Source organism: Molossus molossus, unplaced genomic scaffold (assembly GCF_014108415.1).
Source record: "Molossus molossus isolate mMolMol1 unplaced genomic scaffold, mMolMol1.p scaffold_m16_p_8, whole genome shotgun sequence".
Taxonomy (NCBI): Eukaryota; Metazoa; Chordata; class Mammalia; order Chiroptera; family Molossidae; genus Molossus; species Molossus molossus.
The window spans coordinates 8301098-8351790 of record NW_023425402.1 but is presented as its reverse complement, the minus strand read 5'-3'; the positions used below and the strand labels follow the sequence as shown (position 1 = coordinate 8351790).

General features: G+C 51.6%; 2 protein-coding genes across 3 annotated transcripts; one reads left to right on the top strand and one right to left on the bottom strand.

The window, feature by feature from the left end:
• Positions 1-5373: 5373 nt before the first annotated feature.
• MTCH1 (mitochondrial carrier 1) lies at positions 5374-23248 on the top strand. Of its 2 annotated transcripts, none has more exons than XM_036248593.1 (12): positions 5374-6073; positions 10078-10162; positions 13960-14066; positions 14418-14495; positions 14854-14911; positions 15270-15321; positions 16765-16824; positions 18784-18877; positions 20853-20900; positions 21054-21121; positions 21348-21423; positions 22449-23248. In XM_036248593.1, the coding sequence occupies exons 1-12, from the start codon at positions 5753-5755 to the stop codon at positions 22518-22520; spliced, it is 1119 nt and encodes a 372-aa protein (XP_036104486.1). In that variant the 5' UTR covers positions 5374-5752; the 3' UTR covers positions 22521-23248. The 2 variants fall into 2 exon arrangements, with proteins under 2 accessions (XP_036104486.1, XP_036104485.1); XM_036248592.1 differs by having other exon boundaries at positions 5736-6073; positions 18784-18928.
• Positions 23249-30922: 7674 nt separating this feature from the next.
• PI16 (peptidase inhibitor 16) lies at positions 30923-43207 on the bottom strand. The gene is made up of 6 exons (XM_036248591.1): positions 43021-43207; positions 38807-39028; positions 34567-34676; positions 34232-34320; positions 32965-33642; positions 30923-32751 (listed from the first exon to the last, which is right to left on the bottom strand). The coding sequence occupies exons 1-6, from the start codon at positions 43186-43188 to the stop codon at positions 32630-32632; spliced, it is 1389 nt and encodes a 462-aa protein (XP_036104484.1). The 5' UTR covers positions 43189-43207; the 3' UTR covers positions 30923-32629.
• Between the last annotated feature and the right edge of the window lie 7486 nt (positions 43208-50693).

Genomic DNA, 50693 nt, shown 5'->3' with positions numbered 1-50693 from the left:
TCTCCCACTGAGCGCCTCTTGATCCCCAAACTCACCCACACTCTGGACGAGGGCACATTAATGTTTGATTTTACTGATTACTGCAGGAGAAGAAAACTCCCCACCTCTTAGGACAGACAGACATTGAACACAAGAGTCTAGATGGACTCACCTTTGTCCATCGAGAGGGAAAATGACAGAGCTGAACACAAGCCGGGCATTTGACCCTTTCTGACAGCAGGTGGGTGAGTGCTGCGCTCACTGTGACAGGCCCCATTCCCCCAGAGCATTGAGGCCCCATGTCCCTTCTTAGAGACAGAGAGAGAGACATCGATGTGAGAGAGACATATCCACTGGTTGCCTCTCATAGGACCCCGACCAGGGCCAGGGACCAAACCACAACTGAAGTACCCTTGACCGGACTCGAACCCAAGACTCTTTGGTCCTTGGGCCAATGCTCCAACCGCCAGGGCCCTTGTGCCAGATTTCCGATGACCTGTGTGATGTACCGGAACGCGAGCTGATCACAGTTACCATGTACCTTCTTCTCGCATAATTAGGACAAGAGGTGTTTCCTGAATCGAGTGGCTCTACCTTAGCATAATTCTCTGCTCCCTTAACTCAGAGAGTTGCCATGGCAGGAACTGCGGAAGCTGTCTGTCAGCAGCTAGTGAGAGTCCTATTACTTCCTGGGTGGAGGCGGTCCCACACCGGCAAGGTAACCAACCTGCTTTGTGCAGAAGGGCTGGACTATACCAATGAACTTACCCACAAAAGAAGGAATGATGGGAGGTTGGGAATGTATTCGGTGGGTGGTTCTGTCACTCTGTCATAGTCCTTATCCCCAGTTCTCCTTGCACACCTGGGGAGACCGAGGCTCAGAGACGCCTTCACGGCCACAGCAATGCCAGGATTCACAGCCAGACACTTCTGACCCCAGACGGCATGCTTCCTTCCCCAGGTGGGCTGTTTCTAGAGAAGGCCTGCAGAGGGTGTAATCTCAGGGGGGAAGTCATGGGCTTTTAAGGAGGTGCTGTCTCCACAGGAGGTATGACGAAATGGAGGAGGAAGACCACAGGGAGGCTGGCATCAGACTGCCCTCTGGCTCACAAGAGCGTGGTGTCCACACTGAGCTCGCAGCAGTAGATGTGGGCCAATAGGGTGTATGTCGCAGCTGCTAAAATCGTGCTTCCTTCATAGACCGTGCATCCCGAAGGCCTCATGGCATCAATGACCTTGAAGTGACTGGCCCACCTGGCAGCAGCGAGAATGTTCTCGCCTAGAACTAGTAAACAGGGAACCTGCACCCAGGCTTTACACCCGGTAAGTTCTCCTGACACCTGCTGTGCCTCGCTGTCCCCAGATGAGTCCTGAACTCTCGCGCGGACCTGGACATCGCCTCAAGTTCACTCCTGGCCTGATTAGTGTGATGTCAATTTAGTTGCAATAGTGGGCACTTATTATTTTGCATTCTCTTTTCATTAGTTTCCCACAGGATTCGAGACTGGTGGTTTACACACTTGGCAATTCTCAAAGTCTACAGGAATCTTAGTTCTTGTTAATTTTCTGTTTGTTAGATCCTACTTTGGGGCCTATGGGTCTTGCTAAAGTTCTCATTCTGTAAGTGGTGTTAACACAAATAACTTTGTTAAAAGTCCTTTTGTGCAGTGGCAGGTTTGGCTCAGCGGTTAGAGCGTCAGCCTGTGGACCAAAGGGTTGAGGGTTCGATTCCAGTCAAGGGCATGTACCTTGGTTGCAGTTCGAACCGTGGCCCTGGCTGGGGTCATGCGGGAGGCAACCCTTTGGTGTGTGTCTCTCCCTCCCTCCCTCCCACTTTATCTGAAAATCAATGGAAAAATATCCTCCAGTGAGGATTTAAAAAATATATATATATTTGCTTTTTCACATATTTTCTAGGAAACATTAGTGAGTTCCTGCCATGTGCTAGGCACTGTGCCAACATGAATAGGACAGTCCCTGTGCTCTAATGGGAGACTGACAAAGCAGACAGCCACAGCAGGGTGTGGCAAGCACTCTATGGAACGGGACCGGGGTGGGGGTGGGGGGCCGACCAGCCCAGAGATAGCTGCTCCAGGTACAGACACACCACAGCCAGTTGCTCAGCAGCGTCAACTATGAGCAAGATTTTCTTTCATTCAGTCATGTCAGTGAGTAGGCTTTCATTTCCAGATGTTTGATTCCTTTTCAAATACACCTGTTCTTTTTTCACAATGTCTTTTTTCTAGTACTTTCTATGCTTTATCTTTTCCTTCATTTGAAAACTACTTTCTCCCTTCGAGTTTCTTTCAGATTGCTCTAGGACGTGAAGTTCCCAAGAGTAGTAAGCTTCCTGTTCTGCCCATTCACTGTCATTGTGGGACGTGTTTGTGAGTGGTCTGTGTTTTTACTGTGAACATTTTTTCTTTTTCTTGGTGTTCCTATGAGCCCTGAGCTGTGGAACTATAGCCAGAGTGTAGTTTTACATTTGCTTCTGTTCAGTGTCCTAGGGGTCTAACTGCTTTAACTGACCTATTTTTACCATAATGTCTTTGCTTAGGGAAATTATTCAATCACTTAAAAACAATTCACTGAAGCCCTGGCTGGTTTGGCTCAGCAGTTAGAGCGTCAGCCCGCGGACCAGTGAGTCGAGGGTTCGATTCCAGTCAAGGGCACGTACCTCAGTTGCGGTTCATCCTGGGCCCCGGTCCGGGTCATGCAGGAGGCAACCAGTCGATGTGTCTCTTCCACATTAGTGTTTCGCTCTCTCTCCCTCCCTTCCACTCTATCTGAAGATAAATAGAAAAATATCCTTGGTTGAGGACTGAAAAACCAAAAACAATTTACTGAACATTTACTATATGATATTCCCATATTTGGTGCTGGGGAAGATACAAAATAATGCAAGACAATAACATATGGCTGCCTTACAGACATGGAACCACTGTCTGACTGTCTGAAAGGACCAAATACACACAAAACGTTAGGTGACCACGCAAGGCAGAGTAAGTGAAAGGGCAAACAGTGGACCCACAGTTGAGGGCAGCAGGAAAAACAGACAGCTAGGGAAAAATGGGGAGGAAAAGCCCAGAGGAGGAAAAGGTTTGTGTGAGGAAGTTTCGGGAATCTGACTTCTGGGTGGAGAGTTAGCGTGCCGCTGTAATCCCAGACGAGGCTGTGGATGAACTGTACTATAAGGGCCCTGCTGCGAAAACAAAATCAGAATCCAGGCAAAAGGAAGTCATTTAAAGTGCTCCTGGGGCAGGAGGTAGGTTTAATTAAAGTTGTGTTTGAAGAAGAAAACAGAGTAACCTGAAAGGGCTAGGAGGCTTTAAAAATATATTATTATTATTATTGTTGTTGTTGTTAATCCTCATTGATTTTTCCATTGATTTTTTTTTTACACAGAGTGGAAGGGAGGGAGAGAGGGAGAGAGATACATTGATGTAAGAGAGAAAGAGACATTAATTGGTTGCCTCCCACACAACCCATCTGAGGCTGGGGCTTGAACCTGCAATCCAGGTATGTGCCTTTGACCTGAAATCGAACCCGAAAAGCTTTGGTCCAAGGGCAGAGGCTCTAACCAAACCACTGAGCAAGATGGCCAGGACAATATATATATATATATGTATATATATATATGTATATATGTGTATATATATATATATATATATGTATATATATATATAGTTGTCCCTTGTTTATCGCGGTTAATCCATTCCAGACTCTAGCGGTTGCACCTGGCATTGAAGGATTCCTGGGGTGCTCGAATACATAGGCCTGCAGTCCATATGTACAGTAATTTTAATTGTAATTGTAATACAGGGGTGTATAATTGACTCAGACAACTGAGCGCGCGCTGTATCATTTTCACTGTCTCGATCAACTTTTTAATGAATATATTTGAAAAAACCGCGATAGAGTGAAGCCGCAAAAGTTGAAGTGTGAAGTGGCGAGGGACGGCTGTATACATATTATTGAATTGAGAGAGAGAGGAAGGGAGAGGGAGAGATAAACATTGATTGGTTGTCTCCCATACCCCACTCCCCACCCAGTCCTCCATCAAATCTTGAAACCTGGGCATGTGTCCTGACCAGCCTGAGACCCTTCCATGCACTGGGAGGACACTTCAACCAACTGAGCCACATGGGCCAGGGGGCGGACTAGGAGGCTTTGCAGTGATATAGACCAGAACAAATCTGAGTTAGGGAAGCCAGCATTGGGGAGAAAGGGAAGGAGGGTAGACTAGCAAGACTGGGACGTGGAAGGTGTTAAGTATTTGTCAGGAGTGGCAAGGGGGAGGTGGCTTTTTAAGAGTTAAGGCAGGAAGGATTTGGGAAGGGCAGACGGAAGGAAACCTGGACTAAGTGGTCAGGAGGCAGACGTCTATTCTAACAAACTTTCTCACAATGAACACAGGATGCACACGGGCAAAGGGCTAGGTCCCTCATGGCCGTGTTCCTGCAGACTCTGGCTTACTCAATTTCTTCTGTTTAAACAGAAACTTCCTGAGCACCTTCACAAATAGCAGGGCGCCCTTCTAGGTGTCATTGCAGGGGTGGACACATTTGTAAACAGGAACAGGGCACCTGCTTTAATACAGTAAATCCTCACTTAACCCCATAACAAAACCGGTTTTACCAAAGACTAGTTGATATAAACAGGAGGTAAGTTCCTATGTATCTCATCAACGTTATAGCAAAAAGAAAGGAAATTGAACAAAATGTTATTAGAGGACCAGCTGTACCTTCCTCTAGGGGTTGTTGTGAGGATTATACTGGAGTTAACATGGCGCAAAGCACCTTGAACTGTGTCTGGCATGCTCGAGTGGTGTGGCTCAGTGGACTGAGCAGGGTCCCGGTCAGGGCACATGCCCAGGCTTTGGGCTCCATCCTCAGTAAGGGGCGTGCAGGAGGCGCCCCATGATGTTTCTCACATCTCCCACACTTCTCTCTCACATCATGTTTCTAGCTCTCCCTCTCTAAATAAATAGATAAGATAGATGGGTGGATAGATGGGTAGATATAGATGGATAGATAGATAGATAGATAAATGTTTTTGGCACAAAGTAAGTGTAACTTTAGGGCCAGTTATTATTTCATTTTAATTAACTAAAGGTTAGATTATGGACACCTAGCAGGCACAAGCCTGCGTGTGCTCACAATGAACCCCGAATCTAGTGGAGACTGGCCAAGTACTCTGGAGCAAAACATTTTCTAACCGTGGGCTCTGAAGGAGGTTCGCGAAGACTCAGGTGCGCAGGAGGCTGGCCAGCCTGAGCGCTGCATCTGGTCTGGCGGGAAGGCAAAGAGGAGATCGCAGAGGGGTGGCCCTGCCGCAGCAGGCCTCGCAGGCCGCTCCCCGGGATCTGGGCCGCAAAGGGGCGGACGCAGACCTGCAGAGAACACGGCCGGAGCCCGGGACGGGGCTGGGAATCGCCGCAGACCATATTGGGGGTGTCTGGCTGCCAGAGCCGCAAGCCCCGCCCCCGCCGCTCACTGGGGCTCTCAGGGGAGCGCCCAGGCCTGCGGAGGCCTACACAGGCCCCAGGCCCGCGCCCCGCGCCGCCCGCGACCGCTGACCCTCAGCCTCCGCCCAGCTTGGCGCCGGGTCCCAACCCGGCCCGGGACGATATCCAGCGCGTGCCACTCACCGCGCCACCCTCCCGCGCTCCCCCGCCGCCGCGAGTGGTGCGGCCCGGCTCCGCCCCCTGACGCCAGCGAGGGGCGGGGCGCCGTCCGTCACGTGACGGGGAGTGACCTCGCCGCCGGGCGCCATGGGGGCCTCAGACCCGGAAGTGGTGCCCTGGGCTCGCGGCGGTGCCGCGGGGATGGCGGGAGCCGGAGCTGGAGCCGGAGCTCGCGGCGGAGCGGCGGCGGGGGTCGAAGCCCGGGCTCGCGACCCGCCTCCCGCGCATCGCGCCCACCCGCGCCACCCTAGGCCTGCGGCGCAGCCCTCAGCCCGCAGGATGGACGGCGCGTCCGGGGGCTTGGGCTCGGGGGACAACGCCCCGACCACCGAGGCTCTTTTCGTGGCACTGGGCGCGGGCGTGACGGCGCTCAGCCATCCGCTGCTCTACGTGAAGCTGCTCATCCAGGTGGGGAATGGGGGCGCCGTAGGGAGGTGGGGGCCCCTGTGAAGGTGACAGGCCTCGATCTCGTCAGATTGGGGTGGGGGAGTCGATGGCGACAGATTTGGGGAGAGCTTCGGGGACCGAGGGTTTGGTGGGTCGAAAGAACCGGAGAGAAGGAAAACGAGAAGAGTTTGGGGGATGCAGGGGGCACGGGTTTGGGGGTGCAATAGAGTAGGCGAAGGGGTGGAGCGACAGATTTGGGAAAGGGTGGAAGGAACAAGGGGTAGGGGTGCAAAGAGAGGGCGAAGGGATAGAGACAGATTTCGGGGATAGAGGCGATGAACTTGGAATAGGAAGGAAGGGGCATCGTTTTGGGGTGAGGAAAAAGGCAACAGAATTGGGGGAGGGGCAGGGTGTTTTGGTGAATGGGTGGGAAGGAGGGTTGGGGGCCAAGGGAAAGTATTTAGAAGATGAGCGCATATTCAGGGTAGAAGGGAGCAAGAGCTCTGGGTTTGATAGGGATGGATTTAAAGCGGTTTGGTAAGACAAAGGACAGGGGGCCAGGGCCAAAAATTTAGGAGAAAAAGTGCATCAGACTGCAGGAAGAAGGGAATGGGAGCTCGAGAACTGGTGGTGACGGAATTTGGGGGAAGAGGGCGAAGGCGGAGGATTTAGCAGGGGAGAGCTTTCGTGGAGATGGGGGACTGTGGAGCTGATGGCGACGACAGATTTGATGGGAGGAGGGAACGGGGTGACGCGTTTGAAAGGAGGGGAACATAGGGCGACGCAGTGGGGGAGGGGAGTAGTGGCGTTTTGTCTGGAGAGGGGCGCGAGGGGGAGGCTTTTGAGGGAAAGGGATGACGCACTTGGAGGAGAAAATGGAAGTCACGGTTGGGGTCGGGAGATGGGGATCACAGCCCTTGTATTTGGGGGGATGGGCTGAAGGGGTTTGGAAATACTAGAATTGAGCAGAAGGGGTAGTTGGGACATAGGATGACAAGATGGAGAGGAACTGGCAGAAACTGAGGCCAAGGTAGGATGTCTGGAACAGTGCCATGCAGCGCACTGGGTATATTGGCGGTGACCAGCAATGCCTTACAGATGAAGCAGGCTGCTTGAGAAAGGAGAGACTGCGTTGGAAGGAGGCAGGGTGGAGGGATGCATTTGGCAGAATTAGGTGGGGGTAACAGATGAGCGCTGTTTAGAAGGGGGGTGGTTCAGGCCTGAAGATTTAGCCTGGATTCTCCAGTTAAGAAGAGTGGGCATTAGGGGGTACTGAGATGGAGACCCAACCAAAGTTTCACGTTTGATTTGAATTGTAGCAAATGGGTGTCAGATTTACTGTCTTAATAATTGTCCTGACCATGGAAGATACAATTGGAATAAGAGGGAATTCAATGGGAGCAATTGAAATCAGACATGGAATAGAGGAGATAAAGGGAATGGGGCAATAGATTTGGCGATACGACCAGGAATATGACAAAGAATGAGGAGATTCAGTCAGGGATATCAGGGTGCCTGACTAGACTCTGTGATTGAGACTTGGAAATGGCCAACAGAGAAAGATGTTTGGTTGTGATTTGGGAGTGAGGGCTGCTTTACGTACAGAATTAGGATTGTTTTTACAGCAACAGAGATTACGGGTTTGGGAAATTGGTACCTGAGATGCGATGTAAGGATACTGGGAGCTGAGTTTTTCGGCTGGCGAAGTGAGGTTGGGTGAGGGCGGGGATAGGCTGGCAGATAGGAGGGTCTGTGGAGTGGAGGACGCTAGAGTATAGGAATCCATGGAGTCCAGGGGCTCCATGCGAAGGAAGTGGGAAGTAGCTTCATCATTTGGACCATCGTAGATTTGGTTTACAGGTTTGAGAAGAAAATTGAAATAAGAGTGATTTGAAGAGAGAAATTGGAATGAGGCAGAATGGGGAATTGGGGAATAAAGGGAAACTAAAGGGTGAGAAGACCCGGATGGTGGGGCGGGAAGGATGAGTAAGCCCAGTTGGGGTGACAGGTGACCTGTCCGATTTGAACTCAGCTGGTGTTGAGTGTAACATATTTTAGGGTACAATTTTAGTGGGGATAGCTTGGGAATCAGTAACATTTTGCAAAAAGGCAGATATCAGTTTTAGGGGGTAGCAGGATTGGAGTGGCAGATTTGGGGTAAATAAGGACGCAGTGCCTCAGATCAGGGCTCGTGGGTGTCAGGTTTCAGGATTTGGAGATTTAAGGGGGATGGACTGGCTCTGTCAGAATGTGGTACGGAGCCATGGCTTTGGACTGGGTTAATAGATTTGAGGATGACATTGGGTAGGTATGACTTGGGCACAAATAATGTAAACTTGAAGGCAAGGAGAATAGGGGTGAAATATGGCCAGTGTGCCTTTGATCACCCAGGTGGAAATTAAAAGATAGACTCGATGGATTTGGGAGCTTTGGGGACATGAGGTGAAGGGTCACAGCAGATACAAGGTTGAAATTGGAATCAGTGGGACTCCCAAATTGTGAAGACTGGCTAAGATAGCAAACGAGCAGTAGTCAGACTTAGAGTAGAGTGGATGAAGGGAATGTTGCCTGTGTAAGAGAACACAATAAAAACTCAGAACCTTCGAGCTTTTAACCACGAAGAGGAAAGGTCTGGAAGGGGAGGAGGGCTAACTGTTTAGGTCAGCTGGTTTATCCCTTTTCTCCAACTCCCCTGCGGTAGACTTTTTTAAAGGTCCTCATCCAGAGGTGTTTTTTTATTTGTTTGTTAATCCTTACCCGAGAATATTTTCCCATTGATTTTTAGGTAGAGTGGGAGGGAGGGTGAAAGAGAGAGAAACATCTGTGTGAGAGAGACACATCAGTTGGTTGCCTCCCACACAGAACCTGTGACCCTCTGGTCTGTGGACGGAGGCTCCGACCACTGAGCTTCACTGGCCAGGGCCAGAGGGTTTTTTTATTTTACTATCAGTAATCTGTCATGTAGCTCAGAGTCACATCCACGAGGGACAGTGTGAACTTTCAAAAACAGCAAAGAGGAAAGGGGTTGCACCTGGAGAGCATGGGAGCATTCCCAGTCCAGTCTTTGGGGCAGAGCTTCCCAGTCCCTCCGCTCCTGCCTTCCACACTCCAGAGCTGCTGCTGTACTTCTTGGACTCCGCCGGCCTGCTTTGAGGGACAGGGCTGCTGTCCCAGCCCCTGTCAAGGAAGGAGACAGCGCACACCCTGCTTAGGGGCTTGTCTCCCAGACACCTGGCTTCCTGCCTGGCGGCAGAGCGAGTCTCATAATTGGCCTTACCCCTCAGAAAGACCCTACCTCCCCACACACAGGATATGGGTGGCTTGGTCCTTCACCTACCCATGAGTTTAACATGTAAGCAGCATCTACACAGCCAAAGTGGCCATAGCCCCACAGAAATGCTGGGACATTCTGTCACAAGGATGTGAGTGATTGAGGTTAGAATACGGCTGAGGAATTATTGGAGGAGCAACTGGGATTTGAGGTAACAGTTTGCTCTGCCTGGGAGTGAGGGATGGATTTGTTGGCATCTTCTGTGGGTGTGGTAAAAAATTTGAGTTGTGGGTAAACTTTGGGGTTACTTGGAGCTGAGCTGTCTGAGGTTTGGGACTGAGATCTGGGTGTGCTGTGTTTTGGTGTTACCACATTTAAGATGGAGACTGAAGTTTTTAACCTGGAGATGAGGATAAACAGGTTAATTCTGCGGTGTACATGGGTTCGAAGTGGATAAAAGTAGGGGCTTTTGTTCTGGGAATATCTGGAATTCGAAGGTAGCAGTGTTGGGGAATGGCGGTGACTTGGATTGTGGTGGGGTTGGTATCTGGGACTAACATTTCTGTCATTGGGAGATTCCCTGATACTGATGGTCATAGAACTGATGATATTTTTGCATGTTTTGATGAAGAAAACATCAACAGGAGCAGTGTTGGAATTGTGGATAAAAAATCAGAGGCCTGGGAGATGAGAAGCAGTGACACTAAATCAGCAGTGCAATCTGACCTTCCTTTTGTATTTGTTGATTCTGAAGGTGGGTCATGAGCCGATGCCCCCCACCATTGGGACCAATGTGCTGGGGAGGAAGGTCCTGTATCTGCCGAGCTTCTTCACCTACGGTGAGTGTGCTTCCGAGACAGGAAAGCCCACACCAGCAAGAGAGAAGCATCAGATGGAGAGCAGGCCCAGTTAGCTCTGGGGAACACATGGGCAGCATGGCACTGAGTCAGAGCTGGCATGGAGAAGGGCATCCACAAGTGTGGCCGGAGGCAGCAGGGTGTTGGGGTGGGAGCAGGTGAACAATACATACAGGTTTGGTCCAGCTCCTCTACGTGCAAGCTGCCAGCAGGCAAGCCAGGCAGGGGGAGGGGCAGACACTCCAGGGAAGAGCTAGTCGGGACCCTGGTCCCTGTTATCCCTCCCCCCAGGCTGTGCCTGGAATGGGGCTGGGGAGGGAGGAGGGTATTCTTTTGCCTTCTGAGCAGTCCAGCCCTGTTACTAGGTTTTCTTCTTTTTTGCTACTCAGATAGGAGACCTGTTGGGGTCTCCTGGGTTCTTTTCCTTTGTTCTTCTTCCTCTTTCCCTTGTGTTCCCCAGGAATGGTGCCAACTCATTCTGGCATCTCCACTTACTGAATATAAACCGGTGCGTGGTGAGTCGTGCTTCACCTGTGGTGTGCCCTGACCAGCCATGTGAACTTGGGCAGGCAGCTTAACTGCCCTGGCCCTGAATTCCTCTGCAGAGGAGCCTCAGCATCTTGTGCTGGCCCTTCATACACCCTCCCCGTCCAAGCAGCTCTGCCTGTCCCGAGGTCTCCACCAAGAAGCCCAGCATAGTGGAGCTTGCCCAATGCCGGCGAAGCCCACCTGGCTGCCTCTGCTGCTAATCCCCTGGCCCCTGGGCTCCAGCTGCACCAGATCTTTCCAAGTCCCCCATCACTGTCCCTCTCCCAGTCCCCACCCTCACAGGGTGACCATGATGGGGACTTTCTTTAAATGTGCCCTTGTTGTCTGTGCTCACAGTCAGCCTGATCCTCTCATGCTTCCTCCACCTCTGCTCTTACCTGTTTGGCCACTCTAGAATGTTCTCTGAAGATCTCTTTCTACTGAGTAACTTGGAGCTTCCCTCTGTCCCTTCTTTCACTTCATACACTGTTGGCAGAATCTGATGTCATGTTTGTCTTCAGTCTTGCCGCTGAGTTGTTGAGCGCAGTCTGGGGCCAGACAGAACATGTCATCTTGTAGGGAAATGTGTTCGTGTTTGTTTTTTTTACTGAAAGATTGTCAGTGTAGAGGAGGGGGGATCAAAATTAGGAAGGCACTCCCCACCAAAGTACAGTGAGGCTGGTGGATACAGTCAACACGGTCTGTGGGAAGCCAGCGTGTGGGCTGCCGGCCCCTCCGAGGGTCCTCTGTTTAAGGCTGAGTGTGCTCCAGCCATGCAAGGGACTCGGGGTAGAGCCCGCTCTGTTCACGTTACACAGTCATTCACGAAAGGACTCAGGTAGCGGGGTCTTCACCCACTTTACCGCTTCTTGCAAAGATGAGCAGAGTTCTGAGGTGCTCCCCACCCCGGTTTACGTAAATGTTTCAGTCCAGTTGTTGTAGCAGATGCCTGTTGGGTGTTTCCAGACACTGAACTGCTCTCCCAGGGGAGAGGGCTCTGCTCTCTGGATGTCTAGAGCCTGTGTGGACAGCATCCCTCCCCACGTCCCGGTGAAGATGTAACCCAAAGAACTTCCTGGACAGTTTCTCAGGACTTCAGAGAAACCCTGGAACAAGGGAGCCCCTTTGGGCCCAGAATGGCCTCTGTCAGTGTTTCTGCATGCCTTTCTTTGCTCTCACTTGTTCATACTTCATCTGTGAGGTGGGGAGAAGAAGGGTTCCTTAACTCTTGGCACTGGCGGGCAAGCCGAGTAGAAAGAGGTTAAGTGTCTCGCTGGAGGACACTGGCATTACCCCGTCCCTCTCCCATGTACTGACTGGAGCTCCGGCAAAGCAAAGCTTCCTCTGCCTGCTCACTCTGAGGCAGGCCCCTGTGTCCTCTCCCTCCCGCTCCTCTCTCCCCATCTCAGGAATCCACGTATGCAGGTAACATGCTCTGGGCCCAGTGGAAGCCCACGATAGCAGTGGCATTGGATTGCTGGGTTGGCAGATATGTTGCCGAGAGAAAAGCCTGACATGCAGGTTCCTGCCTCTGTGCGGTGCCAGAGAGCTAGAGTCACGGTCTGAGGGCGAGCTCATTGTCGGGGAGAATGTTCTGCCAGCTTCCAAGTATGCAGCCTTATAAAAATACATCGCCCTTTTGAACATAGTCTAAAAGTTGATATTAAGTAAAACAGCAAAACGTTTAAAAAGTGATCCTTTCAGAGACCCTAATGAAAAAAGCACTGGATGCTTATGTTTTTTCTATGAACTAGTTCATAGGTGAGAGCAGAGGTGGACTGGGTGTCTAGTCTGGGCGTGCCACTCTGTTTTGGACGTCTCTTGCCATTCCTCCCCACATCTTCATTAGTAAATGCCAACAGGTGCCAGGTGGAGTCCTGGGTGAAGCCCAGTGACAGGTGGGGATGCCTGCTCTGTGGCATGCTAGGGGACTCTCTCGTCAACATAAGAAACATTCAAACCTATGATGAATTTTGTGAGTTTATTTGAGCCAAACTGTCGACAAATGCCGGGAACAAAACCTCAATAGAATTGAGATAATGCTCCCTGAGAATGGCAGTTTTGCACCTCAATTTATTCACTTCATTACATGAAATCTATTGGTGACAGCCCTGGCCGGTTTGGCTCAGCGGTTGGAGCGTCGGCCTGCGGTCCAGAGAGACCCGGGTTCGGTTCCCGCTAAGGGTGTGTACCTCGGTTGCAGTTTGTCCCCGGCCCTGGTTGGTTGTGCAGGTGGCAGCCACTCGATGTGTCCCTTTCACATCGATGTTTCTCTCTCTCTCTCTTCCTCTCTCTCCCTCCCGCTCTGTCTGAACAAAAAATGGAAAAATGTCCTCTGGTGAGGATAAAAAAAAAAAAAAGAAATCTGTTGGTGACAGATTAGGGAGGTGAGAGAAAGCAAAGTGGGTAAATCCCTGGGATTGGATAAAAAGTAAAATGATAGACATATCCTTCTTTTACATGTATGGGTACAGGAGAGTTAATTGTCAACAATTAGCATGATAATAATAACCGAGATTTGCAGTTTCCCCCTGGTGCACAGGTTGTGCCCTGAGGGGTCTGGAAAAAAGGAAGTTACCCCACATTCCAAAGGTATGTTATCTTAGATGCAGAAAAGGAAAAGGCAGCAGGCTCCATTAAGGTGAAAATTGACCTTTGTCAGGGAAGATGCTGGCCTAGGACATGACTACCTGCCATAAACTGCTTTTGGTTGAAAAGTTTCAGACCATCCTTCGTGGTTACTGTAGGCCTCTGAGTTTGCAAGGCTGTCCCGCAGGCCTCCCTGAGCCTGCCAGGTTAACACGTGGCCCTTTCAGTCCGCACTCGAGCCTCTTCCGGGATCCCTTCCCTGTCCTTTTTCCCTCCCTCAGGTTGCAAACTCTGTCGTTGCCTGTGGGAACTCGACCTTCTTTCTTTCCTTCTTCCCCCGAGAAAACATTTGTTATAAACGACACTGGTTTCAGGGTAGCAGCACTAAAGTTGCTGAGTTGAAAAACTACAACTGAGTTTGCCAAGTAGATTTTTCAAAGTGAAAAAAGGGCAGTATATGAACTTGTCAAGAATAGTTTTCAAAGGCTTTTACACAAAGGAACGGGCTCGAGAAGAATTCGGGGGTGGGGCCTGATCGCTTCCGAGTCCTGGACGGACCTCTCCTCCGTGACAAGGCAGCGTGTGCTGAGGGACAGGGTGGGGTTGTGACTGGAGTGGGTGTCTAGGTTGGGTGTGACACTGCCACCCCTGCTTCCTTATAGCCAAGTACATTGTGCAAGTGGATGGGAAGATAGGGCTGTTTCGAGGCCTGAGCCCCCGGCTGATGTCCAACGCCCTCTCCACCGTGACCCGGGGCAGCATGAAGAAGGTGAGCTCCCGACGCAGGTAGCAGCGGTCCTGGTTCCCGGAGCTCCCTGCCACCCCAGAGGCGGCCATCTGCGCTGGTCCCGCTGCTCTGTTCCCAGACCCCGGTGGGCCAGCGCTGAGGCTCGTTGATTGGGAGGCTTCCTGCTCCGCAGTCCTCCCGCTTTTCCACAGCTGTGACACCAGGCGGGGCCTTTGTCCCCTGCCCCAGCCCTGGCGGTTACCTGAGTCTGGCCCAGCTATGGTTACCAGAGAACGTTGTAGGAGCTGCTTCCTGCATCTCTGCCCCGTGAGTTACATTTCAGAGGCATGGCTGTGCTTTGCCATCGGCCCTCCTTTGCTTTGTGTATCTCAGGTTTTCCCTCCGGACGAGATCGAGCAGGTTTCCAACAAGGATGACATGAAGACTTCTCTGCGGAAAGTGGTGAAGGAGGTGCGTACTGGAATTGGAGAGGGAGAGGCCCTCAGGGGAGTCGGGTTATTTCTCACTGCCGAGTTGGGCAGGTCATTGAAGGGTCTCAGACTTGGGTCTTCATGCTTTCGTGGGAGGGAGGACATGGAAGCCCCAGTGTGGGCACTGCAGGGAATCCCAGAAAGCTTTTAGCCAATGTGGGGCCTGGCCTGGGACCCAGCAGCCCTCCTGGGCTGAGGGAGTTGGGATTGGGCAACAAGTGGGGCCATCTGAGGTAGACTGACCCCACGTGGGGGCTGCAGGATCTCAGGGTAGCTCCCCACGAGAGCCAGTTCCGGAGACAGGCCGTAGCGAGTGCCCCGCCCCTGCTCTCTTGCAGACCTCCTACGAGATGATGATGCAGTGCGTGTCCCGCATGCTGGCCCACCCCCTGCATGGTGAGCTGCCCCACTGGAGACTGCAGCTCAGCCGTGGGATGCCCCCTCGTGGACTGTAGCTGGGAAGCTGTAGAATTACTGGGAAGTGGCAGTGGGGTGGGGGTATTTTATTGCAACCCCACTGAGGAGAGATTGGCCAGGAGTCCTGTCCAGAGGGTGTGGGGCTTTTCCCAGGAAGAAGAAATGGGATGCTGTGGTCATGGGGTGTGACGGGGAAGCCCAGAGGCCCTCCTCCCCTCCTGCTCCGACACAGGCCATGCTGTGCAGCGGCCACTACAGCAGGTGCCCCACAGCTGGCTGCCATGGACTTTGTGTGTATTTGTGTCATTTCACCTGTGTGTGTTTTCTTTTTCCTCAGTCATCTCAATGCGCTGCATGGTTCAGTTTGTGGGACGGGAGGCCAAGTACAGGTGGGTAATTCTTGGTGATGGGTGTGGTGTCATCACCATTCACAGTCTGCAAGGACAGGCCATGCTGGGTCAGTCTGCCCCTTTTCTGCCTTAGTTCTAATGTGCCGGCTTCAGAGGAACGTGGTACTGGCTCCCACAGTCCGTGTCCAGGGCATTTTCTCTGTATCTCTTAGTCTGGCAGCCCAGGATGAGCTTGAGTGCCCGGCAGAGGGAGTGGGTGGGAGTGGAGGTGGCTTGGAGTAGGAGTCCTGGCACCAGAGGTGAGTCTGCCGCTTAGGACTGAGCCAGGGTTCCCTCCTGGATACCTAGATTATGCCCTAATGACTTCTCCAGTTGTCATAGCACCTGGCTTACAGCTCTTTCCTCCTCTGGCCGCTTCAGTTGATTACCAAATACCTAGCATCTGCGTGCCCCGCCCCGTGTGTGGGGTGAGGGGGCATAGATAACAGCCCTTCCATGTGGCAGTTATGCCCTCCCTGCCCCTCTTCCAGGATAGGAAAATCCCAGAGGATGTGACGGGAGGACGCGCCTCTGTTACCCTTCCTCTCTGATTCTCTTTCCTGGGTTCCGTTGTTTTCTGTAGCTGTCCTGTGGGGCCACTGCCCCAGGAAGCTTGGCTGCTATGGGGCCTCATTTTGGGTTCACTAATGGGTAATCAGCCCATTCCCCAGACTGAAATGTGAGGTTGGCAGACAGGACCAGAAGTGACCAAGCCACGGTTCTGAGAAGGAAGGTAGTGGGGCCTGGTGGGGCTCGGTGCCCTGGGACCAGCACTGGCCAGGGCTTTGGCTCCCACCGTGTTTTCCTCTCCTGGGCCACCGCTGCACGGAGTAGGACAGGCCCCTTGGCAGTGTTAGCCGCAGGTCCCAGAGGTTGCTCTTGAGCCTCCTTTGCATTTCACACCTAGAAGCCCATCCTATAGGCTATGGTGACCGGGGCGCTTGCCCCCAAGCTCCTTGCTGGGGAGGGCCAGATGCCTTTTCCCAGGCTGCATCTGGGAGGTCTGGTTCCAGGACCTCCGCTGCAGGGCCCTGTGTTCCTCCCCTGCCCTCTGGGAGGCGAGTCTCCGCTGCTGTCACCATACAGGCTTCTCTGCCAACGGGTGCTCAGCCAGAGATAAACTCTAGGGCCAGGCAAGACACGTGCTCATCATAGTGCAGCACTCAGGCTGGAAGGCTTATTCCTAAATTCCAGACCCACAGAAAACTGCTTGCTAAATGCTAGGGTTCTGCCCCAGTGCTGGTAGTGTCTCTCCAGTATCTGTGAACTGGGTATGTGCCCCTTCACCTCCAAATAAGAGCTCTGTAATCTCCACTGGGTTCTGCCCGGTAATCTTCCCGCCCATCCCAGCCAGGACTTGATGGCTCTGAGCGGGTCGGGGTGGCGGGATGGGCTTCTCCAGGTGATCAGGTAACCTCTCTCCCTGTCTTGCTTTCTTCACAGCGGTGTGCTGAGCTCCATTGGGAAGATTTTCAAAGAGGAGGGGCTGCTGGGATTTTTTGTGTACGTGAGTTTATACCCCTAAAGTTGGCCATGGGCATGGCTCTATTAACAGGCTCCCTCTCAAGCCGCGGCCCCAGACTAACCCCAGGCCCTGCCCCCGCCGCGGAGCTGCACTTCCACGGCATGTGCGGGCCCGGGTCTCCTGGACTGACCCCCGACCCCGTCCGTTTGCCCAGGGCTTGGGGTGGGCATGGGGCTGGACATGACACTCCATCGTCCTTGGTTTCACTGCTGAAAAGTGACTGAAAATCTGTGACATGGACTGAGGGTCGAACACTGGCAGCCCACAGGCTGACTCCAGTGATGGCTTGTTTGACAGCATTTCTGACAGATGAGTGCTTCACCTTCAGGATGTTTCACATAACAATCCGTGTTTCTGGCTTCTCTTTAAAAGTCAGAACACCTGGCCCTGCGGCCTGCGTTTGTGCAGAGCGCCTGTCAGCAGGGCACACGTCTCCCAAGGGCCACAGACTCTGCCTCCCTTGTGTCTCACACACTCTCTTTACCTGTAAAGAAAATTCATTCCGAAAAGACTGTCCTGGTAGAATAATCCACAAACGGAACCCCCAAAGCGGGGCCTGACAAGGGTCATTTGTTTTGCCTTTTTAAGGTCTAGGCAGTGACATGGGTGTATACTAAATATAGGGCTCTCGACTGACTCACACTGTGATTTTGTAGTTGGCCAGGTGTTTTTATTTATGATCTCTCATTTAACCAAGAAACAACTCTGTGTGTGTGTGTTTCTCTTCTGGAAGTGATTTTTGCCCCCAGAGACATTGGTACTGTCTGGAGACATCTTTTGGTTGTCATAACTGATATCTAGTAAGCAGAGGTCAGCCCCCACAATGAGGTGTCGCTAGTGCCAGAGTTGAGAAACCTTGACTTCTATGCATACGCATATTTATATATGTCCACACACACATGCATATGCATGTACACATGTGTATATGTGTGAATAAATGTTTGCCTGTGTGACTGGTGAATCAGACTTTGAAACACTACTTACTCCTCACCACCTCTGGCGTTTTCCACTCATCGTGTAGTTTTATTCTGGTGTGTAAATAGCATTCCCACTGGACTACTTAGCCTTTGGGTTCTCTTTTCCTTCCCGTGGTTGTGGAATAGGCGACACACATAGATGCCACACCACTCAGAAAGCACCAAAGAGTATGTGTGGAGGGTTTGAGCACAGGTGGAAGCAACATGATTAGAAATTGCATTTACAAAGGTTTGTTTTGTTAATATCATAACAGACGTGCTGCATATAACTCTAGTGAACTTTTAAAATATTTTGAAGTAAGATTTTAAAAAATTCAGAAATCATAATTCTGCTTCCCTTCCCAAGAGATAGCTATTCTTCTGGAAATCACATTAAGTCACTGCATAGCTAAACAAGTAAATAAGCACGTTAAAAAACCCACAGGCAGCACACAGCCCCACGGACCCTCAGCACTGTATCCTAGGGGCCTCCTGTATCTGTTTGCAGAGCTGTTCATGACAAGGGCCATCACTTTCGGGTCAGTCCTTGTGAAAGCTTGCATGGAATGTCTTGCATGGAACATTCCAGGAGTGAAGACAATGGATGCATTGAGCAAAGTGTTTTGTGAGAGTCGATTAGGTATTGAGGCCAGGAGAAAACTACACACATAGGCACTCTTTCATAATCTGTATAGAAATCCCAGACTTAGCAACATTCACACTTTGAGGCCTAGCTTCTGTGGTTTGAAAACTGCTTGTGAAACCATGAACTACTCTGTGGTGTCAGTCACAGCATGTAACACCCCTGGAGGAAGGAACACTGCCTGCTGGTGTGGAGGGCCCTGGCCCCTTGGCCCTGCCTGAGATACTGGATGTGCTGAAGTTCGGAGCATGGAACATTCCTGGCTGCCTCCTGGGTGTGGAGCCCCCAGGAAATGCTCTCCTCCCTCCCGGCTTATCTTTGCTCACCTTGTTTTTTAGCGGTTTAATCCCTCACCTCCTGGGAGATGTGGTTTTCTTGTGGGGCTGTAACCTGCTGGCCCACTTCATCAATGCCTACCTGGTGGATGACAGCGTGAGTGACACCCCAGGGGGGCTGGGAAACGACCAGAATCCAGGTTCCCAGGTTGGTTGGAACAAGCACTTGTCCATCTTTCCATGTTCTGCTGATGCCTGGGGTCTGGGGCAGACTCGAGGACTCTGGGATTCTGAGCACCAGGCCCTGAGGGCTAGAGAGGGCCTCTGGGGGAGTAGTCTGAGAAGAGGACCTCTGGTTGTCCCCAGGTCAGCTTTGCCTCCACACGAAACCAGGAGGAGTTTATGGAATGCCCGTCTCTGGGCAGCTTTAGAAATCAGACCGATTCCAGCTTATCCAAGGCTGGTTTGAGCCATGACCCAGCTAGGGATCAGGAAACAGAAGACAGACCAGCTGACGACAACCCTTTGACTTCTGCTTAGCGTTTAATGCTTTCAGAACCCTTTTGATCTGGACAGTACCACAGTCCTGAAGGGAACAGGGCAGGTGTATCAACCTGTTTCACAGATAGAGAAATTGAGACCCAGAGATTGAGGGGCTCTCCAGAGGCACTTAGCTGGGAGTTGACGGGGCTGGGACAGTCTATTCCTGTGTCAGGCAGGGGGTGCTCCCCCCTTGAGGTTTTTTAAATAAGCTAGAAGGTGTACTATCCAGGAGCACCCCAGTAGTTTATTAGCCTACACAGCCTGCCATGCACAGACCTCAGCAGGTGGGGCCAGGCATGGCGAGGCCTCGGTCCTTCTAAGAGGCGCTGCTGAAGAAAGGCGTCTGGGGCCTGAGGGTTTGACTGGTTCTGCCTGAATCAAGATGAGAGTTGGGGAACAGTGAAGGCTGGGGAGTCCCTGGTAGACAGCCATTGTAACAGCAGGGATTGCCAACCCCAGGAAGGAAGGTGAGGGGTTAGGGACCGGTCTGGGTGTCATAGTCTGCATGTGTCTATATCTGGGCACGTGTGTGTGTGTACGTGTCTGTGGCGAGGAGTGTCTCGCCCCCACTGAGAGCCTCTGCTCAGAGGGAAGCCGTTGGCCTATTTGACTTGGGTCGGCGAGTCTTATTGGCCTATCAAAGTGAGCACATTCCGGCGGCTCTGTAGAGACCAGCTCCCGTCTGCAGTTCCAGGAGCCATGGCCCTGCCCTTTCCCAGGGGCCTCGTGGGTGGGGGAGCTGCTGCCGTCACAGAGAGCCAGGCTGGGACAACTGGGGTGTCTTGCGGAGGGGTAGCCCCTAACCGATTGGTTGCCTCCAGTCTGGGTGGGCAGGTGTTTGACACCAGGGGATGCTGCACTTATGTCCCCAACAACAGCAGTCAGCAGCTTCACGGAAAGTATGTTTCAAGTGCTTTTCTGTGTGTGGCTTAGGGGCTAAGGCAATGCTGCCACTCAGGCAGGGCTGAGCACGCCTGCCCAGGGGTGCGGGGCATCCACCTGGCGGGATGGCCACACCACGGAAGCTGAGGGATAGGCAGTCCCCTCTCCTGGGCAAAGTAGGCTTCAGGAGTTGGGGTCTGAAGGGGATGAGAGTTTGCTGGTGGGATGGCAGGAAGCCCAGATGTGCCCTTCCCGTTTGGCTACCGGACTAGGACTCGTGCCTGGGTAGTCCGGGTGGCTGGCCTCTATCCAGTGAGCACTCTGAGCACTGCCAGGCCTTGGATGTCGGTCGAGGCAGACACCGGCCGAGCCCTTGGCGCTCACAGCTCGGTGGAGTTACGCAGGGTGGCAGCCAGGGGTCCCACCTGCCTGCTCTTCCCGTCTGCTCCTCAGCACCGCAGCCGGGCCGCAGAAATCCCTTCCGCCTGGCCACCCCACTGTGCCTCCCAGGTCTTTAGTGGGCTCTGGGACAAGGCTATGGAAGCTGCTAGCAGGCCCTGAAGGGAACACAGGCTGCACAGGCCGTGAGAGCCAGGGTGGAGGACGGGGTGAAAGGCGCGGGCCCAGCCGCACGGGAAGGGTCTGCACGTGTGATGTCTGCAGCCTGGTGGGCCCGTGGCAAACCGGTCTCCTTCCTGTCTCTTCAGTTCAGCCAGGCCCTGGCCATCCGGAGCTACACCAAATTTGTGATGGGGGTAAGTCAAGTTGTCCACCCTTCCCACTGCCCTGTGGGCCTGGGTGGGACTTAGGAGGCCAGCAATAGTATTGGCACCGTGCGTCCCTGCTCCCTGAACTCAGGTGGGGGCTGGTTCAGGGGTCACTGACATTCAGGTCTCCCTGGGTTTCAGATTGCAGTGAGCATGCTGACCTACCCCTTCCTGCTGGTTGGCGATCTCATGGCTGTGAACAACTGTGGGTAGGTGTGGGCCCCTCCGCCAGGCACTCTGCCAGGGCTGCCGGGGGAACCCCGCTGAGCCTATCCAGCGCTCTGCCCCCTCCCTTGCCTGGCACCCTGGCTTCCTCTGGGGTTCACCGTGCCCCTTTGGGATGACTCTGGTTCAGGATATGCGTTGTGGGTCTCCTTTTCTGTGCCTGTGACCTCCCATGTTCTCTGGGTCCAACATGCTTTCCTTCCCCGGCAGGCTGCAGGCCGGGCTTCCCCCCTACTCCCCAGTGTTCAAGTCCTGGATTCACTGCTGGAAGTACCTGAGTGTGCAGGTAAGCACGCTCCCGAAGGAGGAAGCTTTCCATTCCTGCACATCGAGCCGGAGGTGTGGTTCTGTGGGCGCTTCCCTGCACGGAGAGATGGGTTGTCGTGGAGTCCCTTGTTGTGAGTGGGGAGGACAGAGAGAATGTAGACTTGGTTTCAGACATTTAAATTGACTTTTCACTTTATTTTAGGAAGGATTTGATATAGTTAGATCTGAGTTTACTTAAACATTTACATCAGAAAACGTTTCCTTTTCTTAAACTCTTAAAGACTCTTAGAACACGTATGGGGAGTCTTACTCCTTGAATAACATGGCTGGAAATGGAGCTGTGGGCTGAGACCAACTCCTTCCAGGGAGCTGGGGCGCTAGAGGCTGAGCCTTCCTGGGGACATCCCAGTGCCCAGGGGAGCCTGAGGGTTGATCTGGGCCACATGGTGAGCCTGGCGATAGGGCCAGTCTTGGGGTTTTGTGTTTTATGCCCAAGCATCTCCCTGTTGGCTGGAGCTCTTGGGCCCAGAGGTCAAGGATCCTGGTGTCCAGGCAGATCCTTGCCTTCCTAGCCGTAGTTTGCCTTGTGAGTTGGGGCAGTGGCCTGGGAGCGGCCAGTGCACTGACCAGCCTCAGGTTAAGGAGAAGACAGACAGGAGAGAAGCAGCGAGGCAAGAGACAGGTGCAGTTCTTCCCAGTGACTCCAGTCCGTTCTACGGGCATCACATCCCGTGGGCTTGGGAGGAGTCCTGGACCACTTAGCCTCTAAGCCAGAGGGCAGTGCTCCCCAGATCCCTCCAGTTTGGGGGCTGCCTACCGAGCAGTCCATCAACATTGGACACTGGGGTGAAGTGAACCGCGAACTGCCTCAGCACAGGGCAGATTGTGGCCTTGCCCTTCAGGAATGCAAGCCTAGGCCCTCCACCCGACCGGCCCTGGGCTCTCTGAGCTGCTGGCCCCTTCTTTGCCTTCCACTGGCCTTGCTCTGGGGCAGAATGTGGAAGACGTCCTCCCTTTTCACTGACCTGACTTCCTTCCAACCAGGGTCAGCTCTTCCGCGGCTCCAGCCTGCTTTTCCGCCGGGTGTCATCAGGATCGTGCTTTGCCCTGGAGTAACCTGAATCACTGAATCACGCCGGCTCAGCCTGGCCACCGTGGATGAGGCCTGAGCATCTTGGGCACTTTTAAGACGACTCCAACCCAGCAACACCTAGATGTGCTGGGGCCCAGCTGGGCTTCGGCGTCCATGTTTGCCATGTGTCTGTTCAGAAGCGGGCTTGAGTGGGGGGAGGCTGTGCCCAGTGATTGGTCACCTGTCAGACCAGGGGAAAGGGGGGCAGGGAACCAGGGCAGAACCCCCTTTCTTCACAGATGTGCCGAGTCTGCCTTGTGCAGGTCAGAGAATGGTTTGTGGAAGCCCAGGTTGGATGGGGAAAGGCTCATGGTGTCAGACCTGCCCCCACTCACAGCCCAGTCAGCCCAGCTCCCGCCCGGCAGCCCCGCTGGGGGCACGCTCTCCTGCTTGTACATAGGGCGTGATCCCCTTTCCCGAGGCCGCCGTCATGTCCAGGTCTATTGCTAGGTTCTGCCTCCGTTTTCCTCAACACTACTTTTCTGATATGAAGGCAGAACCTTCTGAATGGAAATCATGTGACCGCTCAGAATGTGTCCCCTCATCCATTGCCTATCTGTGTAATGGGGACACCTCATGTACAGGATCTTGTTACCTGTGCAGTGTGAACACCCAGAATTTAGATCAGTGTCTCTAGTCCTACCCGGTTTAAAAGCTCCTGATGAGATTTGACCCTTCCTTCCTCAAATAAATGTACTGGTGGTGATTTGGAGCTCTGTGGGGAGTCTCTCTTTTCTGTCTTGCTCGGTCCTTGGTGTTTGAGTGAGGAGGGACTGTAGAGCCACAGGGCTGGGGCAGCTTGGCCTGGGATGAGAAATTTCAGGCTCCGTGTAGATCGTCCTTGGTAGGGGGTGGTGGCTGGGGAGATAGTGGGCGGTTTTCTGAATCAGACCAGGCTAGATGCCATCCACAGACCAACAAGCGGTGTGTAGGGCTAGCACGAGGGCGGCAGTCCCTTTCAAGGCGTCCCAGCCTCATGTTCCACCCCCACTTCTGTCATCTCTGCACTGTGGGTGGCATTTGCAGTTTTTACTGAGTCATTTGGTGTAGTGGTCACATGGTCACAGCAGAAGGGGCCACTGTGGGCCCAGCTGAAGCACAAAGCCTGCCTTCTCTAGGAAGCAGAGCGCCCTCCATTCGCTTCTGTCGAACACCAGGGTCTGAAAACGCAAAACTGACAAGTGGCACATCCTGGAGACCCTGGTTTCCCATCTGGTGGGGTTTGAATGCCAGTGCGGGTCCTGCCTTCCTCCGGGTCTGTCTTTGCCCTTGTGCTAGCGTTTGGTCTGGTGCCTTGGGTCGTGCTCCTCACGGGTGTGGGCCAGGTCACTCCCAGGGAAGGCCCCGGGACGCTTTATCAGGACTGGTTTTCCCCAGTGGCCTAGTAACAGTTGCTCAAGAACAGTTTATTATGGATCCTTGTTCCCCAAGAACACACGAGGGTGCTTCAGTGGACGTCCTCTAAGTGTGCAGTGGCTGAGACCATAAGGTCTCGCACTCGCTTTCAGATAGCTGACGCAGCAGGGAGGGAAAGCACGGCTGGGTGAGCGGGCCAGGCCTTGCCAGCGTCATTGCTTAGAGACGGAAGGCCTTCCAGGGGTGAGTCTGCCTCGGGCGCGTTACCGATCTCCAGTGCAGCATGGTTTCCCACGGCGCTGACCACTGGACTGCCTGCCTGTTCCTCCACGTTGAGATCTTATTTTTACACTGATTACTTTTTATGGTCCCCCAGATTTAGAGCCACTTGCATCTCTGGACTCCTGTGCTTAGCTGGCCCTGAAGAGGCCCTCCTCTGACAGCCACCTCCTCCCCGACATTTGGAGAGGCCACCTCGAGTAAGGAGCAGGCCACAGGCGTGGCGCTGCCTTGAGGAGAACCACTGCTGTTCCCAAGGGACACCCGGGGTTTCTGAATTTCGGGTTCTTGACTACATTTCCAGCTATCTTCCACGCCCAGAAACGGCTAGAGCATATCCTTTGATACTTACTCTGTATTTTCAGTTAAGCAGAGTCCAGGTTTTACCTCTAACTTCTAAACCAAGTTTTTAGTTCAATATTCAGAGGCATGTATTGTGCATATTAAATGTGCCCTTTGTTCCCTGGTCCCCTCCGGCCTCACCTGCCCCCAGCTCCTGGCACGATTCCCGCAGTTCAGGAACTAGAATGACAAGATCCGGATCTGAGGAGACTGGGTTGGACTGGGGCAGGCGGGAAGCTGAGCTGTCCGCAAAAGGAGGGTGACGGGATTGAGAAGGCTGTGGGAAGCCAGTCACCTTCCTCCCCTCCAGGGACACTTAATTCCTTTTGGGACTCCCTGTGATAAAGCCTGAGGTGGCAGTGGAAGCCTGTGCTGGGCCCCTACTGTGGTTCCTGTCATTGTGCCAGTCCCCGCCGCCTGGGAGCCACGCACATCACTGCTGGAGCTGACTCCCCACCCTGGTACTCACGCCTGAGTGCCAGCCCCCTGCCCTCTGAACAGGCCCTTTTGTCCTCACAAGCTTCCAAAGAGGTCCCTGCTCCAGGTCTCGGGTAGATTCTCTCGTGGGACAGTTTTCCTGAGGGCTAGCCACGGGTGTTCTTTGCAGAAGGCAGGCAGAGTCCACTCAAAAACCAGGAGAGATGGGTTTGGGCCACCACAGTTTCCCTCTGCTCAGAGGCTTCCACAGTTGACCAGCTCATGGGACCCACCCCGGAGGCATCATAAGAAAACAGGCCCAAGAGGGGAGGGATTCCCTCTCAGGAACACAAGTTGAATCAGCATCTGGAAATCGACCTAATAACACTCTTATCCACAGGTAAAGAACAAAAGCCATAGACTCATCTCAATACACACAGAAAAAGTATTTCAAGATAAAAACATTCAAAAACCTAAGAGTAGAGGAGAACTTCCTCAACCTAATCAGATAACCTGATAAGGATGAAAAACCCAAAACACTGAATGGGAAAGACCCAATTTCCCCCTAAGATCAAGAACAAGAAGGAGATGTCTGCTCTTGCCACTGCTCAGTGCCCAGGAGGGACTAGCCAGGGCAGTTAGGCAAGGAAAAAATTTGGATCCAAAAGGAAGAACTGCGATTCTCTGTAGATGACATGATCTTGTATTTTAAAAAGCCTAAGGAATCCACTAAAAATGTCTCTATAGTAAGTGAATTCAGCAAAGTTATAGGATTCAAAATCAATATACAAAAGTCAGTTGTATTTCCATACACTAGCAATTGAACAACGTGAAAATGAAATTAATTTTTATAAAATAGCATCAAAAATAACAAAGTACTTCTGAACAAATTTTTTTTTATATCTTCACCCGAGTTCATTTTTGCATTTATCTTCAGATAGGAAGAGAGAGAGAGAAAGAGAGAGAGAGAGAGAGAGAGAGAGACTTTGAAAACTATAAAACATTGTTGAAAGAAATTAAAGACCTAAATGAATGGAAAACATCCCACGCTCATGGATTGGAAGATTTAATTTAGTTAAGATGGCAGTTTTCACACACCCTGTTAAAATCTCAGCTGACGGGAGGAAATGGTAAACATCTGTAGTACTCTCACAATAAAAATAAAAATAAAAAACCTAAGCTGACTTCTTTGCAGAAATTTGACAAGATTCTAAAATTAATATGGAAATTCAAGGGGCCCAGAATAGCCTAAACTTGAACAAAGTTGTAGGACTTGCCCTTCCTGAGTTCAAAACTCACTACAAAGCTACAGGAACCAAGATGGCATGGTACTGGCATAGCCAGACACAGACCAATGGAATAGGACTGAGAGTCCAGTAATAAACATTCACTTTATGGCCAACTGATTTTTGACAAGAGTAACAACAATTAGATGGGGGGAGAATAATCTTCAACAAAAGGTTCTGCGACAACTGGATATGTACATACATAAGAATGAAGTCGGAGTCCCATTTTATACCACATACAAAAATTAATGAAAATGTATCAAAGATTTAAATGTATAAAACTCTTAGAAGAAAACATAGGTATAAGTCTTTGTGACCTTGGGTTAGGCACTGGTTTCTTAGCTATAACATCAAAAAGCACAGGACTTCTGGCCAAGATGGCGGGTAGGTAACCGCGGTATCGCGTCCTCCCACAACCACATCAAAGTTACAACTAAACTACAGAACAACCATCATTCAAAACCGCCTGAAATCAAGCTGAATGGCAGTCCTACACCTACGGAATTAAAGCAGCAGCCACACCGAGACTGGTAGGAGGGGCGGAGGGGACAGGCTGGTTCCACACCCACGTGTGGCAGATAAAAATCAGGAGGACACCTCGGCTGGGAAGGTCCTCCCTGAGGACTGAGGGGTCCCCGTCCCACACCAGGCACCCCGCTCAGGGTTCCAGTGCCAGGAAGAGAATCCCCATCACTTCTGGCTGGAAAAACCAGCGGGAACTGAGGCTCAGGGAGGCTGAAGCGGCTGGAGCCCCAGGCAGCTCCTTAAAGGGCCCGCGCACGGACTTATCGGACTCTCTCCCTCTGAGCTTGGAGGGGAGGCAGCTCGAGGGGCGCCAGAGACATACAGGGAAGAACTGAGCTGTTTGGCACTGGAGCGAGGGCTGGAGAGGGGGCTTTCTCTGGCACAGATGTGCTGTCAGAGGCCTTTGTTCCTTTGGTGAGCCCTTCCCTGGGGTGGCAGACAGCCGCCACATCTGGGACTCCAGCAACCTGGCTCACACTGGTAGCCCCGCCCTGGTGATTCCCTGAGGCCCCGCCCCACCCAACTTTCAGGCCCACCCAAGCTGTTGCCACTTGCTTAACCATAGGTTTGGCCTGTCTTGGATCCTGCTTCAGGTTTTTTCTAAATTCTTTCAAACGAGCAGCATCTGGTCTCAGCTAACCCCATACCTCTCGTTAAGTAATACACAGAAACAAACACAGGGAGGCAGCCAAAATGAGGAGACAAAGAAACAGGTCCTAAATGAAAGAACAGAACAAAACCCCAGGAAAAGAACTAAGCGAAATGGAGATAAGCAACCTAACAGATGCTGAGTTCAAAATACTGCTTATAAGGATGCTCAATGAACTTAGTGAGAACCTCAGCGAACTACTGAGGGCCTCAAGAGCATAAAAAAGGACCAGTCAGAAATCATGGATGCACAGTTAGAAACAAAGGAGGCTTTAACTGAAATAAAGAATAATTTACATAGCCTCAATAATAGAGTACGTAAATCCAAGGAGCAAACCATCGATTTGGAATATAAGGAAGCAATAAACACCCAATCAGAACAGCAAAAAGAAAAAAGAATCCAAAAAAATGAGGCTAGTGTAAGGAGCCTCTGGGGCAACTTCAAGCGTGCCAACATTCGCATCTTGGGGGTGCCAGAAGGAGAAGAGAGAGAACAAGAAATCGAAAACCTGTTTGAAACAATAATGGCAGAAAACTTTCCTAACTTGGTGAAGGAAACAGACATACAAGTCCAGGAAGCACAGAGAGTCCCAAACAAGATGAACCCCAAGAGGCCCACACCAAGACACATCATCATCAAAATGCAAAAGGTTCAAGACAAAGAGAGAATCTTAAAAGCAGCAAGAGAAAGGCAGCTAGTTACCTACAAGGGAGTTCCCATAAGGCTGTCAGCTGATTTCTCAAAAGAAACTTTGCAGGCCAGAAGAGAGTGGCAAGAAATATTCAGAGTGATGAAAAGCAAGAACCTACAACCAAGATTACTCTATCCTGCAAAGCTGTCATTTAGAATCGATGGCCATATAAAGACTTTCCCAGACAAGAAAAAGTTAAAAGAGTTCATCACCACCAAACCATTATTATATGAAATGATGGAGGGTCTTTTTGAAGAAAAAGATAAAATATATGAACAAACAAAATGGCAATGAATACATAGCTATCAACAATGGAATCTACAAATAAAATGATCAGGTAGAACAGAAACATTCTCATAGATACAGAGAACATTTTGTTGGTTGCCAGTTGGGAGGGGGTTTGGGGGAATGGGTGAAAAAGGTGAAGAGATTAAGAAGTACAAATTCATTGCTAGACTGACAAACCTCAAAGGGAAAGGGGTTGGGGGGATGGGAAGAAATAAACCAAAGAACTTATATGCATAACCAATGGACACAGACAATAGTGTGGGAAAAGGCGGGATGGGGGTGGGAGTGGGGAGGAGCGGGTCAATGGGGGAAAAATGTGGAACATCTGTAAAACATTCTACATTCAACAATAAAGATTTAAAAAAAAAAAATCAAAAAGCACAAACAACCAAAAACTAATAAATTGGATATTGTCAAAATTTAAAACTTTTGTGTTCAAAGGATATCATCAACAAAAATTGAAAAGACAACCCACAGCCCTGGCCGGTTTGGCTCATCAGTTAGTGTCAGCCCATGGTATGTATGTGGGTTGTAGGTTCAATGGGGTCACGCAGGAGGCAACCAATTCATGTGTCTCTCACATCAATGTTTCTCCCTCTTTCCCTCTCTTACATTCTATCTAAAAATCAATGAAAAAATATCCTCTGATGAAGATCAACAAAAAATTATAAAAAATTTTAAAAATTTAAATAATAAAGAAAGAAAAAACCCACAGAAGGAGAGAAAATATTTGATAAGGAGAGAAAATATATCTCAGGGGCTTGTATCTAGAACATAGGAAGAACTCCTACCACTCAATAATAAAAAGACAAATACCGCCCTGGCTGGTTTGGCTCAGCGGTTAGAGCATCGGCCTGTGGTCCTGAGAGACCCGGGTTCAGTTCCCGCTAAGGGCGCGTACCTCGGTTGCAGTTTGTCCCCGGCCCTGGTCGGTTGTGCGGGTGGCAGCCACTCCATTCCTTTCACATCGATGTTTCTCTCTCTCTCTCTGTTCCTCTCTCCCCCTCCCACTCTACCTGAACAAAAAGTGGAAAAATGTCCTCGGGTGAGGATAAAAAAAAAAAAGACAAATACATACCCCCAATTTTTAAAAAGGGTCAAAAGATGAATACACTTTCCAGTGAGCACATGGGAAGATACTCAACATCATTAGTCATCAGGGAAATGAAAATCAAAACCACAACGAGATATTTCACACTCGTTAGGATGGCTATAATAAAAAAGATAGATAATGACAAGTGTTGGTTAAGATGTGGAGAAATTAAAACTCTAATACATTGCTGGTACAAATGTAAAATTGTGCAACTACTTTGGAAAATAGTCTGGCAGTTCCTCAAAAGGTTAAACATATCCTCAAAAAATTAAAAATAGAACTATGTGATCCAGCAATTACACTGCTGGGAATGTATCAAAATGAAATGAAAACACTAACTTGAAGAGATATTTGCATTATTTTACAAGAGCCAAGAAATGGAAACACTCTGAGTGTGCACCCATAGATGAGTGGATAAAGGAGTTGTGGTATATATATACAATGGAATACTATTCAGCCATAAACATGAGGTAATCCTACCATTTGCAACAACGTGGGTGGACCTGAAGGCAGTATGCTAAGTGAAATAAGTCAGGGAAAGACAAATGCTGTGTGATCTTACTTAAATGTGGAATTAAAACCAAAAAACAAATAGAAGAAGATAAAGCTTCTGGTTACCAAGCAGAGGGTGAGGGGAGAGGAAATCAGAGGAAGGTGGTCAAAAGTTACAAACTTCTAAGACAGGTAACGGGTGCAATGCACAACATGTTTACCATAGCTAACACAGCTGTAGGTAGGTATATGGGAAAGTTATTAACAGAATGAACTCTAAGAATTCTTATCACAAGGAGAAATTTTTTTCTTTCCTATTTATATGAGAAGAGGGCTGTTAGCTAAAAGTATTGTGGTGATCGATCACTTCACAATATATGTAAATCAAACCATCATGCTGTATGCCTTAAATTTATACAGAGATGTATTTCAGTATTTCTCAATAAAACGGGGGGCAGCCCTGGCCGGTTTGGCTCAGCGGTTAGAGCACCGGCCTGCGGTCTGGAGAGACCCGGGTTCAGTTCCCGCTAAGGGCATGTACCTTGGTTGCAGTCTGTCCCCGGCCCTGGTTGGTTGTGCGGGTGGCGACCACTCGAAGTGTCCCTTTCACATCGATGTTTCTCTCTTTCTCTGTTCCTCTCTCTCCCTCCCACTCTACCTGAACAAAAAATGGAGAAAGGTCCTCGGGTGAGGATGATAAAAAAAAAAACGGGGGGCAAGTTAAACACAAGCATTACCATATGATCCAGAGTTACCACATGATACCACTTTTAGGTATATAGCCAAGAGAAATGAAAACATGTCCACACACAAACTTTTACATGAATGTTTATAGTAGTAGTATTACAACAGCCAAAAAGTGGATACAACTGAAATGTCCACCACCTGAGGAATGGATAAATAAAATATATTTCATACAATGAACTATTACTTGGTAATAAAAAAGAACAAACTACTGCTCTATTCTACAACATGGATGAACCTTGAAAACAGTATGCTAAGTGAAAAAAGTCAGACACAAAAAGCCACATATTGTGACTTTATTTATACAAAATGCCCAGAAGAGACAATAGTTCAGTGGTGGTTTAGGGTTGGGGGTAGTTGGAGGGAAAAGGGAAGTGACTCATAATGGATATTGGGTTTCTTGTCAGGGTGACGAAAATGTTTTATAATTTGCCATGGTGATGGCTGCACACTTAAAACCATTGAGTGGTACAATTTAAATGTGTAATTTTATATTATGTGACATATCTTAATAGAGATACATTATATCATATTATACATATATGGAAGGCACACATCCCTGGCCTGACTTTGGCCTGGAGACAGTTGCTCCGCCCCTCACCAACCTCAGCTTGGTCCCAAGTTGCCCTCAGTTGTTTACTACTGCTGACCACACACACGCACACACACACCGCTTCTGGACAATTCCGTTGTGCTGTCTGGGACTCCAGAACCTTTCTCAGGACTCCTCCAATCTCTAAGGGTTGGCATGAGCTACATATCTGACACTGTGTCCCAGGTGGGCCTGGGTAGCAGCACCCCAGTGAAGAGGTTGCATGCCACTCCTTGAGCCTGGGCACCAAACCCAACTAGGCCCCACTGGTGACTCCTGAGCTGAGAGAGTCAGCCCAGCACCCTTGGCCCTTCCTTGGCCCTTTACCCTCCCTGTCAGCAACCTGAAGATTTTGGGGGGGGTGTTATATGAATGGAAGGAAGGGCCCCCAAAGAACTAAATGAAGTATTTGAGGACGGAGGGGTGTGAGAGAAGGAACAGGTGCCACAGGTTGGTGGGGGAAGTGTCGAGCTTCATCAGGGCTGCCCACCCCTCGCAATCATGGAGACTGGGTACTCTTACACAGGCGCTTATTCAGGAGTCAGGGAGCTGCTTCCCTCCCCTGGTCTCTGCCTGCCCCACCCCTAGAACCCCACCAGGTGGGGCTTGTCCGTCTGCCCCTCACACCCACCCCAGCCCTGCCAGTTACACAGTGAGTAGGGAGAGGAAGGTCACTCAGGGAGAACCCTCTACCTTGCATAGGCAGCTGGCCCCAGGCCAGGCAGCAGGGATCTCCCCAGAATCCCCCACCCCGAACTGCCATAGGAGGGGCAGGAGAGGTCCGGGCCAAATATGCAGTCAACCGGTGGCAACCTGAGCTGGCCACCCAGACCAAGATGTCTGGGAAAGACATATGCCCTGCAGCCTTTTCCTTCCAGGGCCTTCAGCCCAAGAAGCGTCTAATCTGGGAGGCCAGAGACAGGGTTGGGGAGATGGCAGAAGGACAGCTAACCCTCACCCTGGGAAGGCAGGAGGCACACCCGGGAACAGCCTGGGACTCAGATGCCTCAAGATGCCAGGAGACTGGGAGATGCCGAGGGGCTCCTGGGAAGCCCTGAGATATTCTGTCCCTAAAAGAACAGGAGCACGGCCACAGGATCACTACTCAGTCTGCAGTCGCTGAGGGGTGGACCAGCCCAGAAGCAGAGGTACTTCTGGGACAGTGCCAGCGATTGGCACAGGCCTGGAGTCTGGCCAGAAGCTGGGGGGAAGGGGGCTGCTGGGCCACAGAACAGGACCTGCCCAGGAAGCTGTGACCTCTCACTTGGAAAAAGACAATCCAGAGTGGGCATGAGGCCAGGGTCCCCCCACCAGGCCTTGCCTTTGAACGGTGACCCCTTCAGAAGATTCCAGCCAACACCAGGGAAGGCAGTAGCAGCAGACACAGGAGAGGGCCCCCAATGTGACCAGGGCCCGAGCTCAGCCCTGAATGGATTTCAGGCTTTTCAAGGGCCTCTGCACCTATAGGAAGGGAGAGGGTTTGCCTTAGCCTGGAGACAGCTCTGCCAGACCTCCCACCCACGCTCCAGCATGCAAGTGGGGGCGCAGCAGCCAGGGAGGAAGCTTCTCCTAGTCAGAGGTAATGCCCCTCATGCCTATACCACCTATACTGGGGACAGAATGCTGACAATCTGGAGTCAGAAGGGAAGGTAGGACGGACACTACAGGCCTTACCTTGCAAGGACAACTGCCGGGCCAGTGTTCGTCCACCCATGGCTTTAGCGGTGGCGGGTGTACTGGGAAGATTGGGCAGGGACGCGGGGAAGGTGTGCCCCATACGGTCCAGTGTGGGCTGCAGCTCACCTGGCTCATCCTGGGCTGGAAAAACTGAGGCCAAGACCTTACTGGAAGAAGGCAACTTGGCCTCAGCCTCACCCTCCTCCTGGGAGTGGGGCAGCGGCTCTTGATTCCCTGTTAGGGACACCTTGAGGTGCGGAGAAATCTCTGGGCTCCTGGAGGGCATGCTTGTCTTGCTGGCCTCTCTGTCTCCCGATTTTAGGATGGGATCATGGGTGGATTTGGGGGAGGTAGTTGGCTCCTCATCCAAGAACAGACTGTAAGTTTGCAAATACAAAGGTACCTCAGTTGTTAATGAAAGTGGAGTCTCGGTTGCCACGGAGGGGGGGCCTTCCGTTGCTAAGGCAGATGGGGCCTTGGACTCTACATCGGGTAGAGCCTTGGTTGCCAGGAAGTCTGAGACCTCTGTGACCATCATGAAGGATAGAATTTCTGTTGTTAGGGAAGAAGAGACACCCTCTTTCCTAGAGCCTGAGGCTTCAGTCGCCAGGGAAGACGGGGTCTCGGTTACCAGGTGTGGCAACTCCGGAGCCTCCTCTGGGCCTTTGATGGGTTCTGCTAAGAGAGACAAGGCCTGGCATTAGTGCTTCAAGCAGGACCTCATACCCCTCACCCCATCGCAATCAAGGTGAGGTGTCCAAATGCCCTACAAAGACACACACACACACACACACACACACCCTCTCCAGTGAATATGTCCCTCAATGATAGTAAATGTTACTTCTTGTGATTGACACGGTGGCTCCTAAATCCACCTCCATGTCCAAGTCTTCCTCTCTCTGCACTCGCACTTCCAGCTTTTCTGGGGACTTCAGCTGGATTCCAGTTCTGAACACGCCCTTTCGTGTCCCTCTGACCACGCCCACCTCGCCCGGTGCTCGGGAGCCGCGGGCCTCCGTTACCCTCTGTTTGGAGGGTTGAAATCCGGGCACTTGGCATGACAGACAGGGCGCCAAAGTGGCTGAGCAAGGACAAAATGGGCTTGGAACCCAGATGGCATGGGACAGCCGGGGCCTCTGGAAGTCACCTCCCGCTGGGCCCTTGCCCTGTCCACGGGCCACTCAGGAGCTGCAGGAGGCTCCAACCAACCGATCGGGAGTCCCTTCCTCTGCTGCCTCTCCCTCCCCAGCCCACCACTACTCACCGCAGAGAGAGTTCTCGCATTGGTAGCCGGAGGGACACTGAGAACACGGAGTCCCCTCCTGGTAGGGCCTCTGCCCCTTCACGTTCCCCCTGCAGGAGGCGAGGAGGATGCTGGGAGTTGGGGTTCTCTGGCAACTCCTGACCAAACGTGTCCCTGGCTCTTACTTGCCCCCAACGAACTTGCTGGGCCAGAGTGCAGAATCCTATCGGTGCCCTCACAGCTGCCCCGACGGTATGGGCATACAATCCAGATGATCCCCCACCGACATCCTTAGACTGTGTCCACCCCAGCCTTCCCCTTGGCTCTGCCCACCCTTCAGGCTCCCTCGGACTCACGGGGGCTCATAGTTGCAAACCAGTAAATGGATATTGGTCTCCTCAACGCCCTGGAGCTTCTCACAGAAGTGGGAGCCACAGCCAATCTTCTCTGTCTTGGCCCAGACCACCTGAAGGAGGGCAAAGCCAACAGTTTAGCGTGGGTGGGATGGCCCCTAGCTAGTGTCTCTGTACCAGCCTTGTGCAGTTGGGGAGAAGAGCAATCGCTATAGTCTGTAAGATCCAAGCCCCTGAAGACATGCCATTTAAGGACAAAACTGAACAGGTGCTTGGGGTTGGGAAGTAGTCTGTCCTGAACTACTCTCCCCTACCAACCACTATTTCACCAGGCCTCTCTTCCTCTGAAACCTTTCCTTTTGATAGACCCTCATGAATTCTTCCTGTGGGCTGTTCGTAGAGGCTCTGGCATTTTTTTAAAGTTTATTTATTATTATTATTATTTTTTTAATCCTCACCCAAGGATATTTTTCTATTTATCTTCAGATAGAGTGGGAAGGAGAGAGAGGGAGAGAAAGGGAGAGAGAGAGAGAGAAACATCGACGTGAGAGGGACACATTGACTGGTTGCCTCCCACATGACCTTGACCAGGGCCGGGGATGAACCTCAACCGAGGTACGTGCCCTTGATTAGAATTAAAGCCGTGACTTACTGGTCCGTAGGTTGATGCTCTATCGCTGAGCCAAACTGGCCAGGGCTTAAGTTTATTTTTTATTTATTTTTTTATTTTAGATAGATTGGAAGGGAAGGAGGGAGAAAGGGGTGGGGGAGAGAGAGAGAGAGAGAGAGAGAGAGAGAGAGAGAGAAGCATTGATGTGAGAGAGACACATCGATTGGTTGCCACCTACATGACCCCGACTGGGGCCAGGGAAACCTGCAACCCAGGTACGTGCCCTTGACTGTAAATCCAACCAATGACAGTTTGGTCCTCAGGTAGACGTCTAACCACTGAACCAAACCAGCAGTGAATGTACCCTTGCATTTTAAATAATGGTACATTCAAAGGCATTAGTCTCAAATGCCAGAATCTTAAACTCAGCAACAAGCAAAATCCGAGGAAGGGAGCAGGAGAAGCCATTTTGGACGTGGGACTTTCCCCAAATCACAAGTAAGCAGGGACCTGCTCTGCCTTCTCTAAGTGTGGGTTGCCTAGCTGCTAGAAGGAGTCCTGTCTTAAGTATAAAATTTAAAAAGTCAAAACAGCCCTGGTCAGTTTGGTTCAGTGGTTAGAGTGTTGGCCCGAGGATCGAAGGGTCTCGGGTTTGATTCCTGGTCAAGGACACATACCTGGGTTGCAGGTTGATCTGTGGCCCTGGTCGGGGTTGTGTGGGAGGCAACCAATCGATGTATCTTTTTCACATCAATGCTTCTCTTTCTCTCCCCCTCCCTTCCCTTTATCTAAAAAAGTCAATGGAGGGGGTGGCCTGGCCTCCTGGGGGTGGGGTGGGCTCCAGAGAGCACAGTGCTTCAGGAGGGGCGACTAGTGAGCCACCTCATGTTAAATGGAGCGGCCTGCCCGCCCGCCCCGAGCCGCAGGTGCTAAGAGGGCGAAGTGAGATTAGGGGGCACCTGCTGTGCGGGATGGGCCTTGTCCACACCACCCTATAGCCTCCCCCACCCCCGCCAGAGTGCAACCTTTAACCAGTCGGCCTGGAGTCACCTGAAGTACTAGTGAGGTAACCAACCTGACAGACCCCTTCCGTGCCTCTTGGGAGGGTGACCTTGCCTCAAACAGTGTGTTCTTAGTTAATAGTTCCCTTTTCCTACCCTTTCCTGCCTTTAAAAACCTTTCCTTCTCTGCAGCTGGGCTGAGCTCCGTTCTATGTGCTAGATGGGATGAATCAGTGAATAAAGCCAATTAGATCTTCTAAAAAAATAAAAATTAAACCAATGGACATGGACGACAAAGCCGGGGACAGGGTGGGGGGGATGGGGAGGAGGGTGTCAATGGGGTAAAAAAGGAGAAACATCTGTAACAAAAATAAAATTTAAATAAAAGTAAAAAAAATTAAAATTAAAAAATTAATGGAAAAATATCCTCAGGTGAGGATTAACAACAATAAAAAGTTAAACCAATATTTGTGCACCCACGGGCTGAGACCAGCAACCCCCCGTGCTGTTTCTAGGCCCACTCTGCCCAGGAGTCATGCAAACAGGCCAGATTTTGCCGTGAGATCTGCTCTGGCTGTTAATTCTGTACACCCTCCCAGGATCGGGATGTTTCTGCTTAAATCAGCTGAAGGTCCCCCAGTTCCTACTGCTGAGCATCTCCCAGGCAGAAATGTGTGCTCAGCCCTAGAGAAGTTTGGGGTGGAGGTGGGGCAGACTCGCTCCTGCCTGGCACTGAAAGCAATCCCTACAGAGGATGGGGGTGGGGCGAGGAGTGTGAGGGGTGGCAGGGTGCAGAAGGAGGGCGTCTGCACCCTCACAACTTCCTGATCTAGGTGGGTGATGTTGGGATTTCCTGCCCTAAAGATTAGCACTAAAAATACCACTCACATGAGGCACTGGAACATAAAATTGGTGGATATGGGTGGGAAGATGGTTGGTCTATTTTTGTCTTTTTATTTTTATTTTTTAATCCTCATAGGAGGATATTTTTCCATTTATCTTCAGATAGAGTCGGGGGGAGAAAGAGAGCAAGTAAGAAAGAGAAACATCGACATGAGAGAGACACATTGATTGGTTGCCTCCTGCATGACCCGGACCAGGGCCAGGGACCAAACTGGAACCAAGGCATGTGCTCTTGACCGGAATCGAACCCATGACTCTTTGGTCTGCAGGCTGACACTCCAACAGCTGAGCCAAACTGGCCAAGGTTTAAATATGTTTTTATTGATTTTTACAGACGGGGAAGAGAGAGAGAGAGAAACATCCATGTGAGAGAGAAACATGGATTGGCTGCCTCCTGTATGCCCCCTACTGGGGATCAAGCTCGAAACCTGGGCATGTGCTCTGACTAGGAATCAAACCCGGACCTCTCACCCTGACCAATTTGGCTCAGCGGTAGAGCGTCAGCCCGCAGACTGATGAGTCATGGGTTCGATTCTGGCTAAGGACATGTATCTCGGTTGCGGTTTGTCCCGGCCCTGGTCGGGGTGGTGTGGGAGGCAACCAGTCGATGTGTCCCTCTCACATCGATGTTTCTCTCTCTCTTTCTCTCCTCTCTCTCTCTCTTCCTCCCACTTTATCTGAACAAAGATGAAAAAATGTCCTTGTATGAGGATTAAAAACAAAAACAAAACCAGGACCTCTCAGTCCATGGGAGGATGCTCAATCCACTGGGCCACACCCAACGGGCTATTTTTGTCTGTTCAAAAAACTTGTCTTTGTGTCACTGTTGAACAACAAATAAGCATTGGGAGGAGGAAAAAAATAATTCAGAAACACTAATGTTAACACACACACACACACACACACACACACACACCCGCCACACACACTCACCACGGATACCCTTACACCTCTTATCTGCAAACCCAAACTTTCAAAGTGCAGTGAGCATCCCCATATAAGCACAAAGTGACTGTGGGAGGCAGGACATGCACTCAGAAGGCTCCCTGAAACCTTCCCTTGTGACAATTTGCTCTTATTTATGCATAGTTTTTCAAAGCAAAAGAAACATTAAACAAACAAAATGGTCTATTTGCTTTATTTGTCCTTGGCAGTATAGAAGCAGCAACTTAGACACCATGAGAAATAACAAAAGAGGGACAGTGAGAGAGAAGTCAGAGGCGGACGGGAGGGGGGCACTGACTGCTGGGGCAAAAGCTCTGAGCGTAATTTAAGCCAGAGCTCGGTCAGGGTCGGCTCCTACAGTAGTCATCCTGCAGGAAACCTCACTTAGGTCTCTTCAGTACCAGGAGGCAGAGAGGGGCTGCCTAGGTTTTCAAATAGTGGATTTTTTAAAAGAGTGAACTGAAAATGTTGTCAGTTTGAGAAGCAGACTTCATCAGAGGCCTAGACAACCATTAATAGCTGGGGAAAGACACCCGGACGGTGTGGCTCAGTGGCTGAGTGTCGACCGATGCACCAGGAGGTCCCGGATTCCCGGTCAGGGCACATGCCAGGTTGTGGGCCCAATCCCCAGTGGGGGGCATGCAGGAGGCGGCCAGTCCAAGTTCTCTCTCACTGATGTTTCTATCCCTCCCTCTTCCTCTCCCTCTTTAAAATCAATAAAGAAAACAAAATGGGACAGGTGGCCCCGCCCCGCCCACTGCCCGTGCTGCCCCGCCCACCGCACCTGCGTGTAGTGGCCGCACATCTGGCCCGGGTCGCAGGTGGCGGCGCTGAGGTTGTAGTGCTCGCGCTCCAGGTGCCACTCCTCCACCGCCAGCGGCACGTCCACGCCCTCGTCCGTGATGGCGAACAGGTTCTCCCCGCGCCGCCCGCGCTCCTTGTTGTGGCCCCACACGCACTGCTGAGCGTAGGCCTTGGCGAAGGCCGCCAGCTCCTCGTCCCACCGCTGCGGGGAGGAAGGCGAGGACACCTCTGGCTCAGTGAAGGCGGAAGGGGGAGGACACCACAGACACTGACACGGAAGGTTGAGGATGTCCTGGGACCCCTGGAGACCAGACACCCTCCCTGGTTGGCTGGGTGACGCCTGGCTATGATCTGGGAAGGTCTCTGCTGCCAGGGGCCTTCTGTGAAGAGGTGGGAGGGTGCCCCCCAGGCCCGAGTAGCCGGTTGGGACCATGCACCAGCTGTGTGATTTTGGAGAGATTGCCTAACCTTTCTGAATTCTCATAGGATGTGTTGGGAGAAGGAAATGAGATGGTGTATGTGACAATGTTCGTATTCATTAATATCAATATCCCAAGTGCAAGGTGGGCAGCGGTGCCCCCACCGACCTCCGAGGGCTGTCTGAACTGCTCCGAAGACCAGAGATGTCCAGTGAGCTGCTGGGTTGTTTGTTCAGCCACTGCCCTCCCCCTCCCGCCTGAACATACACTGAGTGGGGCCAGCACTGTCCTCCCAGCGCCCACCCTCCCTCGGGACAGCCCGGCCTCCCTCCGAGGCTCCGCCAGCTGCAAGCTTCCCTCCTGAGGGCTGTTCCCGCGCCCTCAACTCTTGTCAACTGACCACCCTTCTCCAAGAAAATTAATGTCTCCGCATGACTCTTACTGAGAGGCTTCTTTTCAGGGCCCTGGTGGCCCAAAGAGCTGTCCACCCTTAAGGCAGCGTCCTTCAGTGGGCACCTCAGGTGTGACAACAGGAGGACAGCATTTGAGGTTACGGAGCCTCTGAGGTTCTGTGTGCCTGGCTGGGGGACAGGCTCCCTGTGGGTGGGAAGGGGGATTAACAAGGCATCTGACCAAAGGGTTGAGGAGGGAGGCCTGGAACCCATTAAACTTTGTCCTGGCCTCTCCTGGAAACAGATTGCCTGGCTGAAACTCGTGCCCCACCCTCTGGGGACCCATCCAGCTGTGGGAGCCAGGCAGCCCATAAAGCACCAAGAGCTGGGGGGAGCCTGGGGGGAGGGGGCTGTGTCCACACCCACTGCCCATGCACACACGGTTCTCAGTAGCAGCTGCCTGGAGTGGATGGGAGCACTGGGCTGGGCGGCCCCGCTGCTGTGACTTCGGGTGAATCTCTTTCCCTCTCTGGGTGTTTTTTTGTCCCAAATTACTGGTCCCTGAGGTTCCCTCAAACTCTGGCGGTAGTGGGCAGTGGGAAGTGGTAAAGGGCAAGGTGCTGGGATGACCTGCTGGACTCTAGACTAGACCTGGCTCCTCAGGGTGAGGCGGTGGTGCATCCCCACGGTCTGGCACAGGGTTGGCACACCGCAGGTGCTCGACAGATGTGTGCCGACTGTTGATGCCCGAGACAGGGCCCTCCTTAAAGCAATCCCCCCTGCAGGGCCCCGCTGTCGTTTCCGTTCTGACTGGAACCTGGAGTCCCATCATGCGAGTCTGCTTTGGGTCCTGAGGCTTCTCAGTGGTCCAGGGACCCTGGGGAGTTGCAGGAGTCACGGCACCTACATTGGCCACATGGTCACCGTGTGAAAACAAGTCCGTTCATTCACTCACTCACTAACTCATTCATTCATTCAACAGTCTTGGGCACCATGCCAGCCCTGTGGCAACAACAGGGATCAGGAAGCCCCAGTTCACATTGTCATAAGCCATTAATTGGGCCGCCATGGGGTAAATGATAGATATACAATGGGTAGTATAGAGGCACCAAAGAGGGCCATGTAGCCCAACCTGGAGCTGGAGAAGGAGACGGTGAGCTCAGTGTTCAAAGCTGAGGCCGTGGCCAGGTGCAGAGGGAAGCCGGTCCCGAGCAGAAGGTGGCGCATGAGCAAGGGCGTGGAGGTGAGAAGCAGTGTTTGGCTGGGGAGAGACGAGCAGTTCAGGTCACTGAGGAGAAAGTGGGCAGGAGAGGACGCTAGAGACACACAGAGAACCTTCTCCGGAGGGGGAGCTTTAGCCTGAGGCACTAGGGAGCCGGTGGGAGCCAGTGAAGGGTTTCGAGCAGGGTCAGGCCTCTGCTGGCTCATTCATTCTGGTATAGAGGCCAGAGGCGGAGGAAGCAGGTTGAGGCTGTTCTAGGAGTCCTTGGGAGAAGAAATGAAAGACTGAACCAGGCTTGTGCCAAAGAGATGTGGCGGTGGGGGTTAGGATTCAAGGAAAACAGAACCTTCTGGGAGGTAAAAGTGGTGATGATTAGACATGGAGGCTGAGCGAGAGAGGAGTCCACGGTCACCCTCACCTGCCCCACCCAGGACCCCTTCCCTTTTGTTAATCAAACACGTAGTGAGCACTTACTAAGTGTCAGGCACTGTTCTAAGTGCTTTACACACATTCACTCATTTAATCCTTACAACCACCCTACAAGGGAGTTGTTACATTGTTATCCCCAATTTACAGACGAGGAAGTTGAGGCACAGAGAGTTAAGTAACTTGGCTGAGGTCACACAGCTAATAAATGGCAAAGATAAGATTTGAACCCGGGCCATCAGGTCGCAGAGTCTCTGCAGACACCGTTGCTGAGGCTGCACCTGAGCCTTGTTCCCAGGGGCACCCGCTGCGTATCCCCTCAATGCCCGAACTGCTTCCCAGAAGGTTGACCCCCTGAGGCCCATCTCTACAGAGGCAAAGCAGCTCGCAGCCTGGGTAGCCCCCACCCTCAGCCAGCATGGCTGTAGGGCATTAAGGATCTACAGATGGGGAAACTGAGGCCCAGAGATGAGTTCCAGGCCTCGACCAGGGAGCTGCTGGCAGAGCTGGTCCTGCCGCCCTGATCTGAGTCTGCAGTCCCTGGTTGCCCTGGCCAGCGGGGCTTGAGCCGCCGTGATGTGTGTCTGGAGACCACTCCAGACCTTTCTCGGGCGTCATCCTGTCTGACCCTCAGGGCAGGGTGGCCAGCGCATGATAGATCTGGAAACAGGGGCCTTTGACTGTCAAGGGGCCACCAGAGTCACTGCGCCAGATTAGACATGCTGTCCCGACTTCGGTCTTGGACCTCAGGCTCGCTCCTGTGTCCCCAGATGCGACGCTGTTTTCGGGCCCCAGTCATGCTCCCAGGACACTGCCCACCACCCTCCAGGCCACTTGAGGGTGCTGGAAGGGATGGGCCAGCCTAGCTCCAGGGAGGACAGGAAGGGGGTGAACTCACTTTCTCTCTTTTAATCCTGACCATACATGTCCTGCCCCTAACAGTGCCATCAGATAACTCTCCCTGACAGGGGACCCCCCCCCAACCTGGCTTCAGTCATCTGTAGGCGTGTCCATGTGTGTTTACTACATCGGCATGTTTCACCGCCTGTATACAATAGTATTTTTTACATTTTTAAACTTCATGTAAATATATCCTAATATATATATATACATTTGAGATTTCATTTTTACTCCCACTCTTTTATATCTATGAGATTCAGTTCATGTTGATAGATCTGTAACTCCAGTTATGACCTCATTTTACAGATAGAAACTGAGGGTCCTTATTGGTTAAGGGTCTCACCCAAAGTCACGCGTCTAGCAGGTGGCCAGGACAGATGTGAGCGGTGTGACCTAGAGTCCTCTCTGCCTCTGCTCAGCCCCCCTCAGTACCTCCTCCCCAGGTGCCTGGACCCATCCTGCTGCCCCGTTTCCTCTTCTCGTCTCCTTGGAAGGCACCTGAAAGACGTGTCCCCAAGGTGTCCCCCCCAGGGGCACATGCACTTTAGGAGTGCTGGGAAGTGGGCACCGAAGTGGGAAGCTGGGCACCCGGCCCGGCTGTATCAGCTAGTGGTCTGCTGCCCCTGAAGGGCCAGCCTGCCTCTCTGAGCCTGCTGCCTCATCTGCATAATGGGGCTGCTTACGGGGACCTGTGAATCATGACTTCAGAGACTCTGTCACTGACCCGAGGGGCAGTCTCTGAGACAGCTTCAGCTTGGGGGTGGGGGAGATTGGTGAGGGGCCCTACCCAGTAGCCCTTCCATCCCGGCAGGTGAGTGCCTCTGGCCGTACTCACCATTTGCAGCATGTTGGCGGCCGATGGGGACACCTGGGCACGGTAGAAGTTGTGCAGCTCCACCATCACACGTCTCTCGTCGTCACTGAGGGCTCTGGCGGGGCCGGTGGTGGCCACCAGGAAGAGCAGCGGCGGCAGGAGCGCCAGGAGACCGCGGGAGCTGTGCATGGTGACCACCCCCCTCTGCTTCTCCCATCCAGGGGTCTGGCAGCAGGATTTAAAGTCTCTCCCACACAAGCACCACCCTGGCTGGGGCGGCGGGAGGGGCTGTCTGGAGGCGAAGCCCAGCTCACACATATCTCGGGGAGGGCTGGGTGCTTGGGTCCCGACCAGAGCTGAGTTCACTCCCAGCAATGAACTCCCCTCAGAGTCCTTGGCAACGGCCTCCTTTCTCTCAGCAACGGGGCTCAGGCCAACAGCCCTGTGAGTGTCACAGTCCCTCCCGAGCTGTGGACAGGTCCTCAAGGGGCAAAAGCACAGTAACCTCTGCAGAGGTCACACCCACTGGGTGCTGAGGACAGAGGAAGGAAATCACGGGGACCCCATCCCCAGCGGACTGGACAAGAGGAAGGTACAGGTAGCTTGTAGACGAATGGAGGAAGACGAGGTGTATTTGGTAAAGGTTGAGCCAAACTAAGTCTGAGTCTTAGTTCTGCCCCTTTGCGAGCTGTGTTTTTGGCAGGTTCCTGAACTGAACCAGTGACAATAATAATACCTACCTCATAGGGCTGGAAGCAGGATTAAATGACATGGAATGTATGTAAAGCACCCCGTACAGAATCTGGCACACAGTTAGCCCTCAGTGACAGTAGACAACAACCAGCCACGTGGCATGACCTTGGCCAGCTCCCAGCCCACGGGGAGGCAGGACTCTTGCTTTTTCCCGGTCTAGCTGCATCCTGTCGTGGGGCTTTTCACTGTGGATAAAATTGTGGCTTCCATGTGTCCTCTGGGAATGCACGTGCTTGAGGTGTGCATTTGGAAGTGGGATGCGGGGATCCCTCCTGCTCTGAATATGCAGAAAACAGGATGTATCTGTTTCGGAAACCAAGAGAGCAGAAGAGCAGAGGGGAGAGGGAGCTGCCGCAGCAGCGCGCTGAGGGGAGGGCACTGGAGGGAGAGAGCCCGTGGCCAAGCACTTGCACTGTGATGACCATGCCGGGGCGGGGACTGAGGCTCGGCCTTCGTGAGGCTGGAAGCTGGAACCAGGACTGTCAGGTTCAGCTGGGATCCTTGAACCCTGCACTCTCGGGGAGTGGGGACCTAGAAAAAGTCTGCTATTAGCTTTGGAAGGTAGCGAGAAAACCTGTCACTACTCAGGAGTCTGAGTAAAAACAAAATAGCATTTTTGCAAAAACAAGCAAAACTATTAGAACTAATTTAAAAATTCAGCAAGCCCGGCCGATGTGGCTCAGTGGATTGAGCATTGTCCCATGGGCTGAGAGGTCCGGGTTTGAGTCCCCATCAGGGCATGTGCCTGAGTTGTGGGTTCGATCCCCAGTAGGGGGCGTGTGGGGGGCAGCTGATCAATGTTTCTCACATTGATGTTTCTATTTCTCCCTTCTTCTCTTTCTAAAAAGAAAAAAAAAATCAATAAAAATAAAAAAAATAAATAAAAAATTCAGCAAAGTTCAAGGATACAAAATCAACACACAAAACAAGCTGTGTTTCTATACATAACAATGAACAATCCAAAAAGAAAATAATTCCAGCCTTGGCCAGATAGCTCAGTTGATTAGAGCATCGTCCCCATATCCCAAGATTTCGGGTTCGATCCCCAGTCAGGGCACATACAAAAATCTAATGAATACATAAATAAGTGGAACAGTAAATCAATGTTTCTTATTCTCTTTCTCTCTCAATCAATAAATAAAAGTTTGGAAAAGAAAAGAATCAACCAATGATTGCATAAATAAATGGAACAACAAATCAGTGTTTCTCTGGCCGGTTTGGCTTAGTGGTTAGAGCACTGGCCCATGGACCGATGAGTCACAGGTTCAATTGACCGCAAGGGCACGTACCTCGGTTATGGTTCATCTCCGGCCCTGGTTGGGGTCGTGCCGGAGGCAACCAGTCAATGTGTCCCTCTTACATTAATGTTTCTCTCTCTCTCCCTCCCTCCCTCCCACTCTATCTGAAGATAAATGAAAAAATATCCTTGGGTGAGGATTTTTGAAAAAAGAAAGAAAGAAAAGAATTCCATTTACATAGCAATAAAAAGAATAAAATAATTTTGCATAAACTTAACCAAGGATGCAAAAGACATACATTAAAAACTACAAAACAGCCCTGGCCGGTTTGGCTCAGCGGTTAGAGTACCGGTCTGCGGTCCCGAGAGACCCAGATTTGGTTCCCACTAAGGGCCGGTACCTTCGTTGCAGTTTATCCCTGGCCCTGGTTGGTTGTGCAGGTGGCATCCACTTGATGAGTCCCTTTCGTGTCGATGTTTCTCTCTCTCTCTCTCTCTCTCTCTTTCTCTCTCTATCTCCTTCCCTCCCTCCCACTTTATCTGAACAAAATATGGAAAAATGTCCTCGGGTGAGGATAAAAAACAAACAAACAAATAAACAAACAAAAACTACTAAACATTACTGAAAGAAATTAAGGAAGTCACAAATAAGTGGAAAGACATCTATCTTACATTTATGGATTGGAAGTCTTAATACTGCCTAAAGCAATCTATAAATTCAATTAATCCCTATTAAAATCCCAATGATGATTTTTTTGCAGAAATAAAAAAATCCACCTCAAAAATCACATGGAATCTCAAGAAACCCCAAATAGTCAAAACAGTCTTGAAAAAGCAAAGCAAAATTGGATGTCTCATACTTCCTGATTTCAAATTTTACTACAAAGCTACAGTAATCAAAACAGTGTGGCATTGGCCTACACCATTTAAGGACAATCTCTTTAACAAATTGTGTTGTGAAAGCTGGATATCCATGTGCAAAAGAACTTCAGTTGGACTCTTTCTTTACACCATCTACAAAAATTAACTCAAAGTGGATCAAAGACCTACACATGAGAGTTAAATCTATAAAACTCTCAGAAGAAAACATAGGGGAATACTTCATAACATTGGATTTGGCAAACATTTCTTGGATATGACAACAAAAGTAAAAATAGATAAATTGGACTTAATTAAAATTTAAAACTTTTGTGTCTCCAAGGATGCAATCAACAGAGTGAAATGGCAACCCATGGAATAAGAAACTATTTTTATTAATCCTCAGCTGAGGATATTTTTTCATTGATTTTTTTAGATAGAGTGGAAGGGAGAGAGGGAAAGAGAGAAACATCCATGTGAGAGAGACATTGATTGGTTGCCTCCTGCACTACTCGAGACCAGGGACTGGATCAAACCTGCAACCCAGTTTTAGCAATCCCAGAGTGGGGTGAATTGAGTAGTGGTAGGGGCTAGTTTCAGCAGAGACAAAGGCAAAACCATATCTGGAGGGAGCTTTCACAGCCCAGGCCCCTTGGACCATCCATGAGGGAAAAACAATCCCCCATTTTAGCTCACAATCAGAAATGATAAAACACATGAGAAACTGAGCTCCCAGAGGAGGATTTCTGGCTCCAAAACCTGAATTAATAGAACAATCTGAAGACTTTCAAATAACTAATTTAAAAGGATGAAGGAAATAAATGAGAGAGCAGAGTGCAACATAGTGTGGGACAGAATTAGAAGGGTTTCAGAAAAGGGTTGGTCTGTGGGGAGAAGGAGAAGATATGCTGGGGAAGATCAGAGTGGAGGAGAGAAGACTAAGAGAGGGCAGGTTAGATCTCCAGCCCAGCCCACTGGGCAGCTCCCAGGCTGTTTAGCTGCTGCATCTGTGAGATGGATATCTTTCCGCTGCGGACAGGACTTGGCGAGTCCCTGATCGCTTGGTATTGAGGTTGAAATAAGAAGACTTAGAAGGCATGGACTCCCCAGGGAGTTAGTGCTGAAGCCCTGGCCTGGGAGGTGCTGGACTCACAGGGGGAAGGACACCGTTCCCTGAAGCCCCTGGGCAGGGCGGACACTGGCACTGCAGGATGCCCTGGTGTGGTCACCTCCATAGCCTCTACCTGGCTTCTCCACAGCAGGGAAAATAGCTTTGTAGGCAAGGGGAGAGCAGTGACAGGGGGTGGACCGGAGCCTGGGACCTGCCACTGCGGAGAGGGTGGTTGAAGGAAGCGCCAGGAGAGAGGAATGAAAGACAGGCAGTAAGGGGGAGGGGGAGGTGACAGAACTGGGCACAGGACGGACTGGCCGTGGTTGACAACTGTATTTCCCTAGAAACCAGGACTCAAAGGAAATATGTATTTTCTTCTGAATATTATCTATATATTGTAGATCAAATTCCATTTTGAATAGCAGTGGATCTCCACCACAACAAATGAAGACCAAGAGGGGGAAATCCAGCTCTACTATTTGCTGCGAGTCTTCGAGCAGGTGCTTCTGTAAGTGCGGCCCCGGCCGTGCATTCCGCCAGCGGTGCATCACTGCTCTGCAGCACGGCAGGTGCTGGAAGCAAGAGTGAGCCCGGAGCCCGGCTGCTGTGGCTCAGTGGTTGAGCATCAGCCCACGCACCAAGAGGTCCCCGGTTCGATTCCCAGTCAGGGCACATGCCCAGGTTGTGGGCCCGATCCCCAGTGGGGGGCATGCAGGAGGAGGCCAGTCGATGTTTCTGTCTCTCGCTCTCTCTCTAAAAATCAATAGAAAAATTTTTAAAAAAGAGTGAACACGGAGAAACCCCTATAGCAATATGGCGTCTGCTGAATCTGTGATTTAAAACCCAGGGCTTGTAGTTTGTACATTTGCTTTTTATTGCATCCGGGTTGCAGTTTGTCCCTGACCCTGGTTGGGCCGTGCAGGAGGCAGCCACTCGATGTGTCCCTTTCATGTCAATGTTTCTCTCTCTCTCTTCCTCTCTCTCTCTCCCAGTCTATCTGAACAAAAAATAGAAAAATGTCCTCGGGTGAGGATAAAAAAAAAGAACTAAAGGTGATGGCTGGTCACGGAAACCCTGGAAGCCCTTCCAAGTGCCCCCCCCCCGAGAAGTTTCAAGGGCCCCTCTGCACAGTCTTCCCCCCAGGTGGAGTGTGAGGGGCGTCCTGGGGAGGGGCCGCCATGGAAGGGCGCGGGCCCGGAGCGCACTCAGCGAGAGGCCGCAGTGTTTCGGGGCGGGGGAAGTAGAGGAGGTGGGGTGGTGGCAGGTGGGCCAGGGAGAGAAGCAGAGGTGGGGGTACAGATGGAGGCGCAGAGAGCCTGGGAGGAAGAGCAGAAGGGCAGGTCCCTCACTGGCTGACCAACTCATCGCCCTCAAACCTCACTTTGTTCATATGTAAAATGGGACAACACATCTGCCTCAGAGAATTGCAGGGGTGAGTCCTGATGAGTGTGGAGCACAGCCCTGGATGAGGTCGGTGCTGCTGTGCGCAGGCGGGAAGAGGCGCCCCCCCCCCAGCAGGGCTGACTGGGGTCCCTACTCTCCTGGTCTGGGGCTCATGGCTCCCAGAATAGGGACTGAGGGGCTCTGTGGAGAGGGCACCACCCCGTGGGGGGGGGACCACAACGTATGGCCCCCAAAAGAAGGGCCTGGCCACCCTGCCAGCCCGGAATCATAATCGAAGGCTCCCTCTGCCCCCTGAATGCCAAACGCAGCCCGTGCGCAGAGTCGGGCCAGGAGCCCCGTGGCCGCAGCAGCGCCGGGCGCCTGGCCCAGACCTCCCCGGGCCGCTGGCTTCCTGGCGCGAATTCCTGACAGCACAGCTGTCCCAGCCCTCGCCAGGATGCTCACGGGACATAAGTGGCCCTCTTTAGGAGTGTGGGGCCAGGCGTGGTTTTGGAGCTGGTGCTGGGGAGCCAACGGGGAGGAACATGGGACAGAATGTGGGGTGGTGGCTGGGCAAACAAGAGGGACACTCCAAAGGTGTGTGTGACCAGCAGACCAGCCTGTGTGGTGTGTGCCTGACCCCTTCATGGCTGGCTGAAGGCCAGGTAACCATGGCAACGAGGACCCTAGAAGAGCGTTTCTGAGGATGAAGGATGGGATGGCGACAAGGGGCAGCTGAACGGTGCACGTGGACTGTGGGTACCAGCGTGGGGGAGGTTGATGTCTCCAGACAGGGAAGCCCAGCCTTTGGTCTCCGGTTTCCATCCCGGCGTCCCTCACGTCTAGCCCATCTCAAAACTGCGCTCACTATGAACTGCTGCCGTGTCTCAAAGTGGAGCTGATATTACAACAAGGGCTCGTATCGCCACCACATGGCTTCAGAGAGAACGAGGAAGCCGAGGGCCCTTCTCTGACTCCGAAGGCTCTTGCTTCCCCACGTACCGCTGTCTGAACTTGTTTGACATTTGTAGGACTTCCATCTTACTTTCGCTATACTCTCTGTATCCACACACAATGCCCTGCCGGTTGGCTCAGTGGTTGAGCGTCGACCCATGCACCAGGAGGTCTCCGGTTCGATTCCAGGTCAGGGCACATGCCCAGGTGTGGGCCTGAACCCCAGGGGGGCATGCAGGAGGCGGCCAATCGATGTTCTCTCTCATCAATGTTTCTCTCTCTCTCTCCCTCTCCCTTCTTTTTTCTCCAAAATCGATTAAAAAACAAACAAACAAAGCCATTGGCACTGTCCAAAGGAACTCTGGTGACGGGGAGATGCTCTTTGTGCTTTCTGTGCACACGGTGGCCACTGACTGCGTGCGGTTACCAAGCCTTGAAGTGCGGCTAGTGTGACTAGGGGATTGAAGTATTTATTTCAATTAATTTAAGTTTAAATAGCCATATGTGGCTAGTGGTTACTGCATTAGACAGCATGGGCTTGGTCGCTCTAAAACTGGTTTTCCTTTTCTCCCTTCCTCCCTCTCTCTCTCCCTTTCTTTTAAGATTTCTTGACATGGCCAGTTTGCTTAGTGGTTAGAACGTTGGCCCATGGACCAGAGAGTCCTGGGTTCGGTTCCCGCTAAGGGCACTTACCTTAGTTGCAGTTTGTCCCCATCCCCGGTTGGGGTTGTGTGGGTGGCAACCACTTGATGTATCTCTCTCATATCGATGTTTCTCTCTCTCTCTTCCTCCCTCTCTCCCTCCTGCTTTACCTGAAGATACATGCAAAAATGTACTCGGGTGAGGATAAAAAAAAAAAGATTTCTTGACGTGGAGGCATCTGCTCAGTTTTGAACAATATTGCTGAACAATACTCTACTGCACAAATATACAGCCATCTATTGACTGCTCTTCCTGCACAGGGACATCTGCTATGCAGATGATGCCGCCACAGTCCTTTCTGTGCACATCTCCGCCTGTCTTTCCTAACTTCGTTTCCAGTGGCCCTGAGCCCGGTTATTTGTGACCTCCTACCTGCCTGCCTGGCCCCGGTCTCTGTCCCTCCACACACTGTTCCTCTCCTGAAGTCCGTCAGCCCTCCAGCCAGGCTGGTGACTCAAACACCACTGTCACCCAGCGTTTTTCCTGCTCAGGGACCAATGGCTCCCACTCCTGTCACATCTGCTCTCAACTCCTCTGCTTGGACCCCAGACCCCTAAACCTGGCCCTTTCCCATGACCCTGAGTTTGCCAACCTCCTTCTGGTCCTCTGCACACATCACGCTGTTCCTACCTCTGTGCCTGCATTTTCCATGTAAATCAGCCACCCCCTCCTGGCATGACTACCCCGCCTCCACTT

Coding starts and splice junctions, on each gene's coding strand:
- MTCH1 (XM_036248592.1), top strand. CDS start 5,753: ATGGGGGCCTCAGACCCGGAAGTGGTGCCCTGGGCTCGCGGCGGTGCC. Junction 6,074..10,077: donor ACGTGAAGCTGCTCATCCAG/GTGGGGAATGGG, acceptor TTGATTCTGAAG/GTGGGTCATGAGCCGATGCC. Junction 21,424..22,448: donor GGAAGTACCTGAGTGTGCAG/GTAAGCACGCTC, acceptor CCTTCCAACCAG/GGTCAGCTCTTCCGCGGCTC.
- PI16 (XM_036248591.1), bottom strand. CDS start 43,188: ATGCACAGCTCCCGCGGTCTCCTGGCGCTCCTGCCGCCGCTGCTCTTC. Junction 39,029..43,020: donor CCGCCAACATGCTGCAAATG/GTGAGTACGGCC, acceptor TCCTCCCCGCAG/CGGTGGGACGAGGAGCTGGC. Junction 34,321..34,566: donor GTTTGCAACTATGAGCCCCC/GTGAGTCCGAGG, acceptor CGCCTCCTGCAG/GGGGAACGTGAAGGGGCAGA.